The sequence below is a fragment of the Bidens hawaiensis genome, unplaced genomic scaffold (genome assembly GCF_021521415.1).
Source record: "Bidens hawaiensis isolate Kalapana, Puna unplaced genomic scaffold, B.hawaiensis_p1.1 tig00003307_1, whole genome shotgun sequence".
In the NCBI taxonomy this organism is placed as follows: Eukaryota; Viridiplantae; Streptophyta; class Magnoliopsida; order Asterales; family Asteraceae; genus Bidens; species Bidens hawaiensis.
The window spans coordinates 593,706-665,794 of NW_027491184.1; the positions used below are offsets into that span (position 1 = coordinate 593,706).

Genomic DNA, 72,089 nt, shown 5'->3' on the forward strand with positions numbered 1-72,089 from the left:
AGTAGTAGACTTGAAAAATAATTTCATCTCCCGAAAAGAAAAATTTAACTTCTATCGCCCCGACCAAATCAAAGTCTTCAGGTTAACGGCTATCCCGAAGATCCAATGGATCAGCTGGACCGACCACATACTAGTACGTGTCCTTCTAACTAAGTATGATCGACTAATTTTCAGCGAAAGAATGAAAACTCATCATAAACCGCCCCGGTCACTTTCAGTCATCTGGTTAATGGCTATCCTCATATTCTACAAGTAGAAATGAGGACCAAACATATCCGAAGACATGTCCTTCAAACTGAGGCAACCGACATAATTCTAAGCGATAGTGACGTTTTTTTTTTTTTTTTTTTTTTTTTTTTTTTTTTTTTAAACAAACATAAGAAAGCACGGTTACTCGGGATTGATCATCCCATTCAGCTCAACAAGGTTTTGAAATCAAGATTTGTCAAACGCTTTCGTGAATAAGTCAGCGAAATTATCTAACGTGTCAACCTTTTCGAGCTCAATCAGCTTCTTCTCAGCACAATCCCGTATAAAATGATGACGTATGTCAATATGTTTAGTTTTACTGTGCTTCACGGGATTGTTAGTTACTGAGATAGCAGCAGTGTTATCAATGCAAATAGGAGTAAGTGAGAAATTCAGACCATAGTCGCGTAACTGTTGTTGAATCCAAAGAACCTGGGAGCAGCAGTTGGATGCTGCCATGTATTCTGCTTCACAGGTTGAAATTGCGACTGAAGTCTGCTTCTTGCATTGCCACGACACCAATCTGCCACCAAGAAACTGACATCCACCAGTTGTAGATTTCCGACTCTGATTGCACCCTCCATAATCAGAATCTGTGTAAGCGACTAGCTCCAAGTCTCCTCCTCTCGGGTACCACAACCCCAGCTTCGGCTTGCCCTTGAGATACCACAGTATCCTCTTCGCACCCTTCAAATGAGATTCTTTTGGGTTTGCCTGAAAGCGTGCACAAAGACAAACAGCAAACATTATAATAGCCCGATATTGGGTTGGGTCCACGTCTGCATCGTTGTCTGAATCAGCACCCAATTTGTGATTGACGCAGACTGGAGTGTCATATGGAGTGCTGTCCTCCATCTTGAACCGTTTGAGAACATCATGGACATATTTCGTCTGATGAATGAACATCCCGTCTTTCTTCTGATCAACCTGCAATCCTAAAAAGAAAGTTAGTTCACCCATAGCACTCATTTCAAATCTCTTCTTCATGACGGCCTCAAACTCCTGACACATGGCGACCTTTGATGCAGCAAAGATAATGTCGTCCACGTAGACTTGCACCAGCAGAAAGTCGCTTCCTTTTCTCTTGAAGAACAACGTGCTATCAATCTTACCTCTTTCAAACTCATTCTCAAGCAAGTAATCGGATAACGTTGAGTACCAGGCACGAGGTGCCTGATGTAGTCCATACAGCGCTTTACTTAGCTTGTACACGTGATCGGGAAAGTCAGGGTCAGGAAAACCCGGAGGTTGCTCAACATACACAACCTCGTCGACTTTACCGTTTAGGAACACGCTCTTCACATCCAACTGAAAAACTTTCATCTCCTTATGAGCAGCAAATGCCAAAAACAGTCGAATGGCTTCCAATCTTGCCACAGGAGCAAATACTTCATTGTAATCAATCCCCTCTTGCTGATTAAAGCCTTTAACAACCAGCCTCGCCTTATTTCTGATAACAACCCCTTTCTCATCTCTCTTACATTTGAAGACCCACTTCGTGCTTATCGCATGCACATTTCTTGGTTTTTCAACCAAATTCCATACTTCCATTTTCTTAAAATGAGCTAACTCTTCTTGCATGGCTTCGACCCACGAGCTGTCCTTCAGAGCCATTTGATAGTTCTTTGGTTCAATCTGGCTGATGAAGCAGGTGTACAAGCATTCGTTGATAATGCCCGTGTCTTTAATGCTTGTGTAAACACAGGTGTGCTCATTCACGCTTTTTCTTGTTTGTACACCGGCGGACAGATCACCTATCACATTCTCCAACGGGTGATTTTTGTAATTCTCGTAGTCGGAACCGAACTGACATTCAGATTATCTTCCAAGTTCGAAGATAGCTCATCCATGGTTGATTGATGTTGAGAGTGAAACGGATTGATGAATTCCTCTTCAGTAGAGGCAGCAGGGGTATTGACAGCATTTTACGAGGAAGGCTGACATTCATCATACTGTGGTCTTTGCACCAAAGTGTCTTCCTCATCGCATATCATCTTCGTAGCAATTTGTTCCTCAGCTTCTGCAAAATCCAGATAAGGCATGTTAAAAGATTTAAAGAGTCTATCATAGTCGAAAGCCCCAGCGGGTCCCGTGCTTGGTTTTGGTGATTTGTAACTTGTGATATCAGTGTTACACACCACCTCAACTTTGCTGGTCGATGTATTAAAGACCCGTCTGTTGGGAGTCCCAACAACGTATCCGACTAAGATTCCTTCGTCGGCTACTTCACCAAATTTTGAATTGGTCTTTAATATCGAACACGGGGACCCGAATGGTTCAAGACCACTCAAGTTGGGCTTTCTCCCATGCATTAGTTCATAGCAAGTTTTATTTAATCTTTTAACAGTTAACACTCTATTAAGGATATAACAGGCTGTAGCAACAGCTTCAGCCCAGAACACCACAGGAAGTTGCGAATCAGCAAGCATGGTTCTGGCTCCTTCTATTAAAGTTATGTTCTTCCTCTCAGCCACTCCATTTTGTTGCGGAGTATACGGTGCGCTGAATTGGTGTTCAATCCCCTTCTGTAGGCAGAAGATCTCCATCTGATAGTTCTTGAACTCAGTCCCATTGTCACTCCTGATGTATTTAACTCTTTTTCCCATAATGTTCTCAACTTTGGTAATCAAATTTATTACCATTTGAACAGTTTCATCCTTCGACTTCAGGAAATATACCCACGAGTATCGAGAAAAATCATCAGTAATCACCAAGCAGTACGATGTTCCTCCTAGACTTTTTACATTCACTGGACCGAAGAGATCCATGTGAAGTAGGTCTAGGGTACTGACTATTGAGTTGACCTTCTTGGTGTGATGGGATTTCTTGTGTTGCTTTCCCTTCTTGCATGATAAGAATTTGTCTTCGAAGTTGAAATTCTTCAAGGGAACCCCCAACACAAGCCCATTTTTGACAAGGTAGTTCATCTTACGAAGATGAATGTGCTCCATTCTTCTATGCCATAATTCGGACTCTGATTCAGTCGCTTTCGACAAAAGACACGATTCTTCAGTGGCCATTTCAGTAGACCTCATATCCATGATATACGTATTCTTCACTCCTGGAGCCTTCATAACAATCCATTCCTCTGGTATCTTAAAACCAGGATATAACACTATCGCCTCATTCTTCGTGAAATGCACGGTATAATCCTTGTCACAGATCTGCGAAACACTCAGCAGATTATGCTTCAGTTCTTCAACAAAGTTAACTTTCTCTAGCGTCATCTTCCTGTTAGTCACAGTCCCAATTCCTGTGATCTTTCCACCGCTCTCTCCTGCGAAACTCACTCTACCACCTTGAACAGGTTTCCAGTCTTGTAACAATTTCTTGTTACCCGTCATGTGCCGGGAACAGCCGCTATCCACAACCCATTGATTGTTGGCAGCCCTGTTCAACTGTTCCTGCACGATTAAAGCAGATTATTAGAATCTTGGGACCCAAGACCTCTTGGTCTTGGGTCGATACATCCCGTACCTTGGCTGTCCAAAGTTAGTATCATAATCATTTCTGTGAGTCCTAACAGGATACCTTCTTGTGGATTGTCTATGAGGCCATCCAAACCGTCTTGAATTAAATGAATTATTAGTTATGGTTTGGGTGTTACCAGTGAAAAACTGAGATCTATTTCTTTGAAAACCTGGATTAGTTCATTTTCTGAAATTCGATGGGTTTTCAGTTTTATCATTAAATTGATTACTGTTAGCTCCTTTCTCAGATTTTAAAGGCCTCACACCTCTGAATTTGTGCTTCAGAGGGCAATCAGCAACAAGATGTCCTTGTTGATTACATCTAAAACAACACCTGTTTTCAACTTTCTTATCAAAAGTTGTCTTAGATGTTGAGGCTGTATTACTGCCCGTTTGTCTCACATATGGTGGGACATACGGGTTTAGTGGAGACTTCTTTTCAGATGTTTTCTTTTTCTCTCCACCTCTTGGTAACACTCCCTCATGATTTGTCTCACACGACTCAGAAGACTTGTCCGAGTTAGATGAGACAGGACTCGGAGCAGAAATTTTAACACTTGCAACAGGCTTACTAACTTCTTGTTCTTTAGTAGTAACTGGAACTGGAACTGTCTGACCATAGTCAACATCGACAGATTTCTGATTACTAGGGTTAAAAGTGTAATTATGATTGAAAGGTGGTGGAACTTCATGATAACCAATTCCTCCCCTTTTTGGGGAACCTTGATCACTAACGTGGTGATCAAGTATAGCGGAGGAATTTCTGAATTGCTCCAGTTTCCTGTTAAGTTCCACCACTTTTACCTGGTGATCAGCTATCTGTTTTTCCCTGTCAGCTATTAGTTTGGTTTTTTCTTCTAGAACCTCATAGCTAAGATCAATCATATTAATTTTTTCAGCAAGCTTTGCTTTAAGACTTTTAATATCTGTTTCACTAGCTTTAATTTTTACTTTGTAACTATTTTCTCTAGCTTTAGTGAAATGATGATCTTCTTTTAAAGTTTTATATTGCGCATCCAAACTAACAAACTGATCAGTTAGAGTTGTCAGTTGTTCAGACAGAGGTTCACACTTAGTACAAGGGAGTTCGGTACTTACCTCGGAGAGCTGGTCTGCTACATCTGCCATGTACGCTTCATTTTCGCCAGTTCCCTTCTCACTATCTGCATTTTCAATGTTTGCCAAGTTTGCCTGTTCAAATACTTCTTCAACATGCAGATTCCAGTTGTACTCTTCGTTCTGTCTGGAAATCATGGCTCTATAGTCATTACCACTACCACTTTGCTGTGTAGATCTGTTCTGACTGCGTTCTACACGTTCATTCTTGCATTCTTTTGCAAAGTGGCCATTCTGCTGACAGTTGTAGCAGCGAACCTTCGTCTTATCAAACCCTGGCCTCTCTCCGACAAACTTCCTGCCAGTCTTCTTCATGAACCTCTTCACCCTTCTCACTATCATAGCCATCTGCCACTGCAGATCCATCTCCTCCAGATCATCAGCATCGATCTGATCATAGTCTTCATCCAAAATTGCAGGATCAACAATCTTACCCTGAATGTAGTTCTCATATGAAGCAATAAAAGATGCATAGAGAGCAAACTGCTGTTCAGCAGATTTAACACTCATGGGCATCTTTGAGTAGTTGTTGTTTGAAACACTTGGGGTAAAACTACTCTTGGTCGCTTGAGGTTGAGAAGCATTTGATCCTCCAGCTACAAAGCACACATCACCGTTCATGTTGAGAGATACATGTCCTTCGTGTGTTGAGTTAGCGCCTGACTCTCCCTTAGAGTAATAAGCAGATGATTCAGTTTTCGAACTTGATCCAGAGTTAACCTTTGCACAATACATACCCGGATCTTGAACCTGATCGGTAGGTGTCTCCTTTCGTACCATGTTCAGTTCAAACGTTCTTAGCTTGTTAACTGCTGTCTCCAGGTCATAGTCAGTAAAGTCTTTATCTTCTCTCATCAACACTGTATACATCTCCCATTTTGGTGGGAGAGCATCAAGAAGCTTCTCAACAATCTCATCTTCTTTGTATGCAATTGAATAGTTGCTTAGTTCAGTCATCAGATGATAATATCTGGTGATGATATCATCAAGTGATTCGTTTTTCAGATACTTGAAGACCGAGAATTGGGTTTTTAGAAGTTTAATCTTCGAAGCACGAATTCCCACATTGCCCTCAAAACGGTTTTCAAGAGCTTCCCAAAGTTCTCTAGCAGTCTTGTACTTTCTGAAAGTGTGCAAAATCTCTTGTGGAAGAGCCATTGTAATTGCTGCATGAGCTTTGCTTTTGGTTTCATACATTTTCTTCTCTTCATCTTCCATCTCTTTGTACTTCTTGATCTGATCACGACCTTCATACTCAGTAGTAGGTGGAATGTAACCATCTTGTATGCATACCCACATCTTCGCATCTTGATACTTGACATATTGTTCAAAACGATCTTTCCACGCTACATAATCAGTTTTCTTAAGCATCTTGGGTGCCTTTGTAGCCGAATCTGCTTCTACTTCCATCTTTACCAGTTCAGTAATGTTTATCGAAGACATCTTTCTCAAAACTCAAAGAGATCCGAAAATCAAAAATTTTATTTTCAAACAGCTCTGTAGGCGAAGTTGTGGATAACTTCGCTTAAAGCTTAACTTCGCGTGAATTTGTAACGTCGCTCACTTTCTTAAATTCGCCGGATTGGCGAAGTTGAGAATAACTTCGCTTAAGTTGAGCGAACTTGGGAGGTAGGCGAAGTTGTGGGTAACTTCGTTTGAGGTAAGCGAACTTGAAGAGGTAGACGAAGTTGTGGGTAACTTCGCTTCACCTTATATCTTCTTCGAAACCCTAGTAACAGTGACGGCAACTTCGCCTGATGAACACGAAGTTTCTGCAGATTAGATTTCTGGGTTTTTCGAGGTTTGTGAAGGTGTTATGGGTTGTTTAAGCTTGTAGGAGATGAGTATGACACAAAAACTCAGAAAACTCGTCCCGCGAATAGTCGAACGGAACGATTTCTATACCCGCGTGATAATCCCGAACCACACAATCGAGCAAATTCTCTGATACCAATTGTAGGTTCCCAGCCGGATCTACACGAGATATCACGTACTACGCAGGTGCGGAATCCCTACGTAAGACGTTACGAGTATAGAAAACAATACGATTAACACACGATAATCAAACACGTTGTATACCAACCTTAAACACGTGATACGAAGATCACTTGATTACATACTCTCTCTGACTCGAATACACGAAAACTGTAAAACTGAATGAATGATTAATAAGCCGTAACAGATGGCTTATATAATCACGACAACTTCGCCTGGCATGTTCAAGCGAAGTTGTCACTAACTTCGCTTGTCTAACAAGTTCGCCCATATCAGCGAACTTGTTAGCAACTTCGCTTATACAAAACATAAAACATTACAAACGCGATTACAGACACTAGACACTGAACTACTTACATCATGCACCAACATTGTATATTGTTGGAGTTGAGTAAAATGTGTTAAGATCATCTGGAGTTATAAGTTTAGAAAGACAGCATGTTTGAAATTGAAAAAAATTGTTATAAAATGCCTATCACTTTATTGGTATTACACTTTCTTTGCCGATATTACTAAATATGTAATTGCCATACTTATAAGTTTATAACATAAGACATAAATTAGAAAAAAATACATGAATTAAGCCACACAAATTTATTTTTTATTAGTTATGGATGGTTAATAATTAATATCATTAAACCCAAAATTTGAATATTTTGGTAATTTTTTTACCAATAGAAACTATTGTAGTTGTTAGTTCCGTAGAAAGATATGTTGAGACTAAACGCATCATCCCCTCCTCTACTTGTCATATCCCTTCCTCTAGACGTTTTATTCTTTTAACAATTTATTTGACATATTACTCTCATATAACATTTTTTTTACATTTTACATTTTTCTTTTAAAATATCAAACCAAAAACTATAAAGTTTTTATTTTTATATTTATTGTATGTCACTCTTTTGTGCTTATTTTTCTTGACCATAATAATATTTTATTATTTTCAGTGTCCAAATATATATATATATATATATATATATATATATGATAAGGATCCTAAAAGAACTCTTTGTAAATTAAGAACTTTGAGAACCATTTTGGACCACTAAAAGCACATTGAAAAAAATATTTAAAAAAATCATAAAACAAAAATAATAAAAATTTTAAAAAAGTAAAAAAACCAAAATTCTTATATTTCAATCCGGTTTCATTAAAAATGAAAAAAAATAAAAAAACGTCGTATTATACACATATGTATAATTGTATATAATCTTTAGTTACGTAATATACACATATGTACAGTATCATTTATCTTAAATTATACACATGTGTACAAAAAAACATGTAAATGTACATATATGTATATATTATACATATGTGAATATAATTTAGCTAAACCGAGTTTTTTTATGAAACCGGGATGATAAAATAAGAATTTTGGTTTTTTTACTTTTTTGATTTTTGCGTTTTTTTTATTTTTTGATTTTTTTTATTTTTGGGTTTTTTGTGGTTCAAAATGGTTCTCACAGTTATCAATTTGAAAAAAGTTCTCTCATGATCCTGCTCCTATATATATATATATATATATATATATATATATTTATATATATGTTTGGTCATATTCATGTATATTAAAAAGCTACATTAGAAAACTTTCATAATATGAATTTGTTTTAAAAATATATAAACTATATCTAAAAACTATTAAAAACACAACTACCTCGATGTGACATGAGCATGAAGACAGTTCAAGAATTGATTTTCTTTTTATGAAGAAATAAAACAATTATAGAAAAAAACACATTTTTAAATAATAAAAAATGTTTATTATAAATAAGAAAAAGTGATATTTTGTTATTTATAAAAATCATTACTAAATATTAAAAAATAATAATAAAAAAACAAAATGACAAAAAAACAAAAAAAGTTTGAATTGTAATAATGAATACTTGAGAGTTATATTTACGGCATGTTTGGGATTGCTTCTTTAAAAGACTTTTTGCTCTTTGGAGAAGCAAAATGTCTAAAATGCCCATCTAAAAGCACATAAAAGTACCAAGCTTTTAGGTGCTTTTGGAGTGTCATTTTGAACATTTTACCATTTGGTGCTTTTAAGTGTTTTTGGAGGGGCATTTTGGACATTTTGCCTCTCCAAAAAGCAAAAAGCATTTTAAAGAAGCAATCCCAAACACCCCCTTAGTAAAAATGAAGGGGGTAAGGTATATTTAGCAGCACCCTTTGCAAGATAAAGAACATAATTCATGTAATAAGATAATGAATGAGTTTTATTTTTGTAAACCCGTGTGATACACGGGTTCCTAACCTAGTGTATTATATAAGCAAATGTATAAGTGCGTTCAACGACGAGAAAATATCAATAATATAGGGTTTTAAATAAGGTTTATTATTAAGATATATACATTTACAATTAACAAGATTTATTTGTCAAGAAACGTAACTCTAAGACGGTTTGATAAAATAGTGTTTGTTTTATATTTAATAATAATTATAACTATTATATAAACCTTTAATATCCTTTTTAAAAAAAAAATAAAAACCCCTGGCCGGTTCAACAAGTTAACCACACACACCCCAGCCACTGGGCTGGCGTGTACAGTTGGTTTAAGGATCGGAAAAGTTTGTTAAATACAGCAGTCCAAAATAACCCCCAAATCCTAAGAACCCTAATTCATGAATCGCTCAACTGTTGTATTTTAGTTTAATTGATCATAGGGCTAATGCAATAGAGACTAAAACGAACTGGTATCATTAATTGATTACCTTCTAGTGTTACGGATTGAACGCAAACAAGGACTCAACCCGTCGGTCCTGGTCGCGATTTAGGACATCACCCGTAGGCCCCGATAACACATGTGACATTCGTCAAATTCAGGCCTCGATTTGTTTTCGTGTTGTAAACTTTTATTATGTAAACCCGACTCAACATTTTTGTTTCCTTCTTTAAGTATTATATAATATTATTATATACCTCGATCATCAATAAATCGATGTTTTGTCATATTATAGTGTCGTTAAGAAAAACTTAAGGAGTTCAAACTAATTTTCGTAAAGTTGTTATAAGCTTTTAGAACCTTTAAACTTATTTTAAACGTTGTCTGAAACTTGGAGGGCCTTTTATGTAAATATGTAATACATATATATACCACTTAAACCCTAACCTTAAACATAAACCACCAGCCACCCATCTTCTTCCTCTTTTTTTCCGGTCGCCGCCTCCGGCCACCACCTCCGACGCAGCACCACCACTTCCCTCATTCTCTTCTGTTTTTCCGGCGACGCCACCACCATCTCGGCCGTATTCCTCTCCTTTCCCCGCTTCTTCCGGCGAACCTCTCCTCCACAGCCACAAACAGACCGCCAGACGTTTTTCCGGCGAGTCCCGTTTTTCCGGTGGCCCTCGCTGCTTCGTCCCTCTCTCTTCTCTCTCTCTGTCGATCTCTCTTTTCGTCTTTCTATCTCTCTGTCTCTCTCTCTCCTTGTCTCTATTTCCGTCTCTCTATCTCTCGGCTTTTCTCTCTCTCTCTATGGCAGCAACAAGGGGTCTCCGACGACCCTGCTCGGCTCCGACATTTTTTCTCGGCCAAACATCTTTTATAGGTAACGAGATTTAAAGTTCTATTTATCTTGGTATCTAACTCATAACCGGTAACCGAACTCGATAATCATAACCGCTTGTAATGACAATAGATCTTGGTATAAGGTTTGGATATTTGTTTTGGGGAAAATGTTAGTTTTGGATTAATGGTTTTTAAATCTCCATTTTGGGTTTTCCTAGCAAATAGTTGGTTAGTGAAATTGGTTGTGGTTGTGTCTTGGGTTTGGGAGGTCACAAGTTCGATTTTCACCGTGACCAACTTCGGTTTGTTTTTGTTAACAAGTTATTCAAGTTAATATTACTATTTTTACTAACACCATGTTTATTATCTAGATTATATTATTATTATTATTATTAACAAGATAATTTTTATAATAATTATTATTATTATATTTATTATTGTTATTATTATCTTTTAGCAAAATAATTATTATTATCATTATTTATCATAATAATAGATTATTATTATTATGATTATTATTATCATTATTATTATATTTATCAACAACACTTTAGTTATTACCAAGATTTTTATTCTTTAACTATTATTATTAGTATTATTAATAATAATTATTGTTATAATATTATACTATATTAGTATTGTTAAAAATAGTTATTGTTATTTTTATTATCTTATATATCCATGTGTGTGTGTGTATATATATATATATATGTAACATAATTTTAAAGCCATTATCATCTTTACTATCTATATCATTAATAATATTATTATAAGCTTTATTATCAATTCATTTTTATGAAAACCGAACTCTTGATTTAAAACCCGTCTTGTTTCTATTTAATATTGGCTTAGTTATTTAAAAGCCCCAATAAAATAATAATATTTTATTTTAAATTATAAATTAAGTACGAGTCCCTAATCTTGAACAAATTAACCGGTAATCCGATTAACAACCGAACCTTCTTGTTCAATGTTTCAACTGTAATTCCAACTAAAGTTCAAGTTCATTAATATATTTTATTTATTCGTTTTTAATTAGCTTTCAAGTCGGATTCGTTCGTTTCGTTCACAAGCTTTCTATATTGCGTTCATTTATTATTTTCCGATTCGTCAATCGAGGTGAGTACTTTCATACCCCTTTTTCCATCTTTCGTTTTGGGGTGACATTTCGTACTTATCAAACTAAATGCTTTATTTACTTGAATCTTAAACCCACAAACGTGATTGTATACTTTACTTAAATAATTGCTCGATTTGGTGTTCTATGCTTACATGCTTATACGCTTATGTATTTACCGCTTTGGAAGGTTGATTCATAAATCCGTGAACTATCTGGTATTCTCTTATAGCACGGTGTCGTTAACGTAATGCAATTAACGATATTCTATTAAATCCTAGACTACTTGGCAACCCCTTGTAGCTAGGTGGTGCTAATGTGTTTAGCAATGGTCAACAAAATCATATACTACTTGGCAACCCCTTGTAGCTAGGTGGCGCTAACGTAATTCTATTAGCGACTGTCAATTCATACAAGTTGTTGCTTTTATTTATCGTTTCCTATACAAATTTTGTGGTTTTTTATTACTATATACTTATATGCTCAAACATATGAATTGCTCACCAACCTTTGTGTTGACAAACTTTATTTTATGAAATGTTACAGGTTTGACTTTTGTTGACTCGAGGACTTGACGAAAAACATTACCAAGACCACTAGGATATTAGTAAAACAAACAATATAAATGTTAATTGTATTCAATTTGTTTGTGTGAACGAGATGTTTGATTATTTATTTATGAAATAAATGAGTTTATTAAATATTGTCACTTTAAATAGTGTCTTGTGTATTTGTCCAATCACGTTGCACCCCGGCATGTTCCGCCGTCTTTACTTTAGGGTCCTTATATGTGTTGCCTATACGTGTTTACCCTACTTGATTGTTCAATACACTTGTTTATTTATATACTTATTTATTTTATCAAATCATAAATATACACATACACACACTTTCATAGTACTCCAAGGTATCCTTACCTTAAAACGCAAAAACATTAGTTTTTTATTCTATTTTATAGATCACGAGCTTAACTTGGATCCCGTTGTTTCAATTAGTAAAACAAACAATATAAATGTTACTTGTATTCAATTTTTTTGTGTGAACGAGATGTTTGAATATTTATTTATGAAATAAATGAGTTTATTAAATATTGTCACTTTAAATAGTGTCTTGTGTATTTGTCCAATCACGTTGCACCCCGGCATGTTCCGCCATCTTTACTTTAGGGTCCTTATACGTGTTGCCTATACGTGTTTACCCTACTTGATTGTTCAATACACTTGTTTATTTATATACTTATTTATTTTATCAAATCATAAATATACACATACACACACTTTCATAGTACTCCAAGGTATCCTTACCTTAAAACGCAAAAACATTAGTTTTTTATTCTGTTTTATGGATCACGAGCTTAACTTGGATCCCGTTGTTTCAAATCTCCTTAAAGATTGTCTCATATGAGATAACCACTTTAAGTAGTCGAATGCGAGCGTTTCGTTCGCCATCCTAATTTTCGGTGTTGAAACAATAGGACTGTGGTGGTTCGTGGACTAGTGTTTTGACATGACGTTGTACTCCGATCTATTATTTTTGTTACAATCGTTATTTGAGTCGAAAACATTAAAAAGATGCGGTGGTACGTACACATGTTTAAACCCCAACATGGTAGTTTTGTAAAAAGGTTTTTAGTGTCAGAATATCAAGTCATGGTGGTTTATGCGCGACTTTTCCACCTTTAAATCTAAAAACATTATTATTATGTTTCAAGAATTTAAACCATTTTTCCTTTGTTATGTTATAAATTCTTAACACGAGTCTTCATTTATAAATGTTATATTTTTTATTGTTAATAATTCTTGTATATCTCGATTTTATATGGTAAAGTTTTACAACAATTTCCTCATTTTGATTTCACAAGGATTTTTATTGCAAATTTCGTTCATTAAAATCACTTTGTTATAAAAATAAATAAATAAATATATGTATATATAGAGTTTGATCTATTCATAATGATTTTTAATATGCCACTTATTTTCATTAAGACGATTTACAAACAAAAATCTTATTATATAAATTTCATCATATTAAGAAGGTTTTATGATAAATTTCATCTCAAATTTTCAAGTAAATTTCCTATTGTATAAACTTTAAATTGTCTTTAAAGCCCTTGTACAAAATTTTATAAAATTTTATTTTTATAACTATTCCGTTTATTTTGGACGATCACATCAAAATTTTAATTATTTAAACTTCTCACGACATTTTTAATTATTCTACATTATATAATACACGTGGTAAAAATTTTCGCTACCCAAATTTATTTTCATAACAACTTTCATCATGCAATCTTTGGTTCGTTATAAATTTTCGCAAATAAAAATATATATCATACGATATTTTTTTCGCGTTTTAAAATTTTATAACAGTTTTGCCATAATTTTTCAAGAAAGTCACAAACTTATGGTATGTAATCTTTTTGAAACTCTCATGCAAAACTTTATAGAAATTTTACTTTAAAGACCAAAAATCGTTTACTCGTGATTTCTCGATTTACAATGTCGGTCATTCTAACTTACCATGATATTTTCGTTACACGATATTCAATAATGAACTTGGTAAAAAAAAATTTCCTTTTCGCAACTTTATATTCCCAAAACGACACTCATCATTCAATGTTTGATACCTTATCACAAATTTTGACATTCAATTTACGTATTTTAAATTTCATAAGCAAAAAAAAAATTTATTGTAATCTTTATAAAAAAGAATTGTGTGATTCACACGCTCGGATCACAAAAATTCTATATATATATATATATATATATATATATATATATATATATATATATATATATATTAACATGTTATTTTTATTATCAAAATTTTCATGGATGCTTCAAACATTATTTACAAATTATGATATTTTCAATTTAATACCTATTATTAGTTAAAAAAAAATTCTCCCTAGACGCAACCAAGTTTCCAAACACCCGTATTCCCTCTCAAACTACCGCCTCAAAAAAAAATCAAACCATCCTTCCACTACAAAAGCTTTCCCACGTACTCAAGTCTTTCCTCAATATGAACAAAATCCTAAACATCCAAAAGTATACCCTCACCAACTCAGGCCCCATGCAAAATCCAAGATGTACAACATTAACCCAACAAAAAGCCTTAAAACCAACACACGGCACGAAAACCTATCTAACTCACTATCCTAATACTACAAAGACACCGACAAACACACTCATGAATGCTTTGAACATATACAAACCAAAGTTTACTCAACTAAGACTCAAAACCCTTCGACCCATACTATGTCATGTCACAAACCATGTCGCCACACCGTTCCCATCCAACCATAGAGTTTGATATCAAAAGTAACAACCCCAAACACTCCTTACAAAATACATGAATAAACCGAATCTCAACCCAAACTAGTCAAGATCGCATTATCCAACCCATCAACTTAACCCTAGCTCAAATAAGCAAAACCTCATCTAAATAACCCAACCATTACTCACACAAATCATTTAAGCCTAAACCACTCAATGACCTAAACTCAACAAACCTCGTAAATCCAACTCAAGAAAACCCAACTATGCAAGCCAACCGAAACATACTCACTCTCCACCAAATTTCCAAACCATTCACCATTCGAAGCCTAAAATCTCTCCATACACACGCAAGCTTCGTTTTACCCTTGAATTATATATATATATATATATATATATATATATATATATATATATATATATATATATTTATACCTACATACAACTAGTGTATTTATAACTGTAACACCCCGTAACCGCAGCGGAAACGTAAACGTGATGCAACAGACACATCTGATATCAACAGCATTGCTTATAAAGAAAACACCACTACATTAATTTACATCATATTACATTGTTCCGAGTTTAGTTACCGTCTAGGCGATAGCACATAAGTTTTACCAATATTACATTAACATAATTAATACAAAATGATCACTAAGCTTCCACAAAAACACGCATCATCAAGCAGATAGCACTTATTCCAGTTTGGGAGTACCTAGAAAGCATGGAAAGAAAACGGGTCAACTACGAATAGTTGGTGAGTTTCACTGATTTAAATAAACATTGACAATTCATTATAACAAATCATATATTAGCGATGTAATTATGCTGAGTCCACAAGTGAAACATCTGACTATCACACACAACCCCGTGACATACTCCGCCCACGAACCTGCCCCAAACCGCTATGCCTAACATTGCATAGCAAAATAAATATAACACCCAATATAGACATGTGCAACTGGCTGGGAAACATCAGCAATTCCATGCCGGGCCAGTTGGGTTTGTCAGACCAATAGTACTATCCACACTCTACCGGCTTTCAGTTAATCACTCGTGTTGCGGGGCCTTACAATTTTAGTAACTCAGACAATTACCATCTTAGTACATTTCCGTACGATTCCCGTACAATAAAACATATATAAATACACGCAAATCCATGCGTTCAGTATGTACTTAAACATTTTAGTAACAACATGCTTTCCGCCCCGGGAAAATATTTAAAAACAATTCAGGAAAAAGGGCTCGTGAAACTCACCTTATCGTAACAAGCAGTAACACAGTATGTGAGCTATTAATCCGGATCTGTAATACGATCCCTAAATTCGTTACTATACAATCACTATTAATATAACTTTAACCCAGAAATACTTCTCCGGACTCAGATTGTGATTCGTTTAGAGTTTAACAGTCAAAATTACTATTAATTTGTTTTCCCCGTTTTGCGTGCCTAGCACGGTTATCTGTTTTACGTTTCAAAAATGAGTTTGGTCACACACGACCCGAAAATAGTGGTTGACTGATATTTTATTTAAAGCTGTGAAATTAGAGCTCGGTTTAGGCGCCCCGATTGGCCGTGGGACCCGTTTCCGTCTTTAGCGCACCGGAAACTGTTAAATCGGGTAAAAATTACTCAAATCATCCGAATTATTTTCGGATGATTTATTTATACTTGTTTAGCTTAGTTATATGAAAATAGTCCATTTTTAGGGTTTTTATACTCCAGTCAGCTCGCTTATGCGAACTTTACCGGTTTACGCGTTTTAAGCATTAAAAGTTTGTTTTTATCTTCTTTTTAGCACAAATAATTATCCGTTTAGACTCGGATCTTGAAATTTTGCACAAATCACTTTTTGACAGTGGAGAATTTTATAAAAATATTTCCAGAATTAATTTTTATATTTAACATTTATTTATCTATTTTTAAACACCATTTAAACACTAAATATGTCGTAAATACCAAACGATATTAGAAAAATCCCAAATTTTTCCTGGATGACCCCTGCCATCCCCATAATCCCCTGTAATTTTTCCAGAACAAAATCTTCTTTTACATGCCATTTTCACTAAAACCAAGCTAGAAAACCCTAGAACTCGTTTAACCGAAAAGCCTACTTAGACTTCTCCAACTGACCTAAAATTTTGTGTGTGAATTTTAAATGTTATAAAAAGCTTATCTGGAATTTTCCAGAATTTTTCATGATATTTAAATATTTTTCACCATTTTTGGCCAAAACCGAGCACTAAATTCACCAAATATTCATCATTTATCCAAAAATTACCAAAAATTCACAGAACTCATATTTTCATATATCTAACACCTCTGTAAAATTTCATAACCTAAGTCTACACGTATCACAATCTGTCCAAAAATACAAACATCACACAAAACCGAACTACCTTGTGTTTCTAGCTTCAAATCGCAAGAATCTCGCTTTCTAGCATTTGCTAGCAACTAGATACAACACCTACAAGCACAATAACACCACACCAAGCAAGTTACACCCACAATCAAGCCATTTCTTTCATTGTTTCGGTTATGCTTTAAAAACAAAGATTTAACCGTAAAAATTCGTTTTTGGTTCGTTTAACTCCTTTCTTGGACCAAGATCCCTTGTATAACCCGTATACATCACTTGATCATGCAAGAATCGGTTCCATCTCGGGTTTTCACCCTTTTTCACTTGGAAACCTCATTTTCTTGTAAGAAAACTCAAGAAACAAAGATAAACACGTACATAACACGATCTTTACCTCGGTTTTTCTTGTTAAAAAGTCTCGGTTTTTGATCAAGGAGTTGAGAGGATTCAAGATGGTTGAAGTTTTGTGAAAGAAAAAAAATAAAAGGATAAGGGGTTAAACCCCCCCATCCGATCGAAACATATGGTTGGGTGGGGTGGGACCCACAACTCTAATTCTATCCACACATTTGGATTCTCGTAATCCGGATAATGTTTTGGATAATCTGGTTCAGTTCGTTTTTCGGTTAAACGTTTAATTCGGCTTAAAACGAGGCTAAAACGGTCGTTTTTCGGCTTAAAAATGAAATTTATATAAAACCAATTTAAAAGCTTTAAAAACCTAAACCATGACTTTCATTAACTTAAAACATCATATTATTAATAATTGCGCATCTTTTTCGGCTTGATCGATTGTCTCTTGCTCGGTTTGGTATTAACGGTTTCGTTTAATGTACTGACGTACCATTAAAACGAAAATTCTTTTCTGTGCTTTAATTCACATATCCCGAAGCTTTAATACTTCGTAAACATCACTAAATATCATATATCTCGTCTATAATGTATCCTCGATTCGTTCGAGCTTCAATAACCGTTATTCGGTTAATCGTATTTCCAATACGATTAACTGTATAATCGAGTATAATCCGTAATGTGAATCATACATACTCGTATAAACGCATTGTAATTCATATATTCGTTATTAAATAACACATAAATAGTATATACCGGCTAGGGTATACCTGAATTTGCCGTAATCGTTACATTCTCCCCCCGTAAAAGAAATTTCGTCCTCGAAATTTTACGCATCGACTACTTCCTTTTGAGGAAATAGATAGGGGTATTTCTTCCGGAATTCGTCCTTTCGTTCCCATGTATATTCTGGGCCTCGATGCGAATTCCATCTAACTTTGACCAACGAAATCTTGTTGTGTCTAAGTTGCTTGATTTTCCCGTCTACTATTTCTATGGGTTCCTCTACGAAATTGAGCTTATCATTTATTTGGACACCCTCTAAAGGTAACACCGATGTCTCATCCGCCAGACATCTTTTCAAATTCGATACGTGAAACACGTTGTGAACTGCACTCAGTTCATCGGGTAGTTCTAATCGGTATGCTACGGGACCGATTTTTGCAGTAATATTGAATGGTCCAATATATCTCGGGGCTAACTTCCCCACCTTTCCAAATCTGACTACACCCTTCCAAGGTGATACTTTCAAATAAACCTTATCACCTTTCTCAAACGACAACGGTTTTCTACGGGTATCGGCATAACTCTTCTGCCGATCCCGTGCGGCCTTCAGATTGTTCCTAATTTCAAGGACTTTGCTGGTCGTTTCCTGGACCAGGTTGATCTAATAACCTGAGTGTCGCCCACTTCAGTCCAACAGAGTGGTGATCGGCACATCCGACCATACAATGCTTCGTAAGGCGCTGCCTTTATACTGCTATGGTAACTGTTATTATAAGAAAATTCAACAAGTGGGAGATGTTGATCCCAATTTCCCTTAAAATCCAGTACGCATGCACGAAGCAAATCCTCCAGGGTTTGGATGGTCCTCTCAGACTGACCATCGGTCTGAGGGTGGTAAGCTGTGCTTAGATCAATGCGCGTTCCCAGCGCTTCTTGGACAGCTTGCCAAAGATTGGAGGTGAAATGGCTATCCCGATCGGAGATGATCGAGATGGGTATACCATGACGAGACACAATTTCATTTATATAAATCTGCGCAAGTCTCTCAGTGTTATAATTATTCCTAATCGGAATAAAATGTGCCAATTTGGTTAATCGATCCACGATTACCCAAATTGCATCATGTCCTCGGGACGTCTTGGGGAGATGTGTCACAAAATCCATCGTGATCTGCTCCCACTTCCATTCAGGAATTTCCGGTTGTTGTAACATTCCCGAGGGCTTCTGGTGCTCCGCCTTAACCCTCGCACAAGTCGTACACTTACCGACGTACGTGGCTATATCCTTTTTCATACCCGGCCACCAGTAGTATTCCTTCACATCCTTGTACATCTTATCCGATCCTGGATGTATGGAATATTTCGATCTATGCGCTTCGTCCATGATTAATTCACGAAGGTCATGGAGGGTCGGGACCCAAACCCGGTTTTTGAAATAGAGAATTTCGTCCTTGCGCTGTTCGAAATTCTTCTCATTGCCGTAATGTCCCTCTTTTTCCATTTGTTCCTCTTTCAACGCCTCACGTTGAGCGACTCGAATCAGGTCCGAAAGGTTCGACTGGACTATCATTCCCAGCGCTCGCACACGCAATGGCTTAACTCGATCCTTCCTACTCAAGGCATCGGCTACGACGTTAGCCTTGCCGGGGTGATAACGGATGTCACAGTCATAGTCGCTCAACAACTCGACCCATCTTCGTTGTCTCATATTCAGTTCTTTCTGATCGAATATGTGTTGCAAACTTTTATGATCGGTGAAGATGGTGCACTTCGTACCGTAGAGATAATGTCTCCAGATTTTAAGTGCGAAGATAACCGCTCCCAGTTCTAAGTCATGAGTAGTGTAATTCTTCTCATGTACTTTTAACTGTCGGGAAGCATAGGCTATAACCTTATTATTCTGCATCAACACGCATCCTAATCCTCTACGCGATGCGTCACAATACACGACAAAACCATCGTCTCCATCGGGGAGACTTAAAATCGGCGCTTGACACAATTTTTGCTTTAACGTTTGAAACGCCGTCTCCTGCTCTTCTCCCCAATCATACTTTCGATCCTTTTGAGTCAGGAGAGTTAAAGGTTGGGCGACGCTGGAAAAGTTCTCTATGAATCGACGATAATATCCAGCTAAGCCTTAGAATTGGCGGATTTCCTTTGGCGTTTTAGGCGCTTGCCAATTCTTAATTGCCTCAATCTTACTCGGATCAACGTGTATTCCTTGATGGTTTACAACGTGACCGAGGAATTGCACTTCTTGTAACCAGAAGTTACACTTGGAGAATTTTGCGTACAACTTCTCCTGATTCAGAAGCTCTAAGATTATTCTTAAGTGTTGCTCGTGCTCTTCTTTACTTTTCGAGAAAATCAGAATATCGTCAATAAACACGATGACGAATTTGTCGAGGTAGGGTTTACAGACTCGATTCATGAGGTCCATGAACACTACCGGCGCATTTGTTAGCCCGAAAGGCATAACTAAGAACTCATAATGGCCGTAGCGAGTCCGGAATGCGGTTTTTGGGATATCTTCTTCCTGAATTCTAACCTGATGGTATCCCGATCTAAGATCGATTTTTGAGAAATAGCTCGCACCTTGCAGCTGGTCAAACAGATCATCAATTCGGGGAAGAGGGTACCTATTTTTGATTGTTAACTTGTTCAACTCCCTGTAATCAATGCACATTCTAAGGCTCCCGTCCTTCTTTTTCACGAATAATACAGGCGCACCCCATGGGGAATGACTAGGACGTATAAATCCTTTATCCAACAATTCTTGCAACTGATTGGATAATTCTTGCATCTCGGACGGTGCAAGTCGGTAGGGTGCTTTAGCAACAGAGCCAGCTTGAGGTAATAAATTGATTCTGAATTCGACATGTCGGGTTGGCGGTAATCCAGGAAGTTCTTCTGGGAAAACTTGCGGAAACTCGCGTACCACCGGGATATCATCCATCCGTTTCTCATCAGAGTCTGTGGCCGTCAAGCTTGCTAGATACGCCACGCATCCCTGGCGTATATATTTTAACACCTTGAGGTGGGATATAAATGGTATCATCGTGCCCGACTTCTCTCCTTGCAGTAACACCTCTTCGTCATCCGACACCCGGATCTTGACGATTTTCTTTTCACAGTTTATTTCCACTTTGTTACGTGCTAACCAATCCATTCCCACTATCACGTCAAAACTACCTAATTCTACCGGTAATAAGTCAATCAGGAAGGATTGATCGTTCAGAATAAAAGGGCAATTCCGAACTATCTGATTAACTATCATGGTTTTACCGTTAGCGACTTCTACGGTATAAGGTTCTATGGGTTCACTAAACCATGACTTTCATTAACTTAAAACATCATATTATTAATAATTGCGCATCTTTTTCGGCTTGATCGATTGTCTCTTACTCGGTTTGGTATTAAAGGTTTCGTTTAATGTACTGACGTACCATTAAATCGAAAATTCTTTTCTGTGCTTTAATTCACATATCCCGAAGCTTTAATACTTCGTAAACATCACTAAATATCATATATCTCGTCTATAATGTATCCTCGATTCGTTCGAGCTTCAATAACCGTTATTCGGTTAATCGTATTTCCAATACGATTAACTGTATAATCGAGTATAATCTGTAATGTGAATCATACATACTCGTATAAACGCATTGTAATTCATATATTCATTATTAAATAACACATAAATACTATATACCGGCTAAGGTATACCTGAATTTGCCGGAATCGTTACAATAACGACAACATGTGTTCAAATAATCACTTATAGATTATAAACTCTTTCAAGATTAATGATTTACATATTATGTCCAAATCTTATAAATCATCTTTGAAAAATCTAAGATTGTCATGACAAAAAAATTTTATTATGAGGATTTGTATTCAAGGATTATTAAACGATTATAAGTATGATTTCAAGGCTTTAAATATTGTCACCTAAGGTGATAAATCTCTTAATAACTTTATAAATACGAGGTTTCATTCTGAATGTTCAATGTAAGTTTTATTCAATAACAAATTACAACTTTAATCATTTTGCATAAACTCAATGACCTTGGCTTTGTAAATATTTTGGGACGCGTTTATAAATATTTTATATCGTTACATAAATTTTTGCTCAATAGCGATTTACGCAAACTATTACTTCTTATTATCGCAAGCATAATTTTATAAATATTTTTTTTATCACAGCCGCTTTATGTATACAAATTCCTTTAACAAATTGGACTTATAAGATTTACATTTGATAATGATCAAAATGTTTCTCTAGCTACGCGATACCGCGATATATTGATATTATTATATTTATTTTCTTGGAATCAATAAAACCACTTTACTTGAGATTTCATTTTCGATGTTATTCTTATATTTTCAATGAGCATATAACACGCGATTTACATATCTAGTCATTAATTCGAGTCACACAATTATTGCGATTTTTCTTCATTGATAAGATGTTTCGACGACGATATTATGCACATGAGATTTCATTTTGGTGTTTTGATTTTGACCGAATTCAAGTTATTCTATGACAATTTGTGTAATACTTTTGAAACCTCAAGCTCGCTAAAAATTTTGTTTATTTTTCAAACGATATTTCATAAATTTTGTTATTCATATTTGAGCATTTATGCTTTTCAAGCAAGACACGATTCTATACATTATTCTATATCATTTCATCTAATCTATTAACGGCCTATGTGTGGCTGTCTACAAGTTTTGGCACTATTAGAAACCGTTATTATAATGACGATTATATAAATGGTTTCACAATGGTGGCCGTATTCACGTTTTATCACATTTTATCGATTGTTTTGGTTGTTAACTAAATGTTATTTTACTTATGTTGATACACGTATGCGTCACCCCAAATAAACTCACCTCATTCTCGTGATTTCACGCAATCGTATTCTCAATTACCTATAACCTCAAGTTTGTACACGTGTGAAACTCATTGCACGACATTATTGATATTGTAACGTATTTTCCCTTACCTCATGTACTCACCTTTCGGGTTTCTCATTTTCACTCTTTGGATCCATGTTTCACTTATTGGATTTTTCTCATTTTTCACTAAATTTTAGTATCCAGTCGTACAACCATGGAGCTTAAGGATTTGTTATTCTTTTCATATTGATGACATTTGACTTTAAATCCCGTTTCGTAATTGTTTACCCTGAATTTTATATTATTCGATCGTTTTTACTTATTTAAACCAAATTGATATTTTCACTTTGGTTTATATTTTAATATTTAATTGTTTCAATTATATATTCCATTTTCCTACTTATTTAAAAAGTCAACCCCAGAATTTCCAACCGGGGGTATCATTTATTCAATATGTGTAAAAATTCAACAGATTCATATGCGTTTCTAATGTTTGAGGTTTCAAAATAAATATGTCTTTTAAACCACATAATGGAACGAACCATGTGGCCCATACGACGATCGAAATAATTATGGGTGCACACTTAATTATCGAAATCCCCGTATGGAAGCCATAGTAAGTACACTTGTGTGCGATAACTCAGGTCCGAGGATGATAGCGAAAAGACGGTAGAAATGCGAGTTATAATAAGGGCATGGTGGATACGCCGCTGGTACTTCCTATATATAAGTGTCTTTATTATATTCTCATTTGTGGCGTTTTTAGAGCCTTCCAAGGATTTGATGTTATTATTTTGTCAAAAGATTTTTTCTTGCAAATTATTTTACTAAAGGCAATATTCGTTAGTAATTATTTTTCTATTTTATTTTAATTTCGGGACGAAATTTCCAAAAAGTTGGTGATACTGTGACATTCGTCAAATTTAGGCCTCGATTTGTTTTCGTGTTGTAAACTTTTATTATGTAAACCCTACTCAACATTTTTATTTCCTTCTTTAAGTATTATATAATATTATTATATACCTCGATCATCAATAAATCGATGTTTTGTCAAATTATAGTGTCGTTAAAAAAAACATAAGGGGTTCAAACTAATTTTCGTAAAGTTGTTATAAGCTTTTAGAACCTTTAAACTCATTTTAAACGTTGTCTGAAACTTGGAGGGCCTTTTATGTAAATATGTAATACATATATATATACCACTAAAACCCTAATCCTAAACATAAACCACCAGCCACCCATCTTCTTCCTCTCTTTTTCCGGCCGCTCCGGCCACCACCTCCGACGCAGCACCACCACTTCCCTCATTCTCTTCCGTTTTTTTGGCGATGCCACCACCATCTCGGCCGTCTTCCTCTCTTTTCCCCGCGTCTTCCAGCGAACCTCTCCCCCACAGCCACAAACGGACCGCAGGACGTTTTTTCGACGAGTCCCGTTTTTTCAGTGACCCTCGCTGCTCCGTCCCTGTCTCTTCTCTCTCTCTCTGTCGATCTCTCTTCGTCTCTCTATCTCTCTGTCTCTCTTTCTCCTTGTCTCTCTTTCCGTCTCTCTATCTCTCGGCTTCTCTCTCTCTCTCTCTATGGCGGCAACAAGGGGTCTCCGACGACCCTGCTCGGCTCCGACAATTTTTCTCGGCCAAACATCTTTTACAGGTAACGAGATTTAAAGTTTTATTTATCTTGGTATCTAACTCATAATCGGTAACCGAACTCGATAATCATAACCGCTTGTAATGATAAGGGATCTGGGTATAAGGTTTGGATATTTGTTTTGGGGAATATGTTAGTTTTGAGTTAATGGTATTTAAATCTCATTTTTGGGTTTTCCTAGCAAATAGTTGGCTAGTGAAGTTGGTTGTGGTTATGTCTCGGGTTTGAGAGGTCACAAGTTCGATTTTCACCGTGACCAACTTCGGTTTGTTTTTGTTAACAAGTTATTCAAGTTACTATTACTATTTTTACTAACACCATGTTTATTATCTAGATTATATTATTATTATTATTATTAACAAGATAATTTTATAATAATTATTATTATATTTATTATTGTTATTATTATCTTTTAGCAGAACAATTATTATTATCATTATTTTTCATAATAATAGATTATTATTATGATTATTATTATCATTATTATTATTTTTATCAACAACACTTTAATTAATACCTAGATTTTTATTCTTTAACTATTATTATTAGTATTAGTAATAATAATTATTGTTATAATTATTATACTATATTAGTATTATTAAAAATAGTTATTGTTATTATTATTATCTTATATATCCATATATGTGTGTGTGTGTGTGTGTATAAAACATATTTTTAAAGCCATTATTATCTTTACTATCTTTATCGTTAATAATATTATTATAAGCTTTATTATCAGTTCATTTTTATGAAAACCGAACTCTTGATTTAAAACCCGTCTTGTTTCTATTTAATATTGGTTTAGTTATTTAAAAGCCCCAATAAAATAATATTATTTTATTTTAAATTATAAATTAAGTACGAGTCCCTAATCGTTAACAAATTAACCGGTAATCCGATTAACAACCGAACCTTCTCGTTCAATGTTTCAACTGTAATTCCAACTAAAGTTCAAGTTCATTAATATATTTTATTTATTCGTTTTTAATTAGCTTTCAAGTAGGATTCGTTCGTTTCGTTCACAAGCTTTCTATATGTCGATCATTTATTATTTCACGATTCGTCAATCGAGGTGAGTACTTTCATACCCCTTTTTGCATCTTTCGTTTTGAGGTGACATTTCATACTTATCAAACTAAATGCTTTATTTACTTGGTTCTTAAACCCACAAACGTGATTGTATACTTTACTTAATAATTGCTCGATTTGGTGTTCTATGCTTACATGCTTATATGCTTATGTGTTTACCGCTTTTGGAAGGTTGATTCATAAATCTGTGAACTATCTGGTATTCTCTTATAGCACGGTGTCGTTAACGTAATGCAATTAACGATATTCTATTAAATCCTAGACTACTTGGCAACCCCTTGTAGCTAGGTGGTGCTAATGTGTTTAGAAATGGTCAATAAAATCCTAGACTACTTGGCAACCCCTTGTAGCTGGGTGGCGCTAACGTAATTCTATTAGCGATTGTCAATTCATATAAGTTGTTGCTTTTATTTATCATTTCGTATATAAATTTTGTGGCTTTTTATTACTATATACTTATATGCTCAAACTTATGAATTGCTCACCAACTTTTGTGTTGACAAACTTTATTTTATGAAATGTTATGGGTTTGACTTTTGTTGACTCGAGGACTTCACGAAAAACGTTACCAATACCATTAGGATATTAGTAAAACGAACAATATAAATGTTACTTGTATCCAATTTGTTTGTGTGAACGAGATGTGTTGATTATTGATTTATGAAATAAATGAGTTGATTAAATATTGTCACTTTAAATAGTGTCTTGTGTATTTGTCCAATCACATTGCACCCCGGCAAGTTCCGCCGCCTTTGGTAGGGGCATGACAACACAATTCATCATATGGGTTTAACTCGCGAGGTCCATAAGGCAGTGCATACAAGTTTAATTGAGTTTTTGAAAGCTCTAGGTGGTATATTAGCAATGGAATATATGACGGGTTTGTTATTGAGTAAACAAGATCAAAATCGGATCTTCTAATCTAATTAGTATGTCGGTGAAGGTTTGTTTTAGCAATATACACGATTTTCACTAATCAATTCCAAAGATACGAAGAGAATTATTGACCAAGAAAGAAAATGGGTATACGGGTCATGGTTCACGGGTTCTGGTTATGAGTTTGTTTACAATATAATAATATAATATATATTTTTATGCAGATTTGTAAGAAGGTCCCTCAATTTCATAGATGGATACATATTAGAGTAAAACTAAGTTTTAGGGTGATTATTGTACATCACCATATTTTTAATATGACCTCATGGCCATGTAGTGTGCTGGAAATACATGTATTGCTACAATTATCTTATGAGCAAAACAAGAATTGTAAAAGGAGTCGGATGGGATATATAGTGTTTTTATTCATGTTTTGTTCACCAAGTGTTGTAGATGTGTGTGACGTTCATGTAATGAAACTCAAAAGGTATAAGACGAAAAGAGTGTGTCAAAAGTTGGCGTTCGGGATTATGTAAAACATAAATTATACAACCCGGTATTGTGTAAAACATAAATTATGAAAGCCATACACGTGTAACTACTTTTCTTAGGCGTCATCTAAACCCCGCCGCATCTCAACCAACTAGTTGTTATGTATAATCATCTAATATTTGTGATATTTTATCTAAAATACTAATTACCCACACTTTGTTGATGATCATAATATTGTTTTGTTCGACACACCCGCAATACCTTACTTATTTTGTGATATGAACTCTTTAACAATTAAGCTTCAAAACTCAATTGCTTAAACACACACGATGCTTATTGATTGATTTTTACTTGACCCAAGGCCACACACATCCTCATGTGTTGAATAATTGATTTTACCACACCTCATGTGTTGTCAACATATGTGTTGCATATCAATATGAACTTGTGGTGATAGATATATCTTTCTATGTGAATGTAACACGCATCTTGCATCTAGATACCCAAATAACTTGACCGTTTGATAAAATGGTCACGTGTTTATTAAATGCTACGAAATATATGGTTCATTTCATTCTAACGTGGATGAGTTGGGCCATACACTTTATATAACATCACTAGTTTTTATCCCTCGTATTACGGGGTTGTTTTATCTTATTATTTATTTATTTTTTGAATTTTTTTTTTATTGTATGAAAGTTAATAATATACTTATGATTTGATGATAAATTGTTCCATAAATAAATGAGATGTTATAACCTGGTTTAAAAGTTATATGGGTTTGATGAGACCCAAGACCCGTTTATTTTTTTTTACTATATAATTGGTTTTTTAATTATAAATAATATATAATTTTTTAAAAAAAATCAGATATTAATTTTGGGTATATTACTACTTTATAGGATTTTTAAATCAAATATTTGATAAGATTAGTTTTTAATTTAGTGAGATATTATAACCCGATTAAGAAATAACTGGATTTGATAAGACCCATACCCGTGAATTTGGGTCAAATGCATGAGAAGCCTCCATTTGAAAATCAAGCAAATCTGGTAACTCCAACAAAGGGGGGGAGCGACCACATCGTGACACCTAGGATTTTTGGGTTTTCGTTTATATATATTATAGATAGATGTCTCGCATTATAAACGTATATGCATTAAAAAGAAAACTTACAATTATCAGCATGAGTCATTTTCTTTGGCAATAATTCGAATGTATTATCTACCGTTACAATACCCAAATCATTATTTCCTAAATACTGGGAAAAGAAAAGGAGAGGGAAATCAATGATTCAATAATGCGTATATATATAGGGGAGAGTTATTTTGAGAACCATGGTGAGTTTTAAAAACTTTAAAACTCATTTTTTAACCACACATTTAATTAAATGATATGAAACATGTGGCTGAGATTAAATTCAATTAAACAAATGAAGCAGGAGAGCTAATAAGTATTTTTGATATTACACAACACTACAAACAAAAATCCATTTAATGGCACACAAAAAGTGTCACAAGAAACTAAAGAAGTGCCACTAAAGAACCTTGTTGGAATGAGTGGCACACAAAAAAAAGTGTTACTAGAAGCGCTACTTTAGTGACACTTTTTTCGTCTGCCACTACAAACTTTTTGACTTTTAGTGACACTTTTTTTCGTATGCCATAAAATAAATTTAGACTTTTAGTGACACTTATTTTCGTCTACCACTACAACCTTTGAACTTAGTGGCACTTTTATGCCTGCCACTAAACCTTTAACTTTTAGTGACACTTTATTTCATTTACCACTACAAACTTCTTACTTCATGGCACTCTTTTCATCTGTCACTACAAACTTCTAGTGCCACTACAAACTTCTAGTTGTAGTCTTTACTAGCACTTTTTTTTTCATCTGCCAATACATAGTTTTGGGCTTAGTGACTTTTTTCGACTGCCACTAAAAACTTTTCGAATATAGAAATCATAATATCCTCACAACTAAAATTTGATTACATTCCAAATATATACCAAATATCCAATAACTCTCAAAAATCAAGACAAAATATCAAACATATAAAAAGGAAAGTAACAAATATTTGAATTAAAACCGAAAAGTTCATCACGCTCGTTAACCTCTTTCACCATCTTCAAACTTCATGCAAGGTACCTAATAAGAAATATAAATTCTTTTCAATATGAAAACAATATGGACACTATGTGTAACCGGCTTTAATTATTAACCTAAAACCGATAATAACCTAATAAAATCAACCTATCAATAATAGCATTGTTTAGGGACGCAAACATGTCGAGTCGTTCGTGAGCTACTCGAGATCGACTCGTGAAAACGCTCGATCGAGCAAAGCCTAAATGAGCACGGGCCTAAAAGTATGCTCGTTTAATAAAAAAAACCCGAGCCTTCTAAACTTCGAATTAAAAAACTAAAACCGAATGCAAACTGAAAACCAAACGATGTTCAGAACAAATTCAGTTGTACTGTTTTTGGTGATGTTTTAGCTTAAAACCCACTAACGCACATCACACCCCTAGTAAATAATATCTAGATTCTTATAACATAGCAAATGCATAAAGTTAAGTAAAGATCAAATATGCTAACCTCAATATTTGCCAACATAACCTTTTACCGATCAAAATCATTGTGTGAAGGTCTCTTCTTTTGAAAAATGATATTATCCTCCCAACGAGCTGCTTTATTAATTGTTCCTCGCATATCACCAACAATCAAAACCACCAACAGTACCATTTTGCGCTCTCCATATCAACAGATGCCATGCAACAAGAGTCTTCTTATTTTGAACTCGTTTGATGCTGATTTTGATGTCAATTAGTGTTAGCCTCTTGTGGTTAATTTGACATCTCAAAAGCACTACAAAGGAATAATGACATTATGAGATCAAGTAATAAAATTATCATGGCACTGTGTATATGTATGTTAACTTCACAAATTTAGAAACACAACATGTCAAAGTAAAGCCAAGTGACTCCGTTTCATAATTTCCATTTTTCATTTTTAATATTTGCTTATAAGCACAATACAACAATAACCATATATTATACATGCTGGTTAAATAGAGATTCTTGTTTGTGCATATGAAATTACACTATCACAGTTTGATGAATTTCATGTTAATATTAAAAACAAAATAATTGTTACATTTGCTCAAAATGACAAACAAAATACCTTACTTCCCGACACCTGAGAATGATTATAAGTCCTCGGGACAATGTTCATGTGCAACTTTAGATAGTTCCTCATTCTCTTAAACATGCTACACAAAAAGAAAAGGTTCAGTAAACATAAGAGTATTATTGTACAAAAAGATAATATCAGTTGGATTATAACATGAATTTTAACAAGTACCACCTCTTCCATGTTGTCAATAGATGCATCTGTGCCATCATCATTGTGGGCGACTGCAGCCTCAATATCCTAAACGCAGGTGATCATGGACCACTGCTTCATCATCAGTTTTACTTACTAAAGATTCTTGTTCACATTTTGTTCCTGTATCTTTGCTTCTTCAGCTTCCTTTTTCTTTTTCCTCATTTTCTTTCTGAATACATTCTTTTTTATATGTTTTATCAAAATTAGAAAAAACATAAAATGGTAAATAAAAGCAGCATCTGGTAGCTCTCGGGTATTTAGCTGTGCAAACCTGGTGCAAACCGAGCCCGAGGAGGCATAGAACTGGCCCGATTTCAAAAGAATCTACATATAAAATTACGAACGAAATTATCAATTTGATAATGTGCATGCAAGCATGCATAAATGAAATTTAATTAGTACAATTTGATGTATGCAGTATTTAAATTTCATGAGATAGGCGGCCTAACAAACAATGTAAGAAACATGTTCCTTACCAGCAGCAGCGTATAAACAACACGGTCCCAATCCATTAGAGCTCTATATGGTATACCAATTCCTTCCCAACATTAAGTGAAGCTCTCAAATCCTGAATTCAATAAATATGAATGGTAGATTAGACATGAAATTGTTATCATAACATGATTTAAATAAAGTTCTTTGACTTGAAAGCAAATAACAGACAAAAACAGGAACCTTGTGTGCAGGAATTTAAATAAAGATCTTTTGACTTGAAATTGTTAGGTCCAATTCCAAAGTGCGGGAATAGAGCAATTGGTGCCAAAAAATCCATCTTGCCATAACTCCTCATCTCTATATTCCTCGCCTAATAATTAGATGAAAACAAATTAATAATTGGAAGATATGCAGAGTCCTAATTTGGGCTGGTCGAGTAACGGGCCATACCAGATCGATTTTTTTATACTCGTCAAAAAGGGTCATAATTAGTTATGTTAACCTGCAAATGCTTTCAAAACATGGCATAAACAGCTAATATGCTCATTATGATTTCAAGAACAACGTGGTAAATAAGAGTTTATGAATTTCAATATCTTTAATAAAACATTTATAGGTTTGCATTACATTAAGCTTTCAAAAACCAATTTGGCTTATTTGACCAGCAATCAAACCAAAATTTCAACCTCTAAATAAATTACAACTTGCTCATAAGGTTATATGTAGTGGAGGGGCTACAAAATGGGGCGTTTTGCGCCATGTGGCGCCCAGTCAACAAAGGGTGAGTTTTTGTTTTTGGGGTGTAATGGTGTTGTAGCCCAATATATATATATATATATATATATATATATATATATATACACACACACACATATATACCACACAAACAATTATAATAATAATAATAAAACTAAAGTGAAGCAGGGCGAGTAATATTCATCGCCCCCCCCCCCCCCTTATCGCCTGGGGGCGGTGTTCCAATGATTTATCGCCCAAAATGGGGTGTTATCGCCCCACTACAGAGGCCCTAAGGAATAGCTACAGTGTGTTCCTTCATCTAAAGGATCAGTCAACATGGACTATGCATAAAGATGGAGATGTTAAATCAGTACCTTGTTATTTGTAGACCAACATTCTTGAGAATCTGATTGATCACCTTGCGTTTCATATTGCTCATTATCTACAACATTTTCATCAACAGTCTCTTCCAAGTCAGTAGAAACGTTTTGAAGCCTCTTATGTCTACCCATACTATCTATTCAAAAAACATGCAATACACATATCAATATTATTAAGTATGTTTGTTATTGAATTCTAGTATAGAAGTATAGCAAATCGAATCCGACTTGATGGTGGCTTAACTCTAAGTCTTATTCGAACGAATAAAATTGTAGAAATCTAACAAAAACAGAATATAACGAAACACAAATAGGTCACAAAAATGAGCGGAGCTTGAAAACAATTTGCATCAAATCATGAATTCAAATCAAATATCATCATACAAGTACAATAAAGCCGAAAATAATCACAAATGAAGCTTCTAAACGGATTCAAACAACCAGAAATCAATACATACAGATATGCGCATAAGGAATTAATTAGTCGAATCATCTCGAGTTAATGAACAATAATCTAACATCAATTAACAACTATAAAGTACCAATTCATCTAAAATTAACTGATAATCGAACATTAATTAACAACTAGAGTAGAGGAGGAAGCACACGAACCTGTAGAGAGTGAAGAAATTAGGGGAAATGGAGGTTGCTAGGGTTTCAAACGAACAGAAGAAGACTTATAGCTTCAAACTCGTAATCAAGCTTCGTCCAGGTAGCAGCAATAAGATAACGAATTTGTGTATTAGGATCAATTTTGGGCATATAATTAAGTTAAGGTTCTTTGCAGATCTGTATTACGGTTATTTATTTTTAAAATTATTAGGTGACACATATTATAAATGTTTCTCTGGTGGCTTTTCCTTTTATTTTTCGCACTTTCATTTTTCATGACATTACACGCTAAATGGCCATTAAAAACGTATGTTACTAGATTTTTAGTGGATATGCAAAGTCACACCAAAATCATAATTAGTGATATTATAACTAAGTGTCACTAAATACGTGTGCAAAGCAAATATGGCATAACGCAAGGTGACATTTAAACCTAAATTAGTGGCACAAAAGCTAAATGTCAGTGAAAATGCGTGACGTTAGATCTTTAGTGGCATACGCAAATTGCTACTAAAATCATAAATTAGTGGCACTAAAATTAAATGCCACTAAAAATGTTTTCTAAGAAAACATGGCATATGCAAAGTTTCGTAGAAAATCAAATTTATTGGCATAAGAGCTAAATGTCATCAAAAACGTGCGACACTAGATCTTTAGTGGCATACACAAACTGCCACTAAAATCATAAATTAGTGGCACTAAAGCTAAATGCCATTAATAATGTTTGCTAAGAAAAGATTGCACACGTAAAGTGTCATTAAAAACCTAAATTAGTGGCACAAAAACTAAATGTCATTAAAAACGTCTGACCCTAGATTGTTAGTGGCATATGAAAATTGCCACTAAAATCAAATATAGTGACATTAAAACTAAGTGTCACTAAACATGTGTTATAGTCAAAGAAAGCATATACAAGTGCCATTAAAACCCTAAATTAGTGGCACAAAAGCTAAATGTCATTAAAGATGTGTGCCACTAAATGGCTTTTTATTTGTAGTGTAAGTTTAAACGTTAGTTACACATGTGTAAAAAGTCGATTCGGTGTGTAAAAAAATACCGTAATTTTTTGTACATCACGTACACTTACGTATTACACATGTGAAAAAAAATTCGGAAAAAAAATGTTACGTTGAGTTCTTTCGAGTTCTTAAAACTCAAAGTGATTCTTAAATTATATATATATGCAGCCTAATCAAATCCACGTTTGTTTTTTGTCATGTGGTGGTGGCAAATACCTAATTCCACACAACACCATTTCCACCATCCCCTTGATTACCTGTTCCCTCTCGCACCATAAATATTCACCTGACATTCCCTTTATTCCAAAAACATCAACATCTCTATAATGCATAACCAACAATAATAATAATAATAACAATAATAATAATAATTTCCACAGCAGACAAACGCTTCCTATTCAGGTTCGGTCTTCTCGTATTCGATTCCTTCATGATCGATGATGATTAATTGAATGATTGTTCGTGTTTGTGTTTCCAATCAGTTGTCATACGATTATTGATTAGAGTTATATTGGTAAATCTTCTATAATTATTGAATGAAGTTGTTAAGTTAATGAAGAATTTTTATACATCTCGAAGAAATGAATGAATCATATCCTAGAGTCTGGGATTTGGAGAATCGACAAGGCTAGCTTTGTTTTTATTTAATATATTATAATTAGTAAATATTAAATTATTAATAATGAGAAATTTATATATGTAACTAAAATATATATTTATTCTAGAGAAATCTGCAATTTGCTTCCCTGGGTTATATCGTTGCTCGATGGGTTAACCCCTGAAAAAGATTTTGCGAACTCTGGGCCCCTATGTTTCTCCGGCGGGTTCTTCTGACTCCTACCGTCAGTTGACCCGTCGTTGACTGTTAATGTAGAAGGGTAATTTTGTCTTTTACCTATTTATCCCCCCTGATTCAATAAAACCCCCGAATTAGGGCTATTTTCCCCATACACCCAAATATCGGCCAACCGTTCAAACATTGAACCCCTATTTTTTCCGATCACCGTTAAAATCGAACTTCACCTGCACACATCGCAATGCCGACCTCGTATTCTATTAGGCCGGACAGTGAGTATTGTGACCGTACGACCTATATTGTAAGGTGTTACTGTTTGCTCAACTTTATGTTTATTTTCTTGTATGTTGTTAACGCGTTGAATGAACGGTTGTTATAGGTTAAAATTATTCACATGCGTTCACCATAAAACTTTTCCATGGAGAGTATTTCGCTACCAAGGGGCAGCGAGGATACGAAGGGGGGAAGATCACTTATGTTGATGAAGTTCAAGTTTCTGAATTTTGTAAAAGTTTGTTGCTTGGAATACTCTGTAAGTTACAATATGGTTGTGGTACAGCTTGTTGTTTTCATTACAAACATCCGCGTGTCGGTTTGGATTTGGGTTTAAAGCCATTGATTGAAGATTATCATTTTCAAGATGTTTGTGATATGGTTAGAGGTAGTGATGGTATAGGTAGTCACATTGTTGAGATTTTTGTAGAACATGGCAGGACTAGTGGTGCTGAAATTGTGGTATATAATTCTGGATTTGTATCTGGTTTTGAAAGTGTTCATGAAGTGAGTGGTGAAAGTAGTTCTAGTGAGGAAGATGATGACAGTTATAATAGTGATCGATCAGATGAAAGTGATCCTGAGTATACGACTGCCTTTCAAACACCCTTGGATGATGTAGAAGTTGACATGAGGTTGTATAACGCTATTGTAGATTTTGATGTGGTAGAAGCATTAGGTGATCATATTAATGATGATGATGGTTTAAATCCTTGCATGGATACCTATGAGAGCTCTGATGACGAGGGCTTGAGTGTCCTGAATAGTCAGTTAAGAAAGTTCAATGGGAAGGAAAGGAATAATGATGATGAGTGCCCATTTTTTGTTGGTCAGTTAATACCATCAAAAGAAAAATTGAATAAGATGGTTAAGAGTTATTCTCTGCATGGCAGAAGAGATTTGTATATCAAGAAGAATGATCCTTTAAGGTTTAGGGTGATTTGTTTGGGGACCAATCCTAATTTGGTTGCTGGTGAGGGGCCAAATGTGTCAAGTCAGGAAAAGTTGAAGGTGAGAAAAAGGGATATGAAACCCACTTGCCCTTGGACGATGCACATCTCAAAACAATCTGTTAAGGATAATTGGTGTGTGAAGGCCATTCCTAAAAAATACGAGTGTCTCAGAAGTAGAACAATTGGTTTGTACACAATGTCTACTATTACCAAAGAGATTGAGGTTGAGCTACAAACCACCCCCAATTTATCTGCCAAGGAATTGAAGACCAAATTCCAGCAGATGCATCAAGTACAACTTCCTGAATCCAAGATGCGAAGAGCTAAGACAATAGCCTTGCAAAGGAAGGATGGTGACCACACCAAACAATGCACCCACCTCAGATCCTATATTGATGAGCTTCTTAAAGCAAACCCAGGTAGTACCATTAAATTAGATGTTGAACCATGTGCTAACCCTAACCTTAAAACAAGGCAATTTAGAAGGATTTATGTGTGTTATGCTGCTTTGGTTAAAGGATTGAAATTGCTTGGTAGAGAACTTCTTGGGTTGGATGGTTGTTTTATGAAAGGGAAATACCCCGGACAGATTTTAACTGCTGTCGGGACGGATGGTAATAATTGCTTGTATCCTGTTGCCTTTGCAATAGTGGAAGCCGAATGCACAAACTCATGGAAATGGTTCTTAAATCTCATTGGAGATGATCTTGACTTGCCTCATGATGCCAATTTTACTTTCATAAGTGACCGACAAAAGGTATGTACACTTAGCCTATATTTGTAATAGGCTAACTCATGTACACTAATTTTGGTGATTTGACTGTTATAGAGACTTATTCAAGCAATTGAAAAAGTGTTTTCCCTAGGGCTGAGCATCGGTTTTGTTGTAGACACATCCATGAGAACTTGAGGCAAACCTGGAGGGGAGATTTGTATAAAGGCTTGTTTTATATGGCAGCATCGGCCACTTTTGTCCCCTACTTCAACATGGCAGTGGAGGAGATTAAGAAAACAAATCTTGATATGTTTCTCTGGCTTAGTGAGATCCCGGCAGCAAGATGGTCAAGATCACATTTTTCAGGAAGGGCAAAAAGTGATATGTTGCTGAACAACCTTTGTGAATCTTTCAACAAGTAACTTTTGGAGCAAGAGACAAGCCGATCATTACATGCTTGGAGTATATTATATGACCATGAGGATTGTGACTGTGAAGAAGATGCAAGCCACTGCAAGGGGCCCATTAACACCGCAAGCAACAAAAGCATTGGATGAAATCCAAACAGAAGCAAGCAAATTGACGGTTATGATGGTTGATGAAGTGACTTACCAGGTATGAATATTTGCCTGACTATGATATTACAACCAATCTTTTGTTAATATGCAAATATGTTCTTAGGTTAAAAGTCTGAGAAGCCAATGTGTGGTGAATGTGGAGGATAGAACTTGCACATGTAGGAGATGGGACTTGACAGGTATGCCATGCAAACATGTTGTGGCAGCCCTATATGACGTGATAGAAAACAACATGCCTGTCGGTCCATTGGAGAAGTGGGTTGATGAAGCTTACTGGTTAGACACTTGAAAGAAGGTGTATAATCACCAAATCAGGCCCATACCAGGCCATGATATGTGGGCACCCTCAAAATGCCCAACAATAATATCTCCACCTAAACATCATACTCAAATTGGCAAACCGAAGAAGAGCAGGAAGAAGGCACTAGGTGAGAAGAAGAAATTGGCAGCTAGCAAGAAGAGGAAGATGAAGATTGAAGAGGTTCAAGAAGTGTTTTCTGCAGGAGGAAGACTTACCAGGTTGGGCCATGAAAAAAGTTGTGGAAGATGTGGAGGTTGCGGACACAACATCAGAACTTGCAGGGCACCAAGTCAACCATAATCAAGTCAACCATAATGATGTCAACAAGGTGTGTTTGAGTAACATTGATGGTGTGTGTTTGAGACAATTTAAGACTTTTGTTTGAACTTGCTGGTACCATGTGTGTGTTATCATGGTTTGTGTTTGAAACAATTTAAGACTTGTAGAATGTGTGTTTGTTTTGGGATATGATGGTTTGTTTGCTATTTTGACAGTATTTGTTTAATGCTTTTAAAACTAGTAGCATGTAGGCAAATCATGCAAACATTACAATAGATTTAATCATGTCAAATTAAAGTACAATTCAAATACAAACAATACTAGAAACCAACTACAATGTTACTTCCAATGACAATCATCATTTGACCAGTCAGAGTCCCACACTGGATCGTCTTCATATGGATCATGATAGTAATCTTCTTCCGGCTCACTGGTGTACTTGAAAGCTGCTTTCACAACCTCAGGGTCATAATCATCACCAGGATCCATTTCATGTTCTTCACTTGGTCTAAATAAGTCATTTTCTTGCACTAAATAAGCCATCAACTCATCTTCACCCAATTGATATTCCTTGTCTTCCATTTGACTTTTGTCTTGGTCAAACTGCACATTCTCAATTTCATCCTTCCCCAACTCAAAATTCTCAGTTTCATCATGGTTGCAACATAATTGATAATGCGGAACATAAATGTAAAGTAAATAGATGAAACAACAAGCTCTAAAATTTAATATAAACTAAAATAACAACAACAAAGATTGCATTATCCCATACTACAAGTACAATGTTAACAGCTAATCAATAAACACACACATAAACGAAGAACAAAAACCAACTAATTCCTAGCAACAACTTCAAGCTTGTTACTTCTTTGGTTTTCATTCTTGCAAAATTATCTTTCTTGTTCATCATCTTCACCATTGCTTGAATTACCTTTTCACAACTAGGGCATGTGGGATCATCAGCTCATTTTAGCCATCCACAACTCCCCTTTTGTAACGGACTAATTATATCAACAAACAAACAACCCTAATTCGATTCACAGATTAGAACAATTACCCCTAAAATTGACCTAAGCCACACGACAGACCAAATCATCATCGATTAACAGACTAGAACACTAATTCGTGAGTAACTAAACACTTACACAACACAAGAATCGACGACCCGGGTTTACATCGGTCCTGGATATCCGGTAACATGTCGCGGCACCACATGAACATCTCACACAAAGGTCATCTGCACGGGAAGGCTTGGAAGGTGAACCCGAGGAGAATTCACTTGACTTGGATTGAGACATCCGTCAATCGGTCGCCGGAAAATGGAATATTACGGGGTAGAGGGAATCGCTAGAGATGGAAACATAAAGGGAAAGAGGGTAGATCGTTTTGATATAAAAGGAATCAGGGGTAACATAGTAATTTCCCTTTTTTTTAACGAATCAATGACGGGTCAACTGACGATAGGAGTCAGAAGAACCCGCAGGAGAAACAAGGGGCCCAAAGTTCGCAATCTTTTTCAGGGGTTAACCCATCCAGTGGCGATATAACCTAGGGATGCAAATTGCAGATTTCTCTTTATTCTAAAATATGGAGGCATGTGATGATTCTATATGGAAACCTCTTTATTCATCTACGTGCCGACTCTATTATCATCACCACTGTCACTTGCTACTTGTCTATGTTTCACCATCATCGTCTTCATTGCTGATCGACGGCTACTAGCCGCCATAAAAACGGATATTGGGAAGAACCCGGCCATGTGAGACTATTTGTAATTTTTGACTCAAAACACATTTCTCATGTTCTATACATCTATAGCAGTATAAGATTATAATAGTATCTATAGTCATGAGATACTCGAATCTTTGATCACGTATAAAGATCTGCGCGCATATATAACAACTATATATATAAGACTTTATTTCCATCAATATAAATATAGGTTCAGAGTAGTTTTGACGTGCATCATTAATAGTGGTCGAAGTACTTTGTGCGATATATTTATCAGATTTTTAAAATACATTGGCTGGCAACTGATTCCTGATTCTACCGTATAATTCTCAATTGATTGAAGGAGTTGACCACTTAGTAATGATTGTAAATAATATTCCTTAGGTCATGAGGCATACTCTAACTCCTACATAGGTTAAAGTGACATGACACTTTAAAAATGGATTAAACTACTCTCTACTTGTGTTAAGTGTGTTAAAATGGCCCATGGATTATGATTTTAATGAGTTAAAATGAACAATATGTATTAATTATGTATTAGTTACTAATTGATTTGTTATATTAATGTGTTAAATGAGTTAAACCATTTCCTTTGGATGACATAGAGTGAAAAAGAAAAACATGAGTGATGTGGTGCTTATGTAGAATTAAAATGGGTTAGAGTATACTCCATGACTTTATGACTAACCAACAAAGACTACATATATACTTTGGGAGTTTTGTCTTTCCTAACTAAATGCTCAATTTAATAAACTTGTAAACGGATTATAATTTAAGTGTCACTAAATATTGAGAAAAGCCAAAACAATCAAATCAAACTCCAGAGACGCCAACCATCGGATCTCCCCACATGCATTATTAAATGTTGAAAGCCATCTAGTGACTAGTGTTCCATGTTATATATCGAAAGAGTACAATATGTGCTCTCATTATTACTATAATATAATTAAGAAGTTTGATGTCATAAAATATTTTTTTTTTTATTTTTGTATATGTAATATTGGTTTTATTTTTAAGCATGTATATTGAGGTTGGTTAGATGGTTGTGTAGATTGTGTAAAATACACATGGTGGCTTGCAACCAAGGATCAAATCTTACTCTAATGCAACAATTTTTTTTAATCAAATGTGTTCTTTATGATTATTTTTTCAAGTTTAAGGTTTTGGTTATTTTTTTTTCAATTGTTATTTATGTTTATGTATATGTGAGAATGATTGTTTTTCAACATTAACTTTAGTGTAGGCCGGATGTTTGTGTTGTTAAGTGAACTTGACCGAATTCGCGTACTTACATCGCCTTTTTGTTTTAGTTTCGGTATCATAACGAACTTAACAAAAACCGACATAATGCCAATTTTGTTTTTGTTTTAGTTCTGGTACCTTAGAAAAGGTGACGGAGACCGACCAAACTTGCATAGACTCATCGCCCCAACCCCTGAGTTTTACTAATCGAAGCTACCCATTGGTCTACCTGCGTTTTATATTGTTTTGTTTTATTTTTTTTGACTTCCGATACCATACGAACATAACCAAAACTGACAAGTTCGTGTCGACTTACCACCTTCTTTGATTTTACCATCATTCGGGTTTTACCGACCTGTCCCGGCGCAACGCGCCAGGTAAAACACTCGTTATTACTATTAGACAAGATTCAATATTCAATAATAATGATAGTTATATAATAGTCAATGAGCTAGCAGTGGAGCGATAAGGAAGAGATTTATTTCATGTGACACAAGTTCGATTTATACCCCTAACATTTAGTTTTAGAGACACCAAGGTGATGATGTGAGATTAGACGACGAGGTGGTTTTCACTAGTTGGGGCCTTAAACTGAACGTGTTTTATCTCACTGCATTGTCGTGCATTCGGGCAAGTGTTCACAAGTGTTGGCCTTAGGTGAGGGTTTTCCCAGATCGAAAGATAAGTGTATCCCGATGTGATGAAATGAGCCAGTAGCCCATTTGAAGGATTAGTTGGCCGTTTAAAAAAAACAATAACAATATAATAAAATTAAAATTATTAATGGTAATACAACAATAATAATATAATAATAATAACATAGTAAAATTAAAATTAGAAATTAAACATAATGAATAAAAGAAATTTAATTGCGCTTTATTAGTAAGAATTTTATTATATATTTGTTTAACTTTTAACTTCTTAATTAATTATCTATACTATGTTTTTACTTTTTACATCAAAGTTTTAGAAAAATAATGTAACTTTTTAACTTCCTAAAAGTTTTATCTTTTCTATATATATAAATTTGTCCCTTAAACAAACCTGGGGCTGTATGTTTACATCTGAATGGAACCATTCAGGTGTAAACATCTGATTCATTTAGACTTTAGATTGTTAGGTTCCAAACAAAAAAACATCCAAATGGTTAAAATTAAGTCTGAATCATTTAGATCTTAATGAACCAAACAACCCCTTATTTACTAAAACTTGTTTGTCAAACGGATAAATTGGGCTAACTCATTCTCTCGCAAATAATCATTTTCCAACGAGTCCAAATAGATCGGTTTTAACCCAATCCAACACAAAATCTCAATGTGCAGGAAAAGATGAGTAATCGTTGATTTTAACCACACATCTTGATCGTATCATTAAAAACTCAACTTAACATAATTCGATGATATTGTCGATATTTGTTTCGTCGATCAATATGAACTTGTAGTGGTGCGGTACGTAATACAAATACATGCTTATGTGGATATAATAAGGGTGGTTATATACAAACACCAGCCTCCTGGTGTGTGAATAAGTCTACTCTATACGACTCGTATATCACTAACTTATTGTCATGCGTACAAACGTGACAGTGTGACGGTTTTTTGCAATCTATACGAGTCGTATAGACCCTATATGAGTCGTATAGATTTTCCAGCTTGTATTGCTCACGTAACTCGCCTGACCTATACGAGCCGTATAGGGTCTGTACGACTCATATATACAGCATGTCATCATGTACTTTGACCAAAGATTTTTAATTATTTTTCTGGTCTATACAACTCGTATAGGTGGTATACGACCCGTATAGATCAGGTATTCGCTTTTTTTTCTCCAACCATGTAAGATTTGTGTGTTGCTTTGTAAGATAATACCAAAAGTTGTATGGCTGATTGTAACATTGGGATATACGCCTAAAACATGATAGATTTGTCTGATAATTTATGATTTTCTATAGAAAGTTGTTTGACTAACTTATTGGGATTTAAGAATCTAGTGAAAATAATATGAAGAGGTGTTTTAAGTTTTTCAATTTTTATTATGGGTCAGGCTAAACGTACCTCTCCTGGTTGCTTGTCATACCCCCCCCCCCCCCCGTTTGAAAAACCAACTTTCATATTACCCCTTGAAATCATATAATTACCAAATTAGCACAAAAATAAGAATTTCATATTATTTTTTTTACAAGTTGCGTTTTTTTTATGATTTCGAGTTTAGGGTTTAAGGTTCGGGTTTATAGTTTAGGGTTCGGGTTTAGGTTTTCGGGTTTCGGGTTTAGGGTTTCAAGTTTAGGGTTTAGGGTTTTAGGTTTTTCGAGTTTCTGGTTTATTTTGTAAAAGATAAAGAGGTAAAATAAGGATATTATAAATATATATACTATTAAAATTAAAAGAAAAAGATATTATAAATATTTACAATATTAATACTAAAAAAATAAATTAATAGTAATACTTAATAGTCTTTAATTTGATATATGTAGTAGAGACTATTAAGTTAAACAAATGGAGTTTTTCACAACGATCTTTGACAATAAGTAACAAGAAAGTAATTTTAGTGGAAATTATGGAGTTGCCGGTGGTAAAAACTGTGAAGCTACCGGTGGTGAAAATTATAAAGTTACCGGTGATGAAAATTCAAGCAATACATCCATTTTTTCAACCGGTAAGGTAAAATCATAAAGTATTCTTATCTAACTGTTTTTTCAATCGTCTTATAAATAATTATCATTACAGACATTTATATCTCTTGATGAATTGGAGAACTGGGCTAAAAAATAGGTCGGGAGAACTATGTCGTCGTAATCACCGAACGAACGAAGAACAACGCCGCGGGGGATGTGATAAAAAGACGACTCGTATACAAATGAATAAACCTGACACTCCTGATTAAAAATGACTTGACTATGCACCTATACGAGCCGTATAGTCTATAGAGCCTATACGACTCGTATAGACTCTCTTGATGTTTGAATAACCTACCTGATGTGTATAACCCAAGCCTATAATAAAAGTACCTTGCATCTATCTACATATAACCCAACTAAAGCAGTGGCAGTCACGTGTTTCAGAAAGGTTACGAAATATATGGTTCATTTCATTCTAATATAGATGTGTTGGGCCATACATAATAAAACAATATCATATGCTTCTCATTATTAGACCATAGATATCCACCCCTCACCATCCTTCACGTGTCTTACATGGACATCTCCTCATCTACTGTTGGTGAAGAACACCGCGTGCCTGCCCAAATGACCACGCATGACGGGGAGTTTTTTTTTCCAAAAGAATGTTTGTGTATAAAATATTTATTAAAAGAGTGTTGGTTGAGAAATATTTACCAAACTAGTGTTTTACTTAATTAATGCTAGCTTCTTACTCCCAATCTCATAAGTTGAAAAATATTTACCAACACTTTGACTTCATTGTTATAAAGGCAACTAATTTTAAATTTATCATTTTCTAGCTGCTATTTTATTTTTTGAAATACAAAAATATATCATATTATGATTTATAAAGTATAATAACTTTTATATTATCTGGATGCTAATATATAATTTCAACCAAAAGAATATTATATTTTTAAATCAGTATTTTTATTCCATATGCTTCTTTTCATACCCACGTAGTTGAAAAAATAAATAAAAGTCTTAATTGTGTTAAAGTTAAAATATTATGAATTATATCATTTAAAATTTCTAGTTTTAGTTATTTGACGATTTTAAAAGAAAACTTTTTTGTCCATTAATTTTGTACAATAAAAGTTTAGATATAAGTTTATTATATTTTTATAACTTTTGTATATTACTAGATCTTCGATAAATATTCAAACTACAACGATGGATGAGATAAAAGACAACTCAAGCATCAAAATTGAAAAAAATGATTAGGAAGGAGCACCTATTTAGAAGCGTTCATTTCTAACATGATATAGACTTAAAACGAATTTTGCAGGTTTATTTAATTCTTAGGAGATTGTTAGTTTAAGATCGAGCTCATATATGTAGGTTCATGTTAGACTAATAGGTTAGCCCATTTAACTAGTTTAATTTATGACTAAAAAAGTTAGGTTTTATGTTTTAAATAAACCTAATAGAGGAATTAGAATCGTATTTTATAGTTTAAACATCAACATTTATAAGTACTCATATAGAATTTGGGTTCAATTTAATATACTAATATATTTATCATATAAAAAAACAATAAATTAAACTATAACGATTAGTCAACATTTGTTATTTTTGTATTAATATATTACATATTTAAAATTTTCATTTTTATTTTAAATTACATGTAGATAAAAAAAGGTTGTACGAAGTAATAATATTGATAAATAAATAAAATACTTTCTTATGTTCTTTTAATAGAATATTAGTATTTTTTTTAAATATGAATGATTAAAATGGTTAGAAAAATATAAGTATGGTAAATAAGATTATTAACATAGTAATTGTATAATTAATTGGAGTTATTTAAATGAGATTAGGAGCGAAAAGCTAGCATTAATTGAGTAAAACACTAGTTTGGTAAATATTTCTCAACCAACACTCTTTTAGTAAATATTTTTTTCACAAACACTCTTTTGGGAAAAAAACTCACATGACGGGTTTTAAATAATCACAGTCATACGGGTGATTGCCCCATCCACCCAATCACCTTTTTTTTTCTTTTTTTTTTCTTATTAAATAATATAATAGCGGAATCCTGGGTATAACATGATGTAACACCACGTCTCAAACACTATAAGTTTTAGCTTAAAAATAATAACTTTTATAAATATAGGGACCAAATTGTAAATTCTATAAGTCTTCTCCCATCGCGGTACGCGACGGGATAACGGGACCAAATTGTAAATTCTATAAGTCTTCTCCCATCGCAGACATTCTTCGTAAGCCTTTGGAATTCAAAGAAAGCGATAGGGTATTATTGAAGGTATCGCCCTGGAAAGGTGTGGTACGATTTGGAAAGAAAGGAAAACTAAGTCCAAGATTTGTTGGACCATTTAAGATACTTGAAAGAATTGGACCAGTTGCTTACCGACTAGAGTTACCCGATGAGATGAAAGGTATTCACGACGTGTTTCACGTTTCAAATATACGCAAGTGTTTAGCCGAAGAAACTCTTGCAATGCCATTAAAATATGTCAAGGTCAACGAGAAGCTTAAATTTGTTGAACAACCGATTCAAATAGAAGATAACATGATTAAGTTTCTCAAACACAAACGACTCAAGCTCGTGAAAGTCAAATAGGATTCAAGATGAGGACCCGAGTATACATGGGAACTCGAGTCATAAATGAAGAAAAAGTATCCCTATCTATTCCAATAAATCTCGAGGACGAGATTATTCAAAAGGTGGGGAGGATATAACACCACGTCTCAAACCCTATAAGTTTTAGCTTAAAAATACTAACTTTTATAAGTATAGGGACCAAATTGTAAATTCTAGAAATCTTCTCCCATCGCGGTACGCGACGGGATAACGGGACCAAATTGTAAATTCTATAAGTCTTCTCCCATCGCAGACATTCTTCGTAAGCCTTTGGAATTCAAAGAAAGCGATAGGGTATTATTGAAGGTATCGCCTTGGAAAGGTGTGGTACGATTTGGAAAGAAAGGAAAACTAAGTCCAAGATTTGTTGGACCATTTAAGATACTTGAAAGAATTGGACCAGTTGCTTACCGACTAGAGTTACCCGATGAGATGAAAGGTATTCACGACGTGTTTCACGTTTCAAATATACGCAAGTGTTTAGCCGAAGAAACTCTTGCAATGCCATTAAAATATGTCAAGGTCAACGAGAAGCTTAAATTTGTTGAACAACCGATTCAAATAGAAGATAACATGATTAAGTTTCTCAAACACAAACGACTCAAGCTCGTGAAAGTCAAATAGGATTCAAGATGAGGACCCGAGTATACATGGGAACTCGAGTCATAAATGAAGAAAAAGTATCCCTATCTATTCCAATAAATCTCGAGGACGAGATTATTCAAAAGGTGGGGAGGATATAACACCACGTCTCAAACCCTATAAGTTTTAGCTTAAAAATACTAACTTTTATAAGTATAGGGACCAAATTGTAAATTCTAGAAATCTTCTCCCATCGCGGTACGCGACGGGATAACATTGAGCCCATCGCGTAGCGCGATGACCCTACTGAGTCAGCTGGACAAGTGTCCAACAACGTGTCAACACGTGCCACGATATGACAGGCCGCGTGTCACCACCAGATAAGGCGGCGTTAAATTGCGGCGCCGCGGTACGCGACGGGGTTAAGGAACCCATCGCGTACCGCGACGAGGTACTGAATCAGCCTATAAAAGGGGGTGGTGGGTATTGAGCTCTCCTCATCCCATTACACCTCCACTTTCACATAGTTAGCATCGAAAGGCGTGCCCGGTTGCCGTGATAAGCCGACGTGTTGTTTTCTCGTAGTTCGTGCAAGGAACGAAGTTATAATCAAGTAGCTTTAATCACATAAGCGAGTAGATCAAGATCCTGCCTTTTTTCTTATTATCAATCTAAGTATCCGAGATAAGGTAGGAGTTATGTTTAAGTTATTTGAATTATAGCTTAGACTATCAATCAAGGCTATGGCCTTTAACCTTGAAAGATTTTTATAAACATTCTATAAACATTCACATTCAAGTTTTTATAAACGTTACTTCATGATAAAGTAATGTTAAAAAAAAGATATATTTTGACGGGCATGTAGTAACTATAAGGAGGATATCATTAGTAGTAAGTTTCTTGCCTAAGGAAAAGTAATTCATATAAATCCCAATCAACCGAGGGACCCTTTTGCTTACCTGGAGAAACTTACCAATGTGTTGAACCTATTAAGCCAAATCATGCTATATCAAACGTCACAGAAAACAAGTGTTTTCATTCACAATCAAAGATAAACGATTTCAAGGTTAAGCTTAGCAAACATAACTTAATCAAGAAGCACCATTCAAAAACATTCACACAAACCTATTTATGTATAGGTTAAGTATCATTCACAATCAATCAATCAGTCAAGGTTTTCAACACCGACGATACAGGTGAATACGTTAAACCTTTTCAATCAGTCAAAACATATTTATACTCAATGAGACGAACGGGTGTTTGTCTTAACGAGTCAATCAATGTCTACATGAGATTATGTGATCTCTAAAACGTTATAATACAAAGTAGAGAATAAAATCAACTCAGATCGAATACGCATGTGTATGGATCCAAACATAACTGTTAAAGCTCAAACAATCAATCAAAGGCGAGGTAGCCGCGAGCTTAAACGGTCATGACCAGTTCTTTGTTCAGGGCCGTGTGGCTCGGAGAATACCGTTGTGTGTGTAGGGCAGTGGTACATATACCGGAAGTAGAAAATGCTTCCTCTGAGTTTGTCGAGAAAACTATGTTTGTATTATAATCGTCATTCAAAATGATTTATTGAGTTATACGTGTTCACCTGCATATAGCTGACGTATTTTTGCAACCCATTGTAGGTAATTGAGCATAAGTAGCATTAACAAGGATTGGAGTGTTAATGAAGATAGAAATGCGTACGAGATGACTTCGTTTTTTATAACTAAAAATCCTTGTAATATGAAACTTATATTTTGTTAACTTATACTCGGGTATTTAATTCCCGAGTAAATTTTGTAACATCCCGAAATTTCTAAAGTAATATTTATTATATTATTTTGTCGGGTGAAATAAACGAGTTAGTGGAACGATAATAATAATAGCAAAATATGAAGACTTAGTAGGATAATTAGATGGGATTAGATATGGACCAAAAGGAAATATGGGCCTTCGGTCCATGGGCTTAAGGGAGTATAAATACCCCCTTAAACCCCAATCATTTCCATTCCATCCATTTATCTATCCTAATCTCTACACACTCCAAAACACACACAACCCGAACCAAGATCCAAAGGCGAGGACCCGAGCTCGTTGGTGCTAGATTGTCATGACGAACCAAAGCAACAAGACAAGCTCGTGTTCGTAGTTCGACTCATTTACGGTACGTTTATATCGAGAACTTGTTCGTTTAGATTTGGATTAGTATAGAAATGACAGATCCGTGTTTGTATGGTAAAAACGAATCCAACAAAGCTAAACTTACTGAAAATGGTTACGATTTGATGGGTTAATCGATTGATAAAAGAACCCGTAACTTATATGCCTAAATCGCACCCTTTAAACATCGATGTTAGGTCGATTTGATGGTTGGGGTTTGTAGGCGCTGGTCAGACGATTCCGTGGATACCTAAATCGAGTTATTTGGTTAAGAAACGAAGACGATTAAGGACGAACAGTAGCTGCAACCGACAACTTCGCCTGCAAGCTAAGTTCGCCTGATGAACTTCGCCCGCAAAGCTAAGTTCGCCTGATGACAACTTCGCCTAAAGCTAAGTTCGCCTAAAGCTAAGTTCGCCTAAGGTTTAACTTCGCCTAAAGTCAAGTTCGATTAGAAAATAACTTCGCCTAAAGTCAGCTCGACCCCAGCCAGGGGCTCTGCCCCTTGGACCCTGCTAGGGGCTGCCGCCCCTAGACCCCGCTGCCAGGGGCACTGCCCCCGGACCCCCGTTCGTTGTGGGTCATATAAAGATAGAAATACAACATGAGTAGTAGTAGTTAATTGATACGTGTAATTACTATACAGTCAGCCGTGCACAACTGAAGAAAGGGATTACGATTAACGGTGAACGTAACCGTGTTCAGGTGAGTTTCTAGCCCCATTTCCTTGTTATGTTTTCGGGGCTGTGTGCATACTCGATGTGAAGTGTGAATACACTTACCTTAAGTGGTAAGTGTATGCTATAGATGTTATACGAGGTATATATTTTATAATGCTTGTCGGTACGTGAACGATCTTCGGATATTGCACGTATCGCCAAGGATAGTAAATTCCAAGTGGTTGATAGTGTGTATGAATGTTATGATGTGACTTGTTTATTACGTAAATACTGAACTGATATGAAGTGTGATATAGGAAGGTAGAGGTAGAGTGTGTTAGAAGTGGCAAGAGTCTAGTAAGGGTGTTAGTGGCATAACGTGAGCGCGTGATAGGGAAAGCCTGTACGTGCCATCGTTATTATGTGTGTATGATTGTTGATGTGACTTGCTTATTATGTAAATGATATGAAGCGTGTTGTAGACAAGTAGAGGTAGAGCGTGTTTGAAGTGGCAAAAGTCTAGTAAGAGTGTTAGTGGCATAACGATAGTACGTGGTAGGGTAAGCCTATACGTGCCTTCGTTATTAAAGTGGCAAAGTGGCATAACGTTTTACGTTATTAAAGTGGCAAAGTGGCATAACGTTATACGTTATTAAAGTGGCAAAGTGGCATAACGTTTTACGTTATTAAAGTGGCAAAGTGGCATAACGTTATACGTTATTAAAGTGGCAAAGTGGCATAACGTTTTACGTTATTAAAGTGGCAAAGTGGCATAACGTTATACCTTATTAAAGTGACAAAGTGGCATAACGTTATACGTTATTAAAGCGGCAAAGTGGCAAGGTGGTAGGTGTAAATAAAAGGCTAAGTGGTAAGGTAAGCAGGTTAGATAGTGGACTACGTGTCTGCGGATACGTATATGATGCATGTAGTGGTTGTATGATAAGTTGCTTGATTAACTAGAACTCACTCAGCGTAGCTGACTTTTAGTATGCACGCAGGTGAGTAGAATGAGACAGCTAGCTTGAGCGGGCACATGGTGGGCGAATAGGAGACTGGCATTTGAAGACTCAAGATGTTTTAATGTAATTGACGTTTATTTTGAAAGACAAGAATGTTTAATTAAGGCAAGTTTTGGATTGTTGTAACGTTTCATGAAAGTTTTTATATTCCGCGAAAGTCTTAATTAACTCTGATTGCAAGAACTGTGTTTATGAGTAAATCCGACGCTAAAGTAGGGCTACCGGTAACGGGGCCTTACAAATTTTCAATGTAAATTAATATTATATTCAAACCTAAAGTATTCCGCTAAAATTAACCCATAAAATCTTATACATTTACAAAACAGGTACCAACTTGTGGTCACACGCCTAGGCCTTAAGTCAGGGTGTGACACATGATGGGTTGGGTGATATGATTGAATAATGAAAAAAAAACTGAGTAACTTAGGGGCTGTTTGTTTACATTTGAATGGAACTATTCAGATGTAAACATCTGATTTATTCAGACTTCAGACCGTTTGGTTCCGAACATAAAAACATCTGATTGGCTAAAATTAGGTCTGAATCATTCAGACTTGTTGTTGCTGCTGAATGAGACAGAGGTTCATTTAGACCTGACTCATTTAAATCTGAATGAACCAAACAACCCCTAAGTTGACACTGAAGCGACGAATAATGAAAAAAGAGGCACATGAACGATAACATATGACATACACACAAAGAAACTTGCAATTATTGATGTAGATAACGTTCTCTTCTCATAATAATAATAATAATAATAATAATAAAAATACATAAATCTTTATCTCTAAAATACTGGGAAATGAATGGTTGTATACGGCCTCAAATCAACCTTTATTTTTTGTCCTGTGGTGGTGGAGGCGAATCCCCAATTCCACAAACTCCATTTTCATCATGTTACCTCCTAACACAATAAATGTGCACCTGGCACCATGACATTCCCTTTATTCCAAAGAGATCAGCATCTCCATAATGCATATATATAACCAATAATAATAATAATTTGGATCCTTCCACCAGAGACGATCATCGCTTCCGATCCAGGTTTGTTCTTCTCTTATTCCCATTCTGCAATCTTCTTGACCATGATCATTGCTCGTGTTCGTGTGTTTTGCAACTATATATGTTTCCAAACTTTTTTCATACGATTAATTAGCATGATAACATCATAGGTGATCTATATTAATGATTAAATGAAGTTGTTATTTAAGTTAGTGAAGAATTCATAGATCTTGGGTGTTTGGGATCTTGAGGTATTCGGAGAATCGACGTAGCTTGCTTTGTTTTTCCAACTATTGTTTATTTAATTGAATATATTAAATAATCGATAAAAAGAACTTTATATGCTACTAAAATAAATATATATTCTTTCTAAAAGCAGGCAAACGATTCATATTGTAAAATATATTCTTTCTAAAATAAGATAAGTAGGCATAAGATTCGTACTCGATCTGTCTATCATCAACTCTACTCCGCCATGCATCCTCTATCACATGGTCTACGTACTGAGCTAGTACTAATTGTCATAAAAGTAAATATATATAGGAAAAAGATATATCCTCTTGCCTCCTAATTTACCACTTCATTAATTTGAAAAGTACTCCATCTTTGAATATCAAGGTGAATTTCTCATTTCGTCCACTTTAAGCGTGATCAAGTAAAGGCCAAGCTCTATTGGATGTTAAATATGATTTGCCACTTAGATTACTTGTTAAGTGTGACCACTACAGCAAAATAGTTTACGTGAATAATATAACCGAAAAAGAAATTAGGAGAAAATATCTCTTTATGATTTCCAACGTCACGTCACGCCACAACAATCTGAGCCAGCAAATTAAACTCGAGGAACGCCATGCATCGCATCTTCCCCACATTATTATTATTAGATATTATCGAAGGCCATCTAGTGATCTGACTCACTACAACCGTTGCATGTTATATATCGAAACATATATAATATGTACTAATTTCAAATTTCAGTAATAATAATAAGTTTTATACCCGCCGCAATGCGCCAACAAAGCGATACACTATCGTACATTATGTTTAGTATGTGCGGTAAAAACACGAATGTTGTGATAGCAAGTCTATGCGGATTTCTTGGTTTCGGTACTCCGATCCGTTGCGGTACTCCAACCAGTTGGGAACTTGAGCATTGAAACAATGTGTCGATAAGAATTTGATTGGTTCCATTTATATTTGTTTCGATACTGATACTAAAAAGATAGATAATTTATATATTTAAAGCAAAAAAAACATATTAAATATCGGTGACGTTGCTGATATTTTATAAATAATAAAAAGATAGAATAAAATTTGTCCTCTTTCAGAATTTGGGTTATCAACACACTATCCAAGTTAAAATCACCACCCGCCGTTAAGGCCACCACTCCCTACTTTTGTCTACCCTGTACCCCCGTTCCACCATCTAAATATATATATTTTTAAAAAAAATAATAATAATGAGCACATAAATTATGAAAGAAAAAAGATGTGTCTGAAAAGATAGAGGTATTTGTCTTGACAAAGGGAGAAAAATGAAAGAAGTTAATGTTTTATTATTAAAAGAGGGAAAAAAATCATTATTCAATCCATTTTGATACGAACGTATTTTACCTTATTAAAAAAGGAAAACTATTAACTTATTCTCATTTTGTACAACGTACATAATTAAAAAACAACCTTTACTTTTTTAACTTACAAAAACTCATTTAACCCTTTTCTTAAAATTACGTCTGTCAGTTTGTTATAAGTAGTGATGACTGGTTTTGTTTAACGTAGGACAGCAAGCTGCACACGTACATAGAAGATGGGGTTTTGGAGATTGTTCCAGGTGGCATCCATGCCCACCGTTCAAGTGATGATTGTCAGCCTTGTGGGTGCACTCATGGCTACTGAGCGCTTCAACCTTCTTTCAACCGTCAGAAGTAGAGGTGCACAAACCGGTTTTTTTAAAAAAACCGGTTCGGTTAGTAACCGGACCGGTTTTTTTTGGCCCGGAAAAAAACCGGTTCGGTTAATAACCGGTTTTTTGCTGTCAAAAACCCTAACCGGTCTAACCGGTTAGGACCGGTTTAGAAACCGGTTAGAACCGGTTAATAAACCGGTTTTTTTTATTAACCGGTTTTTTTTTTTTTTTTTTTTTTTTAAATTTCGCGGTTTCAAATACGAATATTTGTTTTTTATATTTTGTACTTAATGAAGACCATTATTTTTTCACAGTATAAACAAACCGGTAACTACAAGGCAAAACGGTAACTACAAGGCAAAACGGACTGACCGAAGCCATTCTTTGCTTTCGTTGTTAGGGTTCTTTGCTTGGAAGATGAGTATGAGTGTGTGTTGGTGAATGTGTTTTCAACAAACCAAAGATTAAAAACACATAACTTTCATTTATAGTTTTTACATTAAAAATACAAACATTAAATCGTTATCGCATATTCGTAACTCAAAAATACAAACATTAAATCATTAACACTGAAGAAATCTCTGCCAAGAACTGTTGTTCATGATTTAACTCAAAAATACAAACATTAAATCGTGAACTAGCAGATGCTCCTGTTGTTCCCAATCGCAGTTTGTTCATGATTTGCCTCCATGTTTGCTGTTTCTTTAACTAAATTAGAAAAATCCAAATCAACAAGTAAATAAGAGCACATATTAGGAAAAAGAATGCTTAGACACGATTACATGAACAACTTGCTGTTTCTTACTCATGATTTGCCTCCATGTTTGCTGTTTCTTTAACTAATTTTCTTCGCTACCCGATCCCGAGCTATTTCTTAGGTAATCGTCGTACGCGGCTTCTTCATCGGTCTTTGGTTGAGTGTGTCCTTCATTGACCTCGTCTTCATACAAGCCCGCTTCATACTCCATTTCCCCCTCGAGTGAGCGTTGATGTTGTGCCCTATCTAAAGAGTCCAAGTAATCCTTGTAGCAAATCGACATCTCTATAGCTGGTGCAGTGAGTCGAGTCCTCCTAATCGATATAACCCTGCCAGAAACAGAAAAAGCAGACTCTGAAGCTACCGTGGAAGCTTGGACCGTTAGTAAATCTTTGGCCATGGCGGCGAGGATCGGAAACTCATCCTCCTTACCTCTCCACCAAGCCAGCAAATCAAGACTTCTAAATTCATCCGGAGTCATGTGTTTCACAAAGTTGGTACCACCATACCTTCCAAGTTCACTGCTTGGGGTGTTTACCTTTTGACGTTTACCGGCGTCTTCCCAAATCATGTAGTACATCCCCATTTCAAGGTCGGTTTGGGATTGGGATTGGGCAACAGCTCTTAACGAGTCATGAATTTGGGAAGACGACCCGTATTTTGTAAGGTAGACATCATACATGTTTGACAAGGTGGTGTTGAAAGCATTCTTTAAAGTTTGGCTATAATAGGGGTTTTGATCGTCGTTTAACCCTAGCTCATCACAAATTTTTTCTATTAAAGCTTCAACACCACCAACATTGATGCAAGGGTTTAACGCAGCAGCACATGTCAAAACAGCGGGTAGTTATTGAAAATATTTTCTAAATTTTTCTTTCATTTTTACACCCATATCAAAATAAGGTACACCCCTACAATGAAGTTCACTCAACTTTGTGCACATGACAGCAATTTTTGGTAAAGCAATGGGGCTTGTTGGATAGTAAACCCCGGATAAACTAGTTGTGCAAGATTTAAAAATTTGAAGGAGCTCCGTAACGATCTCAATCAATAACCAGTTTCTAGGATCGTACGGTGCACATTTACCCCTACTTGACAAAATTTGATGAAACGCAATTAATGATTCTTTTTGTTGGATGGCTTTCTCAAACATATTACAAGTCGAGTTCCATCTTGTTGGACAATCCCAATTTGGCCCCAACCATTGACAATTAGCTTCTACACAAAATTTTTTGTATCTTGAAAATGTTTTATTGTTGCTAAAAACATCTCGTAACATTCTTTTAAAATTGTTTCTTTGCGTTTCGATCACGTTTAACCCATCTTGCACGGCCAAGTTGATAATATGTGCAATGCATCGGCTATGAAAAAACGCTCCATCACAAATAGGTTTATACTTTAATCTTAAATGGCCAACCGCGGCCGTATTGTTGGACGCGTTATCAAACGAAATTGAAAAGATTTTATGTTCAATCTTGTATTGTCGAATGACTTTATCCAAGATTTGAAAAATATTTCTACCCGTGTGCGGGTAATCAAACAATTGAAACGCAACGGTTCGTTTCATCATTTGCCACGACTCGGGGTCAACCCAATGAGCCGTCACACAAATGTATGAGTCGGGCGAACCATGAGGTACCGACCACACATCCGTTGTTAAGTTTACACCAGTTTGTAAGTTTGAAAAGTATGAAATTAGTTCGGATTTAGCGTTTTTCCATGCTTTAAGACAATCTCTTCTAAGGGTCGAACGACTTACGTGTTGGTAGCGTGGTTGAACATAGTTTCGCATCATCTCCGTGAATTGAGGGTTGTCGAAGTGGTTGAAAGGAAGTGTTTGTTGAATCACAAAGTTTGAAAACTGTTGACGTACCGCTTCAACGTCGTACGTAAACACCGCTCCTTGATTCGTCATCTCCGGCTGCGAACTACTTCCCGATTCGTCCTTCAAGGCCTTGCAAAAGGGCCTTTGTACATGCGCTTTTAAAGTGGAGTTTGCATCTTTGCCATAAAACTTCAAACAATGTTTGCATCGAGCTTTTTGGCTACCGTTAGACATTTCGCATAGGTCGAAATGTTGCCAAACATCATGGTTTCGTTTCGTGGGGATGACCCGAACGACCGTTTCTCCCGTGTTCGAGGCACCCATGTTGACGGATGAAGCAGCACTTTGGGAGGCCATGATAATCGACTACGAAATAAGAGTGGTATACTCGAGTATGAAATAAACGACTACGAAATAAGAGCGTATGGAGTGGTAATGTGGTATAATTGAGCGTGAGATAACAAAATAATCGCGTATGAAATAAACGTTTAGAGCGTTTGGAGTTGTATAATCGAGTGTGATCTAACCAATACCCAACCTAAACTATATATAGATGTTTGTGGGGGTAAAATGGTAAAAAAAAAAAAAAACGGTCCAAAAACAAAAAAAACGGTCATATAGCATTTATAAACCGGTTTTTTTATAAACCGGTTAACCGGTTTTTCCATAACCGGTTAACCGGTTTTTCCATAACCGGTTAATAAAAAAAACCGGTTTTTCCATTAACCGGTTCGTTAACCGGTTTTGGATCTAGAACTTGTAACCGAAAGACGAACCGGCGGTTTCTAAACCGGTCAAACCGGTTTTTAAAAAACCGGTTTTCGTAAAAACCGGTTTCCGGTTTAAACCGGTAAACCGGTTCCCCAACCGGTTTTTTTGGCCATCTCTAGTCAGAGGTATGGCATCGCATGTACGTGTGTATATATATATATATATATATATATATATATACTAGTTTTAATTCCCCGTATTACGAGTTATTTTATATTATTTTTTTCTATTATTTATTTATTTTTTAAATTTTTATTATTTTTATTGTATGAAAGTTAATAATATACTTATTATTTGATAATAAATTGTTTCATAAATAAATAAGATATTATAACCCTGTTTAAAATCTATATGGGTTTGATGAGAGTCAAGACAAGTTTATTTTTTTACTATAAAATTGGGTTTTTAATTATAAATAATATATAACTTTTTTAAATAAATCAGATATTAATTTTGGATATATATCTACTTTATAAATATTTGGTGAAATTAATTTTTAATTTAATGAGATGTTATAACCTGTTTAAGAAATATTTGGATTTGATAAGACCTATACCCGTGAATTTGAGTCAAATGCATGAGAAGCCACCATTTAGAAATCAAGCAAATCTGGTGACTCCAAAAAAATGGGGAGCGACCACAATGCGACACGCAGGATTTTTTGGTAACAGATAAGTTGTTTTAGTCTAACCGCTTCCATAGAGAATTATTTATACCGGTTCATATTTAACCACTATAAATGAGGTTTATTAGTTACACCGGTTAAATCTGATTGGCATGGTTTCCGTACTATGTGAAGGGGTTTCTCGTTGTTTTTGAGTTTTTTTGTCTTACACTGCTTTTACAGTAGTAGTGGCTTTTGTATTCCAAACTACCTATGATGTTTAAAATAGACCTAATGGTTCTGTAACTCGTGCACGCATACAACTTGTTTTATGCTTATATCATTTACGGTGGTTGTTTTATATTGTTTGTTCTAATATATATTTATTTTTTGAATTTATATTTTTTTATTGTATAAAAGTTAATAATATACTTATGGCTCGATGATAAATTGTTTCACAAATAAATGAGATGTTATAACTCGTTAAAAACTATATGGTTTTGATGAGACCCAAAACCCGTTTATTTTTTTTCTATAAAATGGGTTTTTTTTAATTATAAATAATATTTATGAAAGTTAATAATATACTTATGGTTTGATGAGACCCAAGACCCGTTTATTTTTTTTACTATCAAATTGGTTTTTTAATTTAAATAATATATATATATATATCTTTTTTAAAATAAATAAGATATTAATTTTTATTATATCATATTTTATAAGATTTTTAAATCTATAATTTGGTAAGAATAATTTTTTATTTAAAGAGATATTATAACCCGTTTAAGGAATATCTGGGTTTGGAAGACCCATACCCATGAATTCGGGTCAAATGCATGATAAGCCTTCATTTAAAAATCAAGCAAATCTGGTGACTTTAAAAAAAGGAAGAACGACAACATCGTGACATCTAGTATTTTTTGGTTTTCGTTTATATATATTATAGATAGATTATAAGATAAGATGCTTGCTTTTGAATTCAACAACTAATTTACTTTTTATGTATTTATTTATTAATTAATTGTGTAGATTGTCTTTGTGGCGTTTACCCCGTCTCTCGTTTTCGCCTGTCTTGCCGAGACTGTCACCTTTCAAGACATGATCTCATGGTATTTATTATATTTGCTTATCGCTTGATGCTAATTATCACAAAATAATAATAATGATTATTCTTGATCTTTTAGGTGGTTTATGCCGGTAAATATTGCAATAACATTTTTATGTGGTGGAACATTGGGATGGATTGCAGTAAAAGTGGTGAAACCACAGCCACATATTGAGGGCTTGGTTATAGCAATGTGTTCCACAGGTATTGTACAGAACATACTCTTGAAATAGTGTCATATATATATATATATATATATAATCATGCATGTTCTTCTTTTGTTGTTTTTCCAGGGAACTTGGGAAACATTATTCTGTTAATCATCCCTGCAATCTGTACTCAAAAGGGCAGCCCGTTCGGAGAGCATGATACATGTAAACTTAACGGCCTTTCATACTCATCCTTCTCCATGGCGGTAAGCTCATTTCAAACTCTTTTTGTTTGACCTGTTAAAAGTAAACATAAGTATAATGTAATTTGTAAAAGTTTTGCAGTTGGGTTGTTTCTTTATATGGACATATGCATACCAGTTGATAAGAAATTCAGCTGTAAAGTTGAATGCAATGAAGGCAGCTGAGGATTTGTTGAAGAAACCAAACAAAGACTTGGATTCAAACGAAAAAAGTCAACTTTTGAACAGTGAAGGTCAATCATCCTCGATCAAATCCAACCGTAAGACTCCCCTACTAAAGAAAAGATTGAGAAAACTCTGTTGGTTGTCTTTACAGTTACCAGCTTACCATACATAGACAACCAACAGACAAGACCGTTTGCCATATATGCGATTGTTTAAATAGAACCGAAGTTATTGTTCATGTATTTTTTTGCAGCTGGTGTACCAACAATTGGCAAGCAAAGAGGAGAAAAAGCTTTCTAAAAGTAGACTAATTGAAACTCTAAATAAGTTATTGGAGGAGTTGTTAGCACCTCCAACCATTGGTGCTGTAAGTTCTTTTTTTGGTGCTGTAATATTTGTGCTATAGATATACATATATTACTATTTAAAACGTGATATATTATCTTTGACTAAGTAATGTGTACGCAAAACTATAATCACCAGATCGTAGGATTCATTTTCGGCGCGGTTCCATGGTTGAAAAAGCTTCTGATTGGTGATGATGCTCCGTTGCGAGTCATCCAAGACTCTATCACGTTACTCGGGTACAACTTTTCATCTTTGCTTTCATATGTTCTCTTATCGAACATATATCTAATATATCGTTTGGTATACCCGTTTATGATCCTAATTATTAACGTAGATGCTCATTACATGAAATCTGATCTTAAACTCGCCTCAAACACCTACTGGAGTTATGATTTTAATAATTTCAAGTTTCTAACGACTTCAACACTCTTTATCATATCTTTTAATATTATATATATATATATATATATATATATATATTATAAATGTCATTTGCTAACCGTAATGTTTTTCTTAATGATTTAGGGATGGAACCTTACCTTGCATCACCCTTATACTTGGAGGCAACCTCATACAAGGTAAATAAACAATGAAATAAAATAATATGTTTGTAAATCATAAGCAGAACTAATATTATGTTGAGAACTGATATATATTATATTTGCTTGAATTAACAGGTTTAAGAAACGCAAGCATACGAACTCTTACTATTACCGCTATCATCATAGTGCGATACTTATTTCTTCCCGCGATTGGAGTCGGTGTTATCAAAGCAGCAGGGGCTCTCGGATTACTTCCACCTGATCCGCTCTTTAGGTTTGTGCTGCTGCTCCAGTTCACTGTACCCCCTGCCATGAATATTAGTAAGCAAAAGCTTTGTTTAGTGTTTAAAATTTGTTTATATGATTACTGTAATAATAAAGTTAAAGAGACTTGTGATTAAAATTTGTAGGTTTTTCTAACGGCTAAATGTTACACTCTGTAGGTACAATGACACAATTGTTCGATGTGGGACAAGAGGAGTGTTCGGTGCTTACAATGTGGACGTACGTAATTGGAGCATTTGCACTTACTGGATGGTCAACGGTCTTCATGGCGATTTTGACTTGAAAGTTCACTTTCGGGGTATGACCAGTCATATGATATACTGGGTTTATTTATTTATTTTTTCTTTTTGTTGTTTTTGTGGTATATATTTTTCACATATTTCTATTGTATAAAAGTTGATTTGCTTATATGTTGGTGTTTCTTTTTCCTTCATGTGTCAGAAATTGATGCTGTGTAATTCTGACATTTGTGCATAAATTTTGCTTTATTTATTTTTGTTTAATTATATATAAGAAACCTTTTTGTCAAACATTATTTATGAAAAAAAATCTAATAATAATTAGCAAGACATGGAGACCTTTTGGTAGGACTGCAATGTGATATAAAAGGGCAATGGAGATGAAAGCTCATGAAGGGTAATCTTTTAGTGGGTGGGGTTAAAATAAGAAGTGGATTGTATCTAAAAAGTGTAATAAGTAATCTGGTGCGTTAGATATGTTGATTTGATGGTGGATATGAAAAGTGTGTTTATTGTGCGGTGTGTTTTATTAGATATAATAGTGAAAACACACTTTTCTACATTTTTTAGAAAAAATCAACTTCTTATTATAACTTTGCTCTCCTTTAGTAAGGTCACACGGATTGGATGTGAGAGGCAGGATGGGGATGCAATATTGGCGGAAAACCGGTCTGTCACTCTCGGTATCACTCAAACTTCTCTCGTTTAGGATTTAATCAACTATTATTTTTTAATATTTTTTAAAGTGGTTGTGAGTGAAAAAGAAAGAAAATATAATAATAAATATATCAAAAATACTATTTAATTGAAATTGTGAGAAAACATGATTTTCAAGGGTTTTGATAATTTGTCTCCTTGCTACAAATTTGTCTCAAATGCGTCTGTCAAGAATCAATTTAAAAGGAACAATTTTAAATGTTTTTGATAATTTGTACGGATCAGTTAGGAAATACTAATAAATTGCCTGGGAAGATTGTTTTTGAGAAGAATAGTGGACGACTCCCACAATATTTTCAAAATTTGGCCGGCTTGTCAGGATTTTTTACACGTGTTGCATTATAATTGGTCTAGAATTCTTGCCGGATCTTATCCTAATGTGTCGATCCAATCCATATTTTTTGGTCCATTTTGGGAATGTCTTAATGTAACAATTTAGTTTAAATAAACATTCCGAAATACTAAATCCTTTGGGTTGGGCCGAATAGCCCAAATGGGCTAAATGTGCTTAAAACAAGCTTAGCTTAAGGCCTAAACACTTGTGATGTTAAATGAGCCGGATTATAACTCAGTGTTAAATGGGTTCAGGCCTAGTTATTATATAAGGTAATTACTAATTAGGCCTTTTACTAGTATTTAGCTCAAGGTACTTAAAGTTGGACTTAAAAATGCTAAGTGTGATTTGGGTTGTAATCAGGTTAATTATATTGGGCTGTTAAAAGTTTGGGCTTAAAAGCACTTAACCTAATAATTGAGCCTCAATAGTTTCAAGGTTCTTAGGCTACAATTAAATCTATTGAATTGGGCTTAGTCCGAATGGTTGGATTTGGAATAAAATACGTTCAATATAAATGAGTTTAATTGCTAGTTTAAGTATGCGATTAATGATGTAATCAGTGACCTAACCAAATAGGTAGACAAAAATATTAATGTTTCAGATATCTTAATATATAATAATATGCTTGTATGATAATGTAACATCCCGAATTTTATAATATTAAATAAGAGAGAGTTTATGTTTTGAAACGTGTGGAATATTTAATTAAGATTAAATAAAAGAAAGAAGTATGAACTTGGATAATTAAGATGGAATAAAAGGATGGGATGAGCCTTAGGTCCATGGGCTTAAGAGAGTATAAATACTCCATTAAACCCCTCAAAAACCCTAAATTCTCATTCCATCTTTCCATAATCTCTACACACTCAAAACACACACACACACACACACACACACACACACACACACACTCTTACTATATACGGCCGAGAGAGAAAGAAGGAGAAACGAGACCAAAAAACCTTGATTCTTGATAGATCTTCAATATACAAGATAGATACAAGATCTAAGGTTCATAACCAAGCTAACCGAGACCAAACAAACATGTAAAGGTATGTTCTTGATCTTAAAGTTTATGTTTTAATGAACGGTTGGCCTTGAAACTTAAACCTAGAGTAGATCGGGTATAAACGAACCATAAAGTAGCAAACTTGATGTTAAAATGGACTTAACAAAATTACGGTTATGGACGACTTGTTTAAAATAAACCCTAGATCGAGTTTTGAACGTTTTACCATAAAGGCACACGCTTTATGTTATAAACGGGTCAAGTATGAGCTAAAACGGTTAAGGAGACGCCTAGGAGTTCATACCGAGCCAAAACGAGGTGTTAGGATTAACACGAGTGGTTATAACGTTGATAAATGTGACACTCGTCAATTTCAGGTTAACTCCGTTAATCCGAACTCCGTTAATTCAAACTTAAGATCACACGAACTGTAACGCATATCTCATTACATTTAAACTAGGGTTTAAATGACGCATGACAATCACTACACAAGTAGTCTTTCGGAATTGCACCGAAACACACACGAGTCGACTCAAACCGTTGGTGAACAAACGACAAATATCAAAACAATAATTATTTGATAATTATGTGCTAAGTCTATGTGTTACTTTATATTTATATGTAAAACATTAATTCAATAAGCAAAAGTCTATTGTTTATACTAGAAATTGATTTACTAGAAGTTAAGGGGGCTAAGTGTAACAAATTAAAAATTATAATCAGATATTAACTAACCCTAATCCCCTACCCCCTACATACGATCGTTTCCCCCTCCCTCTCTTCCTCTTGGCAGCCGTGACCTACACACACACACATACAATCACTTTTCAAGTTTCTTTGAAGGAATCAAGGTGCTAGCTAGGTAAATTATATCCTATCTAGTCTATTTCATTGATTTAATTGCATGATTAAACCTGCAATCATAAACCCTAGGTGCTAAAAATGTTTTTTGTTGATGAACTATGGTTTACATGCATGATTGTTAGTCATAGGTTAATTGTATGTTGAGTTTTGATGAAAACTTATGCTGGACAGATTATTGAATTCGTGTTTGAACGACTGTAACTCGATGTTAATGTTATGTTTTAATGCGATTGTTGATTCTATAATATACTAGGTCAAGTCTAGATTCTGAGAAGTCCGAGTTTGTAATTTTTGGATGTATAAAAATTTGTTTTCATTATTTTACAAAACTGTTGTGCAAGGCTGATTTGGGAGACCTTCTGTTAGGATGTTTTGCGACTACGATATCTCATAAACTACAAGACCAAATGGGTTGGTTCCACTTCTGGAAGAAAATACATTGAGTTAGGAACCTAACCCAATTGGTCTTGCATTAATTGGATTTGTCATTTAACGGGAATAAGAAATAATATTCTGTTGCGCATGATAATGATTGTTGTGTGTTTGCTGTGATGTTTTGATCTTTATGATAAAACCATATATGATAAAAATATAATAAAAATAGGTTTAGAAACCTAACTCACGTGTGCTTCTGTGATGAGTTTTGGTGATTTATTTGACTTGTTAGAATTTATTAATACGAGTAATCTTGTCGAGTGAAAATCTGCATGGATAATTTAGCTGCTGTATTATTTAAATTATCATGAAAAATGCATAACCGATCGATGTTTGCTATGTTTTGACCAAATTGCCCTTTTGGGGGATAATTTATAGTAATGTACAATATTAATACTTTCCACGTAAGTAGTTGTTCACACATGTAACGTATCACCAACGTGTTTGTCGAGTCGCACTTATTTCACAAACGAAACACGAAACGCATCTCATGCATAAGTTGTATGTGTCGAGTCTAGGGACTCACTCGTAGTTTAAATACTTAGAAAATCTCGTTTTTGTTTTTAGAACACTAGTGAGGATTTTCTTTGATGCACACCTTTTTCTCGGATCTTTTTGGTTATCTTCGCAAACAGTGAGTTTCACGTCCCCTTTTACTCTTTTTAAACGCTTTTATTTGGGGGAGGTAACGTACTCCAACGCTGTAGATTTTGTTTAGTTTTTATATATCACTTGTAAGGCTAAGTGGCAAACAAACCAACCAAAGTTCTTCATAACATCGAACCGGTTAATATTTGTATAATAGCGAGTCACTGTTGAGTAGTACTACTGGGTTTGACAAACCCCACCCAACTCTAAACTCGACTGTAGGTCGAGTGGGTGTAATTTTGGCTAACACATTACCATGGTCGTGGTTGACATGGTGGCAAGACAATTGATAAACAGTCAGCTTCGGTGTCGAACACTTAGTAATACTTGTTGATAGGTTAGCTACCTATTGATATATAAATTGACTTAACACTATCTAGTAATGCAAACGCAAACGCAAAACGTAAACGAAAACGCAAACGCTTTATTTATATAAACTTGTGAACTCACCAACCCTGTGTTGACACTTTTAGTATGTTATTCTCAGGTAGCCGAGGCGAGCGCGCGGTTTAGGACATGCATTCGCTAAACATCATTGTTTTAAAAATTGCTTTTAATTTCTGTCTTGACAACTTGTGTTTTTAAGTCGTCCTGTGTGGCGCAACTGTTTTGGTTTACGATTTACGCTTCCGCATTTTTACTTAAGACTTGATGTCTTGGTTGTTTGAAAACTTTATTTTTGGTGTTTGATTATAACTAATGATTCCGATCCTGTTAGTTCACACTCTCTGACGGTAAAACTCCGTTAGTGGATTTTGAGGGTGTGACAATAAAAGACCGAACCTGTGACCAATTTTTCAGACCATTCGCTTACTTTATGTTCGCTTACTTCTATGGTCGATTACAAATAGGTTCGCTTACATATTACGATCACTTACATCTGTGATTCGCTTACTTTGAAACTCGACCACATTAGCATCGTCGATTAAACTAGATTACAGCTCATGAACCTGATTACTTTTGGGAACTCGATTACAATATGGCTGGACTAGGATGTTCCTAATCGCATACCATGTACAATTCGCTTACAATTTATAAGTCAATTACAATTGTGGTCGAATACAATTGGACCCGATTACTTGTATAAGTCGATTACAAGCTCCAATCAATTACCTTTGGCTAATCGATCACAAATGGAAGACCAGAAAACAATCATAGTTCGCTTACAATGTCCATCGCACACACCGGGACTCAATAAATATGGTCGCTTACAATATGAATTGATTACACTTATGTAATCGATTACAAGGGGACCCGATCACCATGAGGACTCGATTAGGATGACATATTCTCTTACAATATATTTGATCGGTTATTGGAGACTTGATTACATCTCATACCCGAGCACAATAGAAACCCGATTACACAACTTATACTCGCATACACCTTGGACCCAATCACAATTAAGGCCTATTATATAATGGGATTTGGTAACACCCTATATTCGGTTACACTGGTTGAACTCGAATGTATACATATGTAAATATATACTCGCTTACATACATATGACAATACACTTGGAAACCCAATGCATGGTGTAACCCGTGTGTCCTATATACAAATATATATATATGTATATATATATATATACATATATATATATATATATATATATATATATATATATATATATATATAGATATATATACATGGGGGTTTGCATTACATGAACACAAATAGATAAATAGAGGATGATAAGGAAAGAATGAATACCTTGTATTCAAAGACCTTAGGGTAAGGAGTAAAATATTCTAAGTATAATGTGATCTAAAACGAAACCATTAGATTAGACCTGACTTAGCCATTTTTGGCTGAAATACAAATAGGATGAGTATTAATACGTGTAACTTATATACAGTCAGCAGGGACCAGTTAAGAAGAGGATTAACTATTAACGGAGAAAGAAACAGGATCCAGGTGAGTTTCTAGCCCCATTCCTTGTTATGTGTTCGGGGCTGTGTGCATACTCGATGTGATTAGTTAATATACTTATCCTAAGTGATAAGTGTATGCCATATGTAATATATGTGAAAGGTATGAATGATTGCTTGTCGGTACGTGAACGATCTTTGGATATTACATGTACTGTCAAGTTGTAATTATGGATATGAATGCTATATATAATGTATGAATGATATATGTATGATATGAATGAATGTAAGAGATGGCTAGGTAGAAAAGGAAGGAACTGAGCCCTAATAATACTCACAGTAGAAAAGGGACAAAACCCTAATAATATTCGAGGCAGAAAAGGGATCGAGCCCTAATAATACTCGAGGCAGAAAGGGACCGGACCCTTATAATATCCGAGGCAGAAAAGGGACCGAGCTCTTATAATTCTCGAGGCAGAATAGAATAATGTAAAGTGGGGTTTAAAATAAAGAATGAAAGAAAGAAAGAATGAAAGTATATATATTATTGTATGTACTAAAGAAAGATAAGCAGGTTAAGTAAATACTAAGTATCTATGGATACGTATGTATGAGTATGTTAAATTATTGTATGTTAATTGATTAATTAGAACTCACTCAGCGTAGCTGACTTTTAGTATGCATGCAGGTGAGTAGAATGAGGCAGCTCGCTTGAGGGTAAACACATGGCATGGAATTGAAGATACTGGCATCTCAAGGAAATGTTATGTTGTTTGAAAGACTACGTTTTATGTTTAAACGATTCGAATGTTTTTAAGACAAGATTTGATGATTATGTAATATATTGGTTTGAAGTTTTTATATTCTACTTAAAGTTTTTTTTATTAACTCTGATATTTAGAACTATGTTTATGTGTAAATCCAACGTCCAATGTAGGGCGCTGGTAACGGGGCCTTACAAGTTGGCGTCAGAGCAAATTTCGAGGGATTTAGGCATCCTACATGCTTAGACTCGAACAGAGAATGAGATTTAAGTAAGAAAAGAAAGAAGATGTCAGTTAAAGAATGCCATGTGTCACTCAATCAAGCTTAGTAAAGGTAAGGTGTATGGTTGAATAATGAATGTTAATGTTAGCTTAACTGCTAAAGAATGGATATGTGAATGTTAGGGATAGGATTAATTGATTGCTTGATTTGATTGCATGTTTGAAAGTAGAATCAACACAAATAGACTCATAAAGGTAAGTGTATAGGACAAGGAAAGTAAAGTGATCAGCTAATCACAGCTGGCCACTATTACTACCTGTTAGCCTTACTATCCTTGTACTAAATAGTTCCCTGAGTGATGACGTTTGTGTTTTCCCTTTTAGAATACGATGGCTGGAGCTACAGAAGTTGTGAGAGCAGGAGGTCGCACTGGACGTCGGGGCAGGCCTCGTCTTGTCAGACAACCTTCGGTAGAAACAGCTTCCAACACAGGAGATGAAGGAAGCGCAAATAGACGAAACCCAAGCAACAACGAAGGGGTTCAACCGAATCCCGCAATTCAAGAAGCTATTATTCAAGCTGTAGCCACTGCTGTGAAAAACTTGACTCTTGAAGGGTCTGTTAGAAGCTGTGAAAGAACTACTGAAATGGCGGGAAGAGATGGTAAGAAAGATGATGAAAGGGAGAGAGAGGCCTCGAGTGTGGTTAAGTCAGTTAAAGTTGATGATAGGAGGAGAAGATAGAGGTGGGTGCAACCACAAGTCATTTAAGGGTTGTGACCCGCCGAAGCTGACTAGTTTGGGAGACGCAATCGCTACTCTCCAATGGATAACCACTATGGACAAGGTTATCCACATTGGCGAGTGTCGTCCCGACCAAGCTGTGGGTTATGCTACCCAATCTTTCGGAGATGAAGCAATGTATTGGTGGGAGTCGATTGAGTAGGGGAAGAGCCAAGAGGAAATTAAGGCAATGAAGTGGGAGGATTTGAAGGAGTTGGTGATGAAGAGGTTCTGTGCTGACGCAGAAGTTGAGAGAGCGGAGATGAAGTTCCTGAACTTGAAAGCTGGAACGATGACACATCGTGAGTATACCACAGATTTCAACCGAATGTCTAGGTTGGTACCCGATATGGTTAACACTGAGGCTAAAAGAATCAAGTGTTATGTGAGGGGATTGCCACAGAAAGTTCGCATGCTAGTCAGGGCGAATAAACCTGCTACTTTTGACTCTGCTGTCGAACTCGCAGAGATGGTGTATGAGGACCTGGCTGTGGATGATGTTGTGGTGGGAGAAGAGAAGAAAGATAAGAAGTGGGTCGCCCCTGTTAAACGATCTGATACTCAGTTGTGGAACCGTAGGGACAAGAAGCAGAGGGTATGGGAGAAGAAGTCGTGCAAGACTTGTGTCAAGGCACATGGTGGCGAGTGCAGATGGATTAAGGGTTCATACGTTTGTCATAAGTGTGGGAAGAGTCACGCTGGTGAGTGCAAGTTCGGTACGAATGCTTGTTACAAGTGCGGGAAGGTGGGGCATTATGCTCCAGATTGTACCGCAAAGTCTGCATGTTATAAATGCGGTAAGACGGGTCCCTTTGCTGGGGAATGCACTGAGGGTGAAGCTAGACGAAGTGGGAAGAAGGATGTTGAACCATCAAGACCAAAGACCAGGGCCTACATGCGGACTCAAGAACAAGCCAAGCAGATCCCGGATGTCGTCACAGGTACGTTTCTAGTAAACGGTGTTTCCGCTTCAGTATTATTTGATTCGGGTGCGAACAAAAATTTCATAGCCACGCCATTTAGTAAATTAGCTAAAATGAAATGTTTCCAAGTTTCTGAAACTTTTATAGTAGAAACCGCTAGTGACACTTCGGTTAAAATAATGAAAATGGCTAAGGACTGTAAGATAGAGTTAGAGGGACATGTGTTTCCTGTTACTTTGTATGTTATGACCTTAGGAGGGTTCGATGAGGTTTTTGGGTTGGATTGGTTGTCTGAGTATGAAGCTCAGATAGTGTGTAAGAGTAGGATAATAAGGTTAAAGTCCTTGGATGGTATTGCGGTGACGGTTTATGGTGATAAGGAAAGTTTTGGGCTTAATGTCATTTCGATGATAAAAGCCAAGGGTTTGTTAAGGCGAGGGTGCGGTGCCTACCTGGCGTATGTCGTTAACGCTACGGCTGAGACGAAAGAAATAAAAGATGTTCCTATTGTGCGCGACTATCCAAGTGTATTCCCTGAGGATCTTCCGGGATTGCCACCGGAGCAAGAGATTGAATTCTAGCTAGATTTAATACCAGGAGTCCAGCCCGTCGCGAAAACGCCTTACCAGTTAGCGCCGTTTGAGATGAAAGAATTGATGTCCCAATTGCAAGAACTTTAATACCAGGGTTTTATTAGACCAAGTGTTTCCCCGTGGGGCTCTCCAGTGTTATTCGTGAAGAAGTATGGAAGTATGAGAATGTCCATAGTCTATCGCGAGTAGAACAAGCTTACGATAAAGAATAGATATCCTTTGCCAATGATTGATGATCTGTTTGACCAACTACAAGGTTCAAGTTGGTTCTCACGAATAGATCTCAGATCAGGCTATTATTAGCTAAAAGTAAAAGAGGCAGACATCCCTAAAACAGCGATTCGGACGCGGTATGGACACTACGAGTTTCTCGTGATGTCATTCGGTCTAATAAATGCCCTTGCAGCATTTATGGACATGATGAATTGGGTGTGTCAGCCGATGTTGGATAATACAATTATCGTTTTCATCGAAGATATATTGATTTATTCAAAGAGTGAGTCTGATCATGCCGAGCATCTGAGAGAGGTGTTGGAGACTCTGAAGAAAAAAAAGTTGTAAGCTAAGTTTTCGAAATGCGCGTTCTGGTTAAGAGAAGTGCAATTTCTAGGTCACGTGATTTATCCTGAAGGGACTACCGTGGACCCGGCTAAGATTGAGGCGATAAGGAATTGGAAGACTCCACAGAATCTGACTGACATACGAAGCTTCTTAGGGTTAGCTGGCTACTATAGGAGATTCATCGAAGGTTTCTCCAAGATAACTGCACCGTTGACCGGTGTGACTCGAAAGTCGGTAGTATTCAATTGGGGAAGGTTCGAAGAGGAAGCTTTTGAGGAATTAAAGAAAAGACTCACGCAAGATCCAATCCTTGCTTTACCCGATGGTGACGAGGATCTGGTTGTTTGTATTGATCCTACGCATCGTAGGTTAGGTTGCGTGTTGATGCAACGAGGGAAAGTGATAGCTTACGTGTCTAGACAGTTGAAAGTCCACGAGAGTATTTATCCGACGCATGATTTAGAGCTAGCAGCAGTAGTACATACTCTCAAGATATGGAAGCATTATCTGTATGGTACTAAGTGTACCATTTATACAGATCATAAAAGTTTAAAATACTTCTTCGAGCAGAAGGAATTGAACATGAGACAGAGGATATGGTTGGAGTTGATTATGGATTACGACTGCGACATTAAATACTATCTTGGTAAAGCTAATGTGGCTGCCGACGCGCTAAGTTGTAAGAACGAGGAAGTCATTGCAACAGTGAAGTCATACCAGTTGATTATGAACTCAAGCCTATTTGAAGAAATCATCAAAGTGCAGTCAGAAGTGCTGATAAATGAAGGGCTAATAAAGAAAGAAAGGATTTTTGGTCAGCAAGATGAGTTGATAGAAAACACGCATGGTGTGAAGACTAGGTTTGACCGTATGTGGATTCCACGTCTTAGAGATCTTAGAGGTCGAATCTTAGATGAAGCTCATAAGTCAAGATACTCAATTCATCCAGGAACTACAAAGATGTACCAAGATTTGAAATGGGATTACGGGTGGCCAGGAATGAAAAATGATGTGGTGGATTATGTTAGTAAGTGCTTAACTTGCTTACAAGTCAAAGCCGAACATCAGAAGCCTTATGGGAAAATGCAACCGCTTGAGATACCTGAATGGAAATGGGAACACATCACCATGGATTTCATAACTAAGTTACCTCATACAACTAAGCATCATGATACAGAGTGTTCACTTTCTGCCTATACGAGAGGCTATCTCGTCAGAAACGTTAGCAAGCTTGTTCATAAAATAGGTTGTGACTAAGCGTGGAGTACCGTTATTGATCGTGTCTGATAGGGATACTCAGTTTACTTCGAGGTTTTGGAAGAAGTTCCATGAAGCTATGGGAACGAGATTTAACATCAGTACGGCGTATCATCCTCAAACAGATGGACAGTCTGAGAGGACGATCCAAACCCTTGAGGATATGCTACGTGCTTGTGTTTTAGATTTTGGTGGAAGTTGGGATGATCATCTTCATCTAGCAGAGTTCTCCTAAAACAACAATTACCATTCAAGTATTGGTATGCCACAATTTGAAATGCTTTATGGTAGACGATGTAGAACCCCGGTTTGTTGGGGAGAGATTGGTCAGAAAGAAATGGGAAGTCTAGAAGTGGTTCAAGAAACATCTTCAAAGTTCGATCATATTAAGGCAAGAATGAAAGCTGCTCAAGACAGACAGAAGTCGTATGCTGATAAGCGGCGATGACCGATTTAGTTTAACGTTGGTGACAATGTGATGCTCAAGGTCTCGCCTTGGAAAGGGATTATCCGTTTTAGGAAGAGAGGAAAGTTGAGTCCAAGGTACATTCGACCGTTTAAGATTATAGATCGCGTTGGTGAAGTGGCTTAAAAGCTGGATTTACCCGATGAGTTAGAAGGAATTCATTCAGCCTTCCATATTTCTCATCTGAGAAAATGTCTAGCTGATGACACGTCTCACGTGCCATTGATGGACATCGAGGTTGATGAAAAGCTGAACTACATTGAGCAACCGATAGATATTGTCGATTGCAAGGAGAAGCAACTTCGTCACAAGGTTATACCTTTGGTGAAACTGATATGGAAGCATCGCAAAAGATCAGATGCTACTTG

The 72,089-nt window shown here is 35.5% G+C and overlaps 1 long non-coding RNA gene and 1 pseudogene across 5 annotated transcripts; one reads left to right on the forward strand and one right to left on the reverse strand.

The window, feature by feature from the left end:
• Positions 1-29,118: 29,118 nt before the first annotated feature.
• Positions 29,119-31,555, reverse strand: LOC143623119 (uncharacterized). Of its 4 annotated transcripts, XR_013151838.1 has the most exons (4): positions 31,250-31,549; positions 31,051-31,142; positions 30,371-30,898; positions 29,119-30,055 (listed from the first exon to the last, which is right to left on the reverse strand). It is a non-coding gene; the product is annotated as an uncharacterized LOC143623119 (long non-coding RNA). The 4 variants fall into 4 exon arrangements; XR_013151841.1 differs by having other exon boundaries at positions 30,371-31,379; positions 31,460-31,555; XR_013151839.1 differs by having other exon boundaries at positions 30,371-30,458; positions 30,554-31,549.
• Positions 31,556-53,108: 21,553 nt separating this feature from the next.
• On the forward strand, positions 53,109-60,442 carry LOC143623130 (protein PIN-LIKES 7-like; annotated as a pseudogene). The gene is made up of 11 exons (XR_013151844.1): positions 53,109-53,230; positions 55,003-55,032; positions 58,205-58,284; positions 58,360-58,484; positions 58,574-58,695; positions 58,775-58,962; positions 59,107-59,224; positions 59,341-59,441; positions 59,731-59,783; positions 59,883-60,068; positions 60,191-60,442. The product of XR_013151844.1 is annotated as a protein PIN-LIKES 7-like (transcript).
• Positions 60,443-72,089: the final 11,647 nt, after the last annotated feature.